At 37.9% G+C, this 72,089-nt stretch overlaps 1 protein-coding gene across 1 annotated transcript; it reads right to left on the reverse strand.

Annotated features, from left to right (window-relative positions):
- Positions 1-11,153: 11,153 nt before the first annotated feature.
- drd2b (dopamine receptor D2b) lies at positions 11,154-53,851 on the reverse strand. Its single transcript, XM_017459442.3, has 8 exons — positions 53,568-53,851; positions 26,851-27,157; positions 19,525-19,634; positions 18,950-19,086; positions 17,761-17,960; positions 16,509-16,595; positions 14,021-14,360; positions 11,154-13,060 (listed from the first exon to the last, which is right to left on the reverse strand). Exons 2-8 carry the CDS (start codon positions 27,127-27,129, stop codon positions 12,864-12,866), a joined length of 1,350 nt encoding a protein of 449 aa, XP_017314931.1. The 5' UTR covers positions 27,130-27,157; positions 53,568-53,851; the 3' UTR covers positions 11,154-12,863.
- Positions 53,852-72,089: the final 18,238 nt, after the last annotated feature.

Below are 72,089 nucleotides of genomic sequence, written 5' to 3' on the forward strand. Positions count from 1 at the left end.
AGTTGCAAGTCTCTTTCTATGATATTTCTATGAGTATCTGTAAAGTGCTTCAAAATGACTTTGTTTGTGCAGCCTTGCTATAGTAAGGACTACCAGACAAGTACACTAACTTTGCCTGTATCCAGAGCCATATCACCTGCAGATCTTGCCTGGTTTCCCTCTGAAGCTAAGCAGGGTTTAGCAAAGCCAGTACCTGGATGGGAGACGTCCTGGGGAACACTAATGTTGCCGCTGGAAGTGGTATTTGGAAGGCCAGCAGGGGGTGTTCACCATGTGGTCCTTAATGCCCCAGTATTGTGAGGGGGAAAACTATATTTTAAAAACAACACAGTCTTTCAGATGAGATGTTAAACTGAGGTCCTGACTCTCTGTGGTCATTAAAAATCCCCTTTTGCCCTTATTCCCTCGAAATTAGTAAAAATAATAGCTTCAGATAGGCTTAATAAGTCTATTTACTGTAATCTTATAATAGTAACTAGCTAAACGTGACTATTCCAGATATTGCCCCTTGCTAAGTAATGTTTTCTCACTGGTCCTTATTAGTAAAAATTAAATGCATTATTTAAAAAATTATCTGCTTATTACTAAGCAGCAGCTGCATGATGTGTTTTTACTGGTGCTCGGATGGAAAAAAGATAGCTGCCTCATCCACCAACATACACTTGGGCTTTGGGGGATTTGTGGTCAATTTTGTTTTTTTCTCTAGAGAATGTTCTAGAGAAAGGGATGCAGGTATAGAGATTGACTAATGACAAATTGCAGCATCCTTGCCACCTTTCCTGCTTTCTGTCAAGGCCTTCCAGATTCATGGCAAAGTAGAGCTCCAAGCTGTCCAGATAGGGTCCAAACAAACATGGTTAAGCCATAGGATAATATAGTAAAGATGTGAGGGGGAGGAGAGATGAGGGAGGGAGAGGGAGGAGAGAGGAGGGAGTGAGGGGGAGGAGAGATGAGGGAGGGAGAGGGAGGAGAGAGGAGGGAGTGAGGGGGAGGAGAGAGGGGGAGTGAGGGGGAGGAGAGAGGGAGAGCGAGGGGGAGGAGAGATGGGGGAGTGAGGGGGAGGAGAGATGGGGGAGTGAGGTGGGGGGTGGGGGATGGGGAGGAAGGCGGAGGAGAGAGGAGGGAGTGAGGGGGAGGAGAGAGGGAGGAGAAAGGGGGAGGAACCAGGGAAAGCATGGGTAATAAATCAAACAGGAACTGAGCGACAAGAGGGAAATCTTTCCACCACTGTTCGCCTCGCCTCATCAGAAGGGCAGCCGAGCTCTTTATTCGTTTTCTGTGAGTACATTTTTAGCATGCAGGCATTGTCAGAAGTGAGAGCTGTGAAGTCAGCGAGAAGATTTATACAGTTAACCCTTGTAGCGTGCACTCTATATGAGACTCCACACCTGAATACTCCACACCAGGTATACTATATGGCCAAACGTTTGTGGACTTATAAGTGGACCATACCACTTATATTTGAACATCCCGTTCCAGATGTAGCCTTTCCTTTGTTATAATAACCTACACTCTTCTGGGAAGGCTTTCTACTAGATTCTGGAATGTGGCTGTGGGCATTTGCCCATTCAGCCACAAAAGCATTAGTGAGGTCAAGCAGTGATGTCAGAATCTATTTATGGTCAAGTATTACCCTCTTGGCAGAGGCAACCATATTTATCCAAAAGCTCCTGGGGTATTCCTGATGCCTATATTTTAAAGTGGCGTTGAAGTTTTCTTTTTCACCAAACATGCCAATGATGTGCAAAGCCAAAGTCTTTTCATTTCACCTGACCACAGCTTACAAATTCAATTGTAGTTCCAGTCACTCTTGGAAAAAATTCAGGATCCAAATTTCCTGGATTGCTTTCAGGAAAGACTTATATTGTGCAATGCTTCCAATCAGCTTATTGTCAAGGTGGCATCTAATAGCTGATAATAATTGTGATGCTAATTGTGAGACCCCAAGAATCGACTAAACTGCGCAACTCTATTCTTTAGATTAGAAATCTTTAGATTCATTTTTACCTTACTTCACATCATCCTCCCTACGTGTCTGCAATATTCTGTTTTCACATTCCACTGTACTTGAGCAGTTACAAGTTAGGCAAGGACATCTTTGGGTCTAAACAAAGGAAATTACATGACTCTGATGTCATTCACCACATAATCATAATGATCCACTACAGATGGAGCACCTGCCATGTACCACACTGCTTATTAGCCTTTTGGTTTCCTGCCAATTCATCTCACAGCTTTCCTTCTACGTTTCCTTATATGGTATTTACTTCCTGTTTTTGATAATTGCTCATTGCCTTTTGTAATTAGCTACATCTTGCTTAATGTATGTACAATTTTATGGTCAGATTTGGAATTTAGCATTTTAGTTCCTAGTCTTTTGATTACTGTCTTCTAACTCTAGCCTTTGTCATGGCCTGTCATCTGAACTCTAATTATGGACATGCATATAATAACTTTGTTCACCTGCTTCCTGACCCCAGCCTTGAAACTTTGACTACGCTTCTAAGAAAACCCCAGTGTCTTCTCGCAGTTGTTACTCAAGATCACTTTGTCAAGTCCGTTCACTTCATCTATGTTGTGTCAAATTTTGACCCCCCATACAGAGTCAAGGCTTTATTTAATCAGTGGGTCGAGGGAAGAGGAGAAAAGGAACACCAAATTACATGGAAAAAGGTCATCACTCTTTTAATCAGAATTGCTGTCCTCCTTCACAATGCTACGGAATAAAACTGATGTTTTTTTTTTTTGTGTCTGCTTGGTCAAACATATTGCTCAATAGCAATTGCCCATTATAATACTTTATTCACTCAATATCCAATTATAATGCTATATGTTATCGAGCTTTTCAAAGAGCACAGACACTAATTGAGGCTAAAGAGGGGCACTTTTATTACATTTAAGTGCTTCTCAAGCCCTGATTAGGGTTTAGTGAAAGTAGGAGCTGACATTATGAATGGGGGGGGGGGGGGGGGGGGGGCAATAGGAGAAAAAACTGAACTCTGAATTCATGACATTTAACAGGGCAATTTGGATCACAGGTTTTCCAGAACTGTCATTTAATAAGAAAATAGCAAATCACAAAACCATTATATGAAACATGACTGTGTCCTTCTGACATATTCTCTGTTTTTTGTTGTTGCTCAAGGTCAGTTAGCTGTCGAACATTTATATGGCCATACAAAAAACAGTAGACAATTCTGGTAGTTTGTGTAGGGCTGTAAATGCCTGGCCCCTCTCTTCACCCCTCTACACATGAACCAGTGTATAACCCTGCAGTGTATTTGAGCAGTCCTTGTGCTAAGTATAAAGCTTTACTTTAGGCAACTGGCTTCTTTCTTGCTTTTAACCTCACGATCTCCAAATCCACCAAATCATAAAAGTCCACCTCCTTAACAAGCTTCACCTTAATGTTAGAACTGACTGCTCAGTGGTTACAAATTCACACCTAAACCCAGATTTTATGTGCAGTGTTTTATGTTAGGTAAGGCCTAATTCCCTTCACATCTGTACTCGTTGAGGGTGGCCTGGGCTCCTAGGCACATGCCCAGTAGTTGGTCCATCCCCTGCTGATGATAGAAAGAGTATTCAACTTCATTTACAAAGCTCGGGATGGGAGTTGGTTGACTGAATCTGGTGCATTGGGCATCTCTCTTGGAGATGGGAATTTGATTACAACCAATCTATGTTAAGCCACATGGTTGTTAACTTTGTCAGATTGGAGGACAGGATGAGGATAAATGAGATCCAAGGCCGATGGAGAGATTGGAGATCAGGTTCTTTCTCTTTCCCAAACACTCTGCCTTTTCCTTGCACTCCACAGCTGCATTTAAAATGCCTGTGTGAGGCATGTACTGATATTAAACACAGATAATAGAAAAATAACAGCACATGGTAGCCCCTCCTTCCAGAGGTGGGTGGTAACAATAAAGATAAGGAACCATATCTGGAACAAGACTGTGTTTTTTCCATCACCACCTTGTTAAGTCTGAATTTGAGGTGTTTTGCATTCATAAAGACATGGATGAGAAGCAGTCATTGCTTTTGATGTCTTTAGTATGCCTTGGGTAGCGTATTTAACAACTACTTAATAATGCAGGATTCATGCAATCCTTAAAATCTCCTATATTTGGTAAATATATAAAAATGAAACCTTTAATATTGACAGTTGTAAATGGGTAAGAATTGACACTAGGCACCTTTTTATCATCCAGATAAGAATGTCATATCATGACCTTTTGATTGAAAATCAAAACCTCCACCTTTGGGGGATACTATATTCCCCGGTGGTATTATTTTGTTTTCTATTTTGCCAAGTTTCTGATGTAATATATATATATATATATATATATATATATATATATATATATATATATATATATATATATATATATATATATATATATTGAAATCTCCAAAGTAATTCTGCTCAAAGTAATTTTACTCAAAGTAAAATCTGACAGCTAATCATAATCTGGACTGAATATGCAACATTTTCCCACATCATAAAACTTATCGACAATGAAGACTCCTTCCATAAATTTGAAATAAATGTCTCCTTACAGAAAACTGCATATCAGCATACAATTTTTGCTGTTAAATAACAACATGGTATTAATCCTTTTATAATTAGACTTTGATTCCATTAGCTTTTAGTATAGAAATAAACTGCTGTTATAGAAACTTAATCGGCATCTTATGACCAATCAAATTTGAGAATTCAACAGTGCTGTAGTATAATATGTTTTCATTTGAAAAACCTTAGATTTTGGACACTACATGTCACTACAAGCATTTTCGTCTTAATAGGTTTAAGATGTGTGTGTTTCCCCATTTATTGATAATTGAGAGAGGAAATAAAACCAAAGAGTAAAACCTTATAAAATTGTACTTGAGCTAAAGAATAATAAGGTTATACCTGTGTTTGGTCACTATTATACTTTTCTCAGACGTTCATGTAAATTTATTTCAAATTTGAAGCAGCCTTAAAGTGAGTTTAAGCCCTGTTGAGCTATAAATGGAGATAATACTAAGGACGTGATGTATCCTCTATCAAAGGCGAGTCTCTTTTTAAAGATCTATGCAGATAACATGTTCAAATACAGCATTTCTCTAAATCACGTTAGACTCAAGGTTTCCAGGTGTTTAGCTTTGATATATGGCTTAGACTGTGAACTATTACGACCAGTAATGACCTTTCCTTTCTGTCGTACCATTACTTTCCCCTGCAGCCCAGGCTCTACCTCCAGAGGAAAAAAATTAAGCTTTTTTTTTTTTTTGTCAAAGCAGAATGAACAGACATATACAGATTGGAACTCCATAGAGGGCAATGATGCATTAAAAGATTGTGATCTGCTTTTGACATTCCATTTAGAAACTACAAAAAAAAACCCAAAACAAAACAAAACAAAAAAATTACTAAGTCGTAGGGTGTTTGAACAGATTTTTGCAGGGTGACTTTAGGATTAGATCATTCTGTCTCTGAGGAGCATCACTGCAGAATACAGAATGAAGCACTTTGTTAAGCTTGAGGTTCACAAACATCGAGTCAATGTCCTAGTCAATGGTGCATAAAGAGTGTGGATAATATACTGGTACGGAAAACCTAAGTAGTTATACTATTAATGTCATGGAATACATGCAAAAAAGCTGCACTAGTGCTTGAAATGTGCTAGATTTTTAAAAGGTTTTTCCTCATTGTATTGATAAATTACTGAATAGCAACCATAATAACAAATCCATTTTAGAGCAATATTCAAAAAAGTTTAATACTTGGTCACTGCTGGACTCATAGACATGGCCCTTAACCCTCAACTCCTCAGGTGTATCAATTAGATAAATGTAAGTCGCTCGGGATAAGAGTGTCTACCAAATGCCATAAATGTAAATGTAAATGTAAGGTATAAAATATTACAATAACAGCATCTCCCAAAGTGTTTTATTCCTCTTATAATACCGCAATTCACCAACTACCTGTATTACAATATTTCTTTTAAAATAATTCATGTTTGAATATCATACATTTGATCTTTTCATGGTTACACCGCTGTTGTGAAATGTCCACGAAATGTTGGGCAAATGTTTTAGCAGCTATATACAGTGATTCCCTCAGTAGCGCATCTTCTAGCTCTCTTGAAGTTATTAAGACCAAAACATACAACATTTTGTCATATTACCAAGAAACTACAAAGTTTTGGAAAACTCACTGCCTATGACTGAGACTCCTTCCATAAATAGCCTACGTAGTTGTCTGTTAAATAACATCTAAGGGGTTTCAAATCTGTTGTTTAAGTTGTTATTATAGAAATGACATGCTAGTATAGAAAATGAATCAACATCTGCAAAGCTGTGGTATCAATAGTGATAGTGATAATGTGATATACCTATGTAGAGACACTACAGAGGGAGTGTAGACCCTCACCGTTCCACTTTATGGGAGTGTAGACTGTGATAATCTCAGTGATTGGACAGGAAATGAACATCCACTCGTCTATCGCGCTGACAGCTATGACTCAGCGTAAGATTGGCGTTTCATACGGGAGTTTAATTGCGGCTGAGTGGGAGGCGTTGCTGAGGAACTACAGGAGAAAATGCCAGTCGTGTACTGACCTCATGCACTGTATATGAAGGTCTGCGTAAACAACTTTTCTGGCTTTGTGCTTATTTTTGAACAGAGCTCCTACAGGATGCTTCGGACAATATCACGAGGGTTGATCTAGAACAGATGCAGGGAAATAAATAAATCATACATGGAGGACAGTCTTTTGATAAAACCCAGTCACCAAGGTTATTCTCACCAGATGCATCATACATGCGGAAAACTTGCCGTCAATATCACAGATATAAAAAAAAAAAAAAAAAAAAAAAAAATTTAACAATGGGTGGGAATTGCCAGAGGACATTTTTATTTCAAGGCCCACTCTGTAATTTAAACATCTTGATCCATCAGAAAGAAAGGCCATATGCACTTGGGTACAGCACACTATAATTATTAGCAGTCTCTGTAATTTCTCTCAGCCGCGGTTATAATAAGTGTTCCCCGAGCTCATCTGCATTCAAGACTTCTGTTCTTTGTTCCACCCTTTTTCAATTCACACAACAACCTCTATACAATTCACACAACTTTCTAATTCCATGTTATGTTCCATGACAGCTTTAAATTGTTAGCTATTTTTAGGAGCGTCACATGTATTCAGGCAACATATAATTAAAAAAAAAAAAATATATATATATATATATATATATATATATATATATATATATATATATATATATATATATATATATATGATGCCACAGTACTGCTGAATTCTGCAGTCAGAAAATGTTGATTGATTTTCTATAACAGCAGCTCAGTTGATCTGACTGTAATTCAAATCACGGATGTATATTAATGAGATTGTTCTAATATGTTAAGTGTTTCTATAGTAACCACTTATACAGGGAATGTAAGTTAGACACTACACATACACAGATTAATATATATATATATATGCAGAGGTAAAGCTGTAATTTTTAATTTGCCTTAGAAAAGTCTTGGCAAGCTGTGGTTTTTTTTTGTTTTTTGTTTTGTATTTAGTAGATGGGAATGATTATAGCTTGTATATCATGTAAATGACAACAGGATCTAACTGGTTTCTCCGACATTCCACAACATTAAATGTAACTATAAATGGATCAAATGTATGTGTAAAAAGTCATTGTTGGCAAATTGCTGCTATAAGAGGAATAAAACACTCTCAGACATGCTGTTTTTGTCAAATAATTACCCCTGGGGTGGTAACCATAATTCCGCTTTGTAACCCCGTCATTGATTATTTTCCTGTAGCAGAACAACCTGCTGAATGTTATGACTTATATATAGCAACAAAAAATGTACATATGTTGCAAAGTGTTATCAAGAAATCATTGCAAATAACCTAACAGAAATTGTCCTACTTTGCACTGCGGTAAAGCTTCCAAACACATGAAAACACTGAGTTTGACTAAATTATACTGCAAATACGCTCGCTATATGACCAAAATTTTTGTAGGCACTAGAACATCACACCCATATGTTTTTTTTTAAACATCTCATTCCAGATTTCTTCCTATTGCTGTTATAATAACTTCCACTCTTCTTGGAAGGCTTTCCACTAGATTTTGGGGCATGGCTGTGGGGTCAGGCACTGATGTTGAGTGAGGAGGCCTGGCGTTCCAGTTCATCCCAAAGCTGTTTAGTGTGGTTGAGATCAGAGCTCTGTGCAGGACACTCTTCCAGTCCAAACTTGGCAAACCATGTCTTCATAGAGCTCGTGTTGTGCACATTGTGCACAGGGGCATTGTCATGCTGGAACAAGTCCTCTTGGTTCCATTAAAGGGAAATTGTAACGTCACAGCATACAAAGACATTCTGTACTATTATGTGCTTTGTGGCAACAGATTGGGGAAGAACACATATGAGTGTGATGGTCAGGAGTCCACATACTTTTGGCCATATAATGTATGATGCAGGCTGGGTTTATTTCAAATAAACAACAGCCATTTGACTATCACACACATAAACCATGGCTTACATATCAAGCTAAATCACACATAACACAATCCATTGAAATTGATGTGTATGGAATTCATGATGTATTTTATTCATCCAACATTTACATTAGTATTACAAAATATATCACATACCATAAACTTAAATGAACAATGCAAAAGTGGTCCCTTTGAAATGCAAAATGTCCATGGCCACGTGGTACACATCGTTTAAAATGTACATATCACATGTATACAATAATCAATACAGACAAGACCACATTAACAAAACAGATTTACATATATACAGTACATACATACACACACATGTTTATGATAGAAAAAAAAAAACAGTATGTTTTGGGTTTTATCTCATACACAAACTTACATAGGTAAGTAAATAAATAAATAAATAAACAAACAAACAAATAAATAATGTATTTTTTTATATCAGTTTTTTTATTATTATGTATAAACAAAAAAGTGTAAATATAATAAAAATAAAACAAAGAAAAAATAATCATGGCACATAAAATTAAAAAAAAATTAAAAATAAGAATCAAGCATTACACATGGTGCAGGTGTGGAATTGCAAACATTTTGTTTCATACAAATTCAAATGAAAATGGCTACTGTAGGCACGCTTGCATCTCTCATTAAAATATCTGTTTTCCCATTTGTAAACCTAAGTATCATGATATCCAGTATATTGAGTATTGTGAAAATATGATCATGATATCATGATATTTTTGCCAAATCACCCATTCTTATCTCTTGCTAGTTGGTTTTGAACATTTTAGCAGCTTTCAATAATCATTTATGTTTTAATGGTTTAACACCACTCTGTTAATGGGTACATTCACCAATCCTATAATACAGAAGTGTGAATTATTATTATTTTTTGGTTTAGCAAAAGTCTAACCAATAAAATTCATTCCAAATCTTAAAACAAACTCTACAAAGATAAACATAATCAGCTACGTACGTCGTGATTGTGCAAGAATCTTTCACAAGCTTCAATACCATGATAACGTACACAATATTTTGCATCCATAGTGGATGGATAGAAACATTTAAACATTGTACTTTGTACTTTCTCATCCAGTCTTTCAAACCTTCATAAAAAGGTATTGCACACGTTGGAGCTTTTTAGCAGACACATGATGGATTATCCTACATAATACACATATATTCAAATATTTACGACTTTTTTTTATGTTTCCAGGAGAGGAAAAAAAAACATAGATACAACTTTACAAAGATTAGATAACTTTGTATTGTATAGCTAAAATACAGTAGATTTAGGTTGTGAAGAACCAGTGTGACATGCATAATCATTTTTGTCATGGGCTTCATTTAAATTGCACTATATACAGTTAAATATCTTTCAGAGTCGCTGCATCGAAAAGCATTTGTATATTTGAAGCAAAGCAGTGTGTGTGTGTGAGTGTGTGTGTGAGTGTGTGTGTGTGTGTGTGTGTGTAAGGCCTTTATTATGGCTTATTTAAGCCATATGTTTGTCTGCAAGTCCATTTAACATACCTAGATCTCCTTTGTATTCACATACTGAATAGGTACATATGCAAATAAATAAATAAATAAATAAAGCAGAGAGATAAACAATAAACAATGGTAAAGGTAATGAGAATAATACTGATACCTGTGAGAGATTGATACATAAAATTATATATATATATATATATATATATATATATATATATATATATATATATATCATCACATTATAAACTTTTTTCCAGCAATACAACGATCTTTGTGCTGAAACCTTTGTCTATAGATAACGCTCATTTTTACGGCGTTTACCATTATAATGCCCAACTACTGATTAATCGCCGTCTGTCTTTGTGCCACTGTGTCACCACGGCGTACTGAACACACCTCTTCTGTTTGACAACAACTAGGCAAAGCCTTCCTGAGCTTGTACTACTGTGGACAAAAATAACTAAATCAAAGTGTCTCATTTCCTTTACAATAGCTTTACAATAAACTCTTTGCGAATCTTTTCACACATCTTTGCAAGACAGGGTCTCTGCAGGTATCAGCGCTTCAAATGTAATACTTATCAATACCATATTCAAGACATTTACAAATAATTTTAAGACCTGCACGTCACTTCAATCATGCTACACAATACATCATCTATAATGAATTGTGTTCATGCATATACATCCATTTCTGGGCTTATGACAAGTATAGCAGGGTAAACTTATATAGAGGTATATGGGAGACTGTAGCAAATATCCTTTTTGCATTACAAGTTGAAAGAAAGAAAAAAATCCAGTATTTCCTTTCCATGCCTTTACAAGCAAAAAAATAATAAAAATTAAAAATAGAGCGATGGATTACGGCAGTCAGAAGAGAAAAAGACGTCAAATTTATCATCACTCCCTGAAGCAGTGTTTACACAATTACAATGTAACAAGCAGTGTTAAAAATATATATACAACTTTGTAAAGAGAAAAAAATAAAAATATAAATAAACATATATATATATATATATATATATATATATATATATATATATATATATATATATACACACATATAAAACCTTTGCTATTTTGTAATGTTACTATTGTCCTCAATAATACAGTACTTAATAATGATAATAATAATAATAATAATAATAATAATAATAATAATAATATTTGGGTTACAAATAGTAACATAACAATAGTGATATTTTTCTGACTTAATTTCTTTTATGTGTTAGACCTTGTGGCTTTTATTTTGGTGGAAAACCGCAGGAAGACCTCTTTTTAGTTGGCAGCAGTTTTTTTTTTTTTATTTACTTTCCATTACCAATCAGGAGAAATGCTGTAAACCTATTCCCGCAGAAATGCTTGAGATTACGCTAACGTAAAACCAAAGTGAATCTGGCGCGTGTTGTGTTGTAAATGCACGTTAAAAGTGACTCAAACTCACAGCACAGACAGAGATGAAGTCGGTGTGCAGCGGCGTTTACTGTGAACCGAGCCGCTCCGAAACACCGATGACCCGCACGCACTCTGAGTCATACGGGTTTACCATTTCAAAAAGCAACAAGCGAAAATCAAATCTAAATCTTCTTAAAGAAGACGTTTTTAAGACGTGAATTTAAGACATTTTAACGCTAATTAAGACCTTATTTTTACATGAAGACATTTTTAAGGACCAGCAGACTCCCTGCAAGAGGATTATATCGAATGCTTTGATCAAATGTTTCATTCTCTATTACAAAAAAGAGATCAATACCCAGATAGCACACGCACAAATGCGCAACGTGTGCAAGTCAAATGCCAACCCGAACCATAGCCAGGATCAAAATTTTAATGACGCATACAACTTACTTTTAACTGATAATTTGCCCTCTCAAGTAATCCTTCTGCTTACTGCACAACCCTGTACATACACACACACACTCTCCAATTTCTACCGTGGATGGGTAGACTACAGTCGTAGAGTCCTGTTGAAGCTAAACATAATGGCTGATTAAGCATATGGGCAAACATTTTTTTCCGTCTCAGCTGCTGAGGTTTGTTGAGAAGCAACCATCCCTTTCTTTCCCAACACACTAGACTACATTATCAAGATATCACTGTTTTATTAATCAGCATTAACTACTCTTTTGGGTGCTGGAGGTGGTCTATTTGTGTTGATCCTATTATATAAACCGGTATAGGTCAACACAAAACTTGGAGGACACGCCAATCGTTCATACAGAAGCTATAACCAAGGTCCATACCATGGTATGGATCAAACTGACCCATATGACCCATAGTGAGATCCTTGAACGCACCAACACTCCCGTGTTCTAGTTAGTGCTTCTCCTGCGTTTCACCACACGCACAAAGCCGACATTTTACAGTCAATGTCTCCAAGAGCTCCTGAAGATGAAGTAAGAATACTTGCAAAGCCCCTTCAAGCAAGCTGGAGAAAGGGTTCAGATTTTATGCTCCGTCGTACTGTACTTACACAAAAAAGAAGAAGAGGAAGGAATAACGGAGAAGATCAAGAAAAAAAATCAAGAGGGCTCCAGCAATGAGTGCTTGGACCCCTACTGCAGTTCTTCCATTCGATATGGTGTAATTCATCACACACACACACACACACACACACATTCTCTCTCTGTCTCTCTCACTTGCTCTTTTTGCTGGAGGCTTCTTTCAGAGGCTTTTAAAAGCTACAAGGCTTCAAAGCTCCAAATAAACCTCCCGATTTACATTCATTTGAGTCAAGCTGAAAAGCCCCTGTGTCTATGATGTTTATTCTGTCCTTACAAAAAAAAGAAAAAGGTCTGCTACCTCAGCCAGAGAAAATCACGGCACTAACCTCACGCTCACGCAAAGGCGCACTCAGCAGTGCAGGATCTTAATGAAAGCCTTGCGGAACTCCACGTTGAAAGTGGTGTATATGATGGGATTCACAGCGCTGTTCACATATCCTAGCCACGTGAAGGCATTGTACATTTCCAGAGGCACATAGCAGCTAGCACAATGGGTCTTCAGGATGTGAGTGATGAAGAAGGGCAGCCAGCATATGATGAAAACACCTGAACGAGAAGGACGCTAGTATGTAATACAAATGCAAGAACATTACTTGGAGGACAAACTGTCAGAACTAGAATTCACTTTTCATGCTGATAGTGCAGGCATTACTACCTACAGAAAATATGATTTTTTTTTTTATATATACAGTTTTTCCTGAGGAATAAGACACTAAACTCAGATTTTCTAAAAGCAATATATACACTCACCAGCTAGGTCAATTGGAACACCTGTACCCTTGCACGTTCATGCATTATAAAATCAGCCAATCATGTGACAGCAATACAATCCTTAAAATCATGCAGATATGGGTCGAGAGCCTCAGTTCATGTTAACATTAAACATCAGAATGTGGAAAATATGTGATCTCAGTAATCTTGCTACCCGATTTGCTGGTTTGAGTATTTCAGAAACTGCTGGTTTCCTGGGATTTTCAGAAAACAACAGTCTCTAGAGTTTAAATAGTATGGTGGGTGTGTGTGTGTGTGGGGGGGGGGGGGGGGGGCATACAAGTGGCAGTTCTGTGGGCCGAAACACCTTGTTAATGAGAGAGGTCAGAAGAGAATAGCCAGATGGGTTTGAGCTGGCAGGAAGGCTGCAGTAATTCAAATAGCCATTCTTTGCAACCATGGTGAGCTGAAAAGCATCTCATGTTGAACCTTAAGGCTAGTGGGCTACAACAGACACTTCAACAAGGCCACATAAGGTTCCACTCCTGTCAGCGAGGTACAGGGATCTGAGGCTACAGGGACACAAGCTCACCCAAACTGAACAAATTATGGAGGTTTGTTTTAAGCAGAAAACCTCAATTATGGACAAAATCTGATTTTTAAAAAAAAAATATCTGACTGTTTGATTCAGACAACTGTTGGGTATTCCCAATATGAACATGTCTGAGGTAGTTTGCTTGGGTACATGTTGTTTTTTATGTCGTGTGGTAGAAAAGGTTTAAACTCAATACTCACCCAGAACAATGGCAAGCATCTGCGTGGCCTTCTTCTCCTTGTGCTGTGAGATCTTTCTCTTGCTCATGGGCTTAGTGACATTGGTGCGTGTCTTGCCATTGGACAGGGTCTGTGTTTCAAAAGCTTTGGCCCCTGCTGGGATCTGAGCATCCTTGGCATGGCCGTTTTTCTCGTCGCAACTGGGCTGCCATTCATCTTGCAAGGGTGATGCATGACTCTGACTAGCCATCATAGAGCCTGCTGTAGCGGGTGCCAGCTTCAACTTTTCTGGAGGACTCGGGCTGGCCGTGAGGCCCACCTCCACATTGCTGTCCTGCTGCATCACCTCCTTTATCACCAGCTGTGAAAGGATGTCACAGAGCTTGCTTATGCATGGCTCAAATCATGACCGTATTATTATTATAATGTTCTACCTGGGTGAAGAGCCATTTTGAGATATGGGACATGTGGGACCATGGGGCCATATGGGACAGGTTTTAACATTCCAGATAGAAAAAGTATTGAATATATTTATATATTTATACGTAGTTCTTGAAGTTCAATTATGAAGTCAGTTTTTCATTTCTTGGCTCGTGGCCACAGATGGTTGTGGCATTGTTGGGATTTAACCTGCTGATCTCCCAACAGTATTTAATCTTCATTTTTATCTGTATTTGACTTATTCACTGCACTGAAGACTTTCTTACTGTGACAGAACATTTAAACATTGTACAACCCAATTCCAAAAAAGTTGGGCCAGTATGGAAAATGCTAATAAAAACCGAGAGGAGTGATTTCTAAATGTACTTTGACTTGTATGTAAACAAAAAATGTATAAAGACATATAGTTTTTCATCTGCATAGTTTTTTTTTTGAAGATAAAAAAGACATCTATTTTGAAATTTGTGCATGCAACATGTTCCAAAAAAGGTGATGTGAAACAGGTGAGGCAATCGTCTAATCATAGTATATAAGGAACCTCCATAAAAGTCCTAGTCCTTCAAGAACAAGGATGGGTCTAGGCTCGCCAATCTGTCAACAGATGAATCAGCGAATAATCCAACACTTTGAGGACAACATTCTAACAAATCGGCATTTCACCTTCTACAGTGCACAATATTAATTAAAAGATCCAAGGAATCCGGTCAAATCTCGGTGCATAAAGGGTGAGGCCGAAAACCACTTCTGAATGTGCGTGATCTCTGATCCCTCAGATGTCACTGCCTTGAGTCTGTATTGGATATCCTGACATGGGCTTGGAAATACTTTGGTAAACCTTAGTCGGCCAACACCACTCGCCGCTGCATCCTTTTAAGGCTTTAACTGGCATCTATGGCTCCACGTTTTTAAACGTCACAGACTCCGACAGTAGAATCGTGTTTTGTGGTCCGACGAGTCGACGTTTCAAATAGTTTTTGAACAAAACAGCCGTCGTGTTCTCCGTGCCAAAGAGGGAAATTTTTGAAGCAACATATGCTGCCATCCAGACATCGTCTTTTCCAGGAACATCCCTGCATTTTCCAGCAGGACAACGCCAAACCACATTCTGCCCAGATTACAAGCGCATGGTTGCGTAAGCAGAGCGTGTGGGTGCTAGCATGTCCTGCCTGCAGTCCTGACCTGTCTCTGTCTCCGAGTGAGAACATGTGGGGCATTATGAAGCTCAAAATAAGGCAACGAAGACCCCGTACAGTTGCGCAGCTCAAGAAATGCATAATGGATGAATGAGGGAAAATTCCGCTTGCTAAACTTAACCAACTGGTGTCTTCCCTCCGCGTCCACATGTTTAATAAGTGTTATTAAACGAAAAGCTGATGTTACACAACGGTAAAACTTTTTTGAAGTGTGTTGCAGTCATCAGATTTGAAAAGAGTGTATATTTTCAAAAATAAATTAAATTCACCAAGTAAAACATCAAATAATGTGTTAATAATGCATTTTCAATACAGTACAGGGTGAACTGAATTTTCAAAACACTCCTTTTGTTTTTGTTTTTTTTTGCATTTTCCATACTGTCCCATCTTTTTCAGACTTGGGGTTATAAAACCAGTGAGTACAATAAACCTGTTTTGTACACACACATTTTTATTACTCTCATGGAGTATATATAGAATGCTTTTAGCTAAAAGTTACTTTCTTCTACACACTGTTGTCATACTGAGGCTTCACAGTGTAACCTTACACAGAGTGCAACCTGAACATGGATTTTGATTGGTCAAGGTCACCTACGTTGCTATGTAGAAGCTTAGAAAACCAAGTTTATCTGTGGGCTTCGAAATAGAACTTTACATTTAAAAAATATATATTACGCAAAAACTTTGAGAAAAAAAAAAAAACCCAAAACACCACAGGAGAATAAAATATCCCCCACTGATGTGGTTTATGTGGTTAACTTATAATATGTGGTATTTTGAAATATCATAATATTTCAGAACAGGCCACTTTTTAAGCAAGCTATTACGTTCGTGAATTTATTTGCATATGCATGCAAAAAGACCAGCTCACATACCGTTTTCTTGTTTTTGGGAGGCATGCTCCCGTTGGTCTTTACGATGACTGTGCAGAGTTTCACATCCTCTGGGTGAGTGCACTTTTCCTGAAGTAAGCACAATAAAGAAGGATTTAGCATGATATTGTAGGGTGCCACAGAAATTGTTTTTTTCCTCAGATCTGCTAGGTTTCTATTTTCTGAAACCTCGTGTGTCATAAAATGTTTTATCATAGAGGTAGGTAACAACAATATCTGTACAAAGGAGAGGGAAAAAATGGATCTAGTGTAGCTCAGGAAATACTTGAATACTTGAATAACAAAACAAAACAAAAAAAAAGAACCTCAGCGACCTGCAGTTTGCTTATTAATGGGTGGACTGGCCTGCATCTCAATTGTTTTGCTACTTGTGGAAGCTCCTTTACCAGCCTTTGGGGAGACAAGCATCAAATGAGCTGGTTGTATTATTCAAGAGAGTTTTTCCTTTTTCCTGCACTAATTATTTTATCTCTGCATTTTCCACATTTTAAAAAAATGGTCACCTCAATCACCTTTATCCTCGTTCTAAACATAAAGACAATAATGTTGTTGGAAATTGCCTGTGAATATTTATGTGGCAAGATTTTCCCAGCCTTAATGGCTGGAATTTTTTAATGCTGTCTGTTGAATAATACATATTCAATGTGCCCCGGGCCAAATGCCTCATAAAATAATGACAAACACTCAAGGGAAAGGCTAAAATGTGAGCATCCAAACACACACACACACACACACACACACACACACAAATTGTCACGCTATGTCATTGATGCACTACCACTGAGTAGTTACCATGCATCACCTATCCATTAGCCACAATTAAGCACCGAGTACATCATTGAAGACATTGAGATTCTCTGCAGAACTGCATGTATGGGTCAAAGAGCTTTGCAGTCACCAGAGTTCCCTCAGAACTCACTGAACCGAATCAGTGCTCATGAAAATACTTTCCCAAAAGCTTTCAGGCTATATGAAAGCTCAAGAACTCATTTCAAACACTCACTTCACACTTCACTTCTCTACATTCCATATGAGCATGCGGAAAAACTTGTGATAAATGACCTTAATCATCCTTTTAATGAACGATTGCACGATTGTAAAACGGCGGCTTCTACTAAAAATCCCTCTGGAAAACCAGTCCTAGGCATTAGCCACAGCTGCTAAAATAATTAATTCGAGCAGCTGCTCGAACAAGCTTCTGACGTGAGCGGTATGCTCTGGAGGCGTGCTTCACCTTGAGAGGAAGCTGAGGCTTAGCGTCCGATCTCTGGCAACTGCGCTTGGTGTTCACTCTTTTCCGACGCTTGCGCAGCACCACGTAGATCTGCACGTAGACGAGAAGTGTGATGATGAAGGGAACGTAGAAGGACATGATAGACGAGTACACCACAAACGCCGGGTTGGCGATCTCGCACACGGCATCATCACGTGTCGCTGAGGAAATAGATCGGAATATTACTTTATTGTTACTGTGAACCGCAAGTTGTGAAAAGTTGTGATAGTGTCACTGTAATTATTTCGACTTAATATATCAAGATTTCAAGATAGTGTGACTGCCATTATTTCGAATGAATATCTCATTATTTCAAGACACTGTCACTATGTCATTATAACATGAAGAATTCCACGCATAGCCCTAGTTGAGACTGATTACGAACTGTCGCGATGATGCTGAGGTTGAGTCAGAATTCACACACTGCGTTGAGATTTCAGCCTTTGGGTTTATTTCAGTGTTTTCCAATGTTCCCTGTGAGATAGTAGTAGGGTTTTATTAAAAAGTAAAAAATATAAAGTGGCATTGCATAACACTAATCCCTAATCTTTTCATGCATCCATTTTCTGTTCCGCTTATCCTATACAGAGTCTGGGGGAGCCTGGAGTCTATCCCGGGGGACTCGGAGCACGAGGCAGGATACACCCTGGACAGGGTGCCAATCCACTGCAGGGCACAATCACACACACATTCACACACAATTTAGGGAAGCCAATCAGTCTACAGTGCATATCTTTGGACTTGGGGAGGAAACTAGAGTACCCGGAGGAAACCCCCGAAGCAAACTACACACGCACACACACACACACACACAGGGCAGAGCTGGGAATCGAACCCCCAACCATGGAGGTGCAAGGCAAACTTGCTAAACACTAAGCCACTGTTCCCCCTATCCCCCTATCTATTGATTGATAATTTACTTAAATGCTCAAGGTTTTGACTCCTAACACTTACAATGACCTAATTTCAGAACGTTTATAGCGGTTACAACTACTTGCGCCTCAGAACTTTTTTATATTTGTGTACAAATCCACTCACCCGTGTGAATTTTGCGCAGCTGCTGGCTGCACGTTGTGCATCCCGTGGAAATCGAGAAATAATCACAGCTATTTTGGATTTTTTTTTTTTAAATAACAAAGAACAAAAATACCTGTGTTGTTTAGCCCAAACAGCAGGGGGCAGGAGATGGCAAAGGACAGAACCCAAACCACCGAGATCATAACTGTGACACGGCGCTTCGAGCTGTACCGCGTGTTGTACAATAGTGGCATGGCAACAGCTGTGTACCTGCGGGAGTGGTCCAGCAGGGTGAGAGGGAGGAACATAGAGAAGGATGAAGACGAAGAACGTGTCAGAATGACAGGGGGGACACAAACAATAAAATGGAGACATGCTATGACAGCAGTGACTAGCATAGCTGCCTTTCATTTTGACAGTTTCTTTTATTTCTGTACATCATTATATTCTTTTATTTTGTTTTTTGTTTTCTCCATGCCATAGACAGTAAATCCATGAAGCTAATCTCCTGCAGACCGCCCGCTGTTTTAATGTACTGTCCAGGCAATGATCAGAAACTGAGGTGTAACGTCTATACACTTAATAAAAGCAAACCATCACTCTCACGCGCTCCCTCACTAGCAAACAAAAACCCAGCTGATCCACAATCTGCACATCACTTAGTGAGGCCATTTCTAAAGATTGACAACAATTTCATGGAAGACCTACCTGTCAATACTAATTGCACACAGATTAAGAATGCTGGCCGTGCACATCATGACGTCCAGAGTGACAAAAATGTCACAGTGTATTTTACTGAAGCGCCACTCGCCCACCACCTGCAACACACACACACACACACACACACACACACACACACACACACACAGAGATTGAATTGAATCACCGGAGAGGATGAGGATAAAAATACCAGATAAATCCTTTGCTATGATAAATAATCATAATAATAATAATAATAATAATAATAATAATAATAATTTTCTTATTAATACAATAAGAAAAATACATATAATTCTCAGAAAATATCCTCTGAAACATACTGACCTTAAAAGATTATTTACTATCTTTTTATGTATCTAGATGCACATACAGACAGGCTTATAAATGTGTGGACAGATACTTAAAACACAAAGCTCCCTCCACAGTTTGATGAAGTATTTATGCATAAGAAACATGTTTGATCTCATTGATTTCTAGTCTTCATTCAAGTAGAGAAGGGAAAAAAAAATGAACACACATGCACTCCTGCATGCACTTAAATGCTTATTTGCAAGCCTTATCCGGGTGTGGTGTGCACGGCTTTTGCAGGAACATTTTTCAGATGCTATCCGCCTGTTTGAAGGGTGAAATCACTATAAACGTACAAGCAATGAAATTTTGTTTGCATTCAATTTACACAGTGTGCCATGATGCATCTTTTTTTATTATTATTTTGGTGAAGCATCAAACGTCCTGTCTGATAACAAAGCGATATATCAGGAATGTGATATTACATTAAAACCTACATTTGCTAGTGTGTTTAAGAAGGTTTATTGGTTTATTTAATGTCTAGAAAAATATAAAGCAGAATACATACAGGGGGAAAAAAATACATTTAAATCACAATTTTAAAGATTCACTGTGCAATTTTAACATTAAAAAAACACAAACAAAACAAAAAACAGCTTCTTCCGATCAGAGTCTGTAATTGTTTAAAAAACAAATAGAAAAAAGATCGTGGTATAATTTTGTCGCAATATCGATATATTACCGTATACCGTTACATTGTTGACTTTTTTTGAGCACCAACACAGTGTGCTAGATTAAAGACTTTGTTAGAAGAAGATAATAAACTTGCTAGGTTTGTATTAGCTAGACAGCTTGCTAAATGTTTAGCTACCACTGTTCTGCCGAGTCAGTTAGTTTTCTGGGTAACCAACACATTAGAAGCTTCCACTGCTGCAGTGGGACAGCTAATAAATGTATGATTTGTCCTTCCCTGAACCATAGTCCTTAAGGAAATTGGTCTCTCAAACTGACAGCCAGATTGGTGGTGTTATGTAATGTTTCTATTATCCTTCTTCTTTTCTCCAATATAATGTCAGCCATCTTTAAAGACCTACCATTCATACATCACACTTGTCTTTACTAACCGACTCCCCATCCACTGACTGGCAACTGCTCATTATCACTCACCGCGTCTGTATGCTTGGTATATTCACACGCAGGGGAAATTCCATGTCCCGACATCTCAGTGGCCGAAACTTTTTAAAGTGTAGCTGACCTTTGAGTGTTTTTTTTTATTTTTTTATTTATTCATTTATTTATTTAAAAAAGGTACAGTGTACATTAATCAATATCCATAAAAGTTAATGTACTCAAGTTAGCTTGAAGGCAAATTTTCATTGGTAGTTCCTTTGCCAGATGTTATTAGGCATAGAATAGAGCTATTGCATGAAATAGCAATGTATTCGACCTCAGGCAAGGCAATTGAGATTCAATTTGACTATTTCATACAGGACCTGACATGAATGCAGGGCAATCGGGAGCTGCAATAACCCTGGTTCCTGCCCTGTAAGAGGCAGACAAGAAAATTCCACAGGCTCAGGAGACCAATTCAGTATTGTGTCTTGTCAAACACAAAAGGCTTAGGGCCTTACCTTGGTAACGAACCAGTGCTATTACCTGTGTGCACACAGCATTTGCACCAAGGTATTACTCACACTATACAAACACTGAAAAACATCCTTGTGGCCGAGCTTTGAGCACTTGACTCAACACTTAAGGGCATTGGGCAATACCAGCAATCCTACGGATGGAGGGATAGCAGCATGTGAATTAGGCGGTGGGGGGTTTTCTCAGCGAAGCCTACTGGAGTGTTGTTGGAGGTAGTGGGTGTAGGCTGCCATGTCTACATCCATGCTCTGTGCTTAGCTTCAGTGGCTTATTGACCTCCTTGTTATCCCTCACACCAGCTGTCTTTCTGTGCACCCATTAGTGCATCATAAATAATTATCTCTATGCTTGCTACATTGCATCTGAATCCCTTTTTGTCATGGACCATTTGTAGCTGATCATCAAGAACATCCTACCGGGTAAAAGCTGTCATTTTCATTCACCTAGTGTTGATTTTAATAGCCAGCATTTGCTGCAATGAACCCCACATGCTGAGTTTTATGTTTAACATGTTTTATCAGATTACTCGTATTGTAGGAAGATGCTGTAGTATCTCTGCTTGATGTTGTCAGAGAGCACAGTTTGCAGTCTACTTTGCTTTGATTTGCAATAATTAACCATGATATACCTCCAAATCACTGTCATTTCATGGGGTCTGTTCTTTAGCGTGACAGTGTACAACTGTCTTGCATAACATAGTATGATGTGGTTTCATGTGGATGTTGGTATCACAGAAGTATTGATATTGATGCATCCCTAGATTCCATATCAACTTTACAAGCTAGTCTGTTTCACTATAGTTTTTTATTTCCAGGTTTTATGCTGGTACAGAAGCTACTGTTGCTGCATCACAGTTCCACAGTCTGGGGTTTGTTCCTAAGCTCTGATAACTCTTGCATGTTCTTCCATGTTGTGTCCATTTGGGTTTCCTTTAGGTTCTCCACCCCCCAACCCCATAACAATTCTGGTAGGTGAACTGTCTACTCTCAATTCCCTCTCTGTCAGTGTATGTGAGTCTGTGTTTCATGCCCTGTTACGACCTGGCTTCCCCAGGTGTATTCCTGCTCCAGATCCATGTATAAATGTTTCCATTTCCACAGACAGACTTTCTGCTTTCGGCTTTCTTTGTGTATTTGACCACTGATCAATGTATTAGAAGATATTACAATTATCATACAAGGATATATTCTGCAAAGCGTTGCAGGCTTTCGGATTGCCATTATCATTGTGCCTAAGCACTTGCAATTGTTTTTTTTTTTCAATTACAGAAATGGCTCAAGCTTAGTGCCGCTCACTTTACAGAGCCTCAAAAAGTTCAAAATATGTAAACATCTAATGCTTCAGAGCCATTTGTGTCCTTAATGCCGCCCCATAAATTGTAAAATGGATGGCACATGGTCTACAGGCTCAAAAATCTGTCAGAGCACTTTGTCAACCATCATTTAAAAGTGGAAGAACATCTTTTGCCACTCAGTAGACACAGATTGTATGGCACATTGCCAGCGACTGATGAATGGGTAATGGATGATCTGGCAGCAGGAATTCACATTTATACCACAGTGCTGTTACATTCTTGATTCTGACAGTCGTAGCTCAAGCTGAAAGGCAAATCACAGGTTTAAATTAATGTGCTGATTCCAGGATTTCTATAGTAACAACTTACACAGAGACTTGAACATAAATGGGTTAACTCTCCTATTATTTTATGGGTCAATTTGACCCATTTCTACATTTGAGATGTCTGAAATACTAGTTAATCTCTCTTTATCGCTTTGATTTTTAATTTTTTTTTACTTTCCTCATTTAAGGTCATGATATGCAAATATTTCTTCTTATGTCTTGTCTCGGAAAAGGTACCATGCATTGCTCCCACTGAGGGTGGTGTGAAAAGGCTCAGATGACCCTCTACCCCCTCAGCACTCACATTACTATAGTCAAAAGGTGACTGCATTGGTATATTTGACACAATGTCATACGCCTAGTGCTAGCTACGGGAAGGACAGCTACCAGTGAATCAAGAAACAAAAATCTGCAACCAAATGTGAAAAAGACTCCTTTAATTAGTAAAGCCCGTAAAGGCTTGTATCAATAGAGACTCCATAGCAACGGAGATGTATCACAGCTGCTCCGCTACATGAATTGTGGTACAACTGCCAAATTAACATGATGAGTTAGACATTTCTCATTTGCACCAGCAAAAGGCCTGTGGGCTTGAGCGAATAAATGAGGTGACAGTAAAGAGGACACAGCGGGCACACTGCTTACCTGTACAATAGGTCCAGATATGCTTAAAACTTCCGTTTTTATTATCTGGTTGGCGGCTGCATGGTGCAGTTTAAAATGAGGTGCCAAGGCCATTGTTGTTATTATTAGCTCAGGGACTGCTGGACCTTACAGAGTTCTGACCCAAAACTTAAAGGAGAGTGTGGCTACAAAGAAGATGCTGGCAAAAACAGAGGCAGGTGCTGTCCATCTTCTGGATTACCTTTAGCCACCTAGTTATTCGGTCACAGTGTTGTAGAGATGCTATTTGGGGTGTTGATTCTTGCACCTCCAGCTGTGCCTAATCTCACATAACCAGTTACAGCATCTGCGTCAAGTCAATCAGTATTAAAGTAACAAAATGTCATTGAAATTTAAAGACAACGTGAAACTCGAACCCATTTTTCTTTCACAACATAATGTATTTCCAAGTGAAATATCATATTTGGGTGGGCGTAGCTTCGGTTTTATCCGTCGGAATTGATCGGCTTGTGGAAAGCGGGTGTTTCAAAAACAAACATGGACTCACCTCTTGATCTAGTGCTAGGATGATTTAGCAGCGTGATTTACCTCGGCTTTAAAGTCATGTCGGACATTGTGATTGTGTGCAAACACTGTTTAAATAAGACTCGGGTATTACATTCGCAGAAGCTTTTTTTTTCTGCCTTTGGCAGACGAAATAAAAACCATTTCAGTGAAATTTCTCAAGATGATTCAGTATATCTAGACAAGCGAGATTATTTGGAACGTTACCACAAAAAAAGTCACACCTCAGATGGCAAGAACATTTAAACAGCTTGAGGAAAGGTTTTTCGTGTCCGTCCTTTCATTTTACATCATGAACAGAACTCACACTCGTATCTACACTCTTACCGTGTAAATACGCATACATGTGATAAATGTCAGTTTTACTTTTCAGGGAATCTCTTTGTGAACCGAGTTCTTCATTGTTTCCTCCTCTTACGTTGCCTGTTATGTCATTTCTAAATCATCCACAAAAACACCAACTATATCTACACACTATTTATAAGATGGCACATTAGTTCTATTTATTCGTGATCGTGTGAAAAGGGCTGTGCGTACAGGTTACGTAATGTGTATAGTCAACATTTCCCTGTGTGCGTAAATAAAGCCTGTCTATCCACTTAGTCTATTTATCTGTCAGAGGTAATAAATGCACTGAATGTTGCCCTGCTCCCACGACTGTTATACGGGTGATAATAACCAAATGCCTTAAAGTGATAGCATAATTACTTGTTTTTAATTGCGATTTTCAGTAAGCTTACATCATTAGCAAACACTCACAGCCTTTTTGGTGTCAGCTCCAGAACAAAATAGATCAGTTAGGTTCTGCAAATACAGCATGTTTGCATTATAAATTGTTGCCTTGGCTGTCTTGTATGCTTATTAAGCATATGCTGCCAAAAAAAAGTGAAACGTTTTATCATCAGGAACAGTCTGTCACACAGAATTCTATGCATGGCAGAGCAATGAATTTATATATATATATATATATATATATATATATATATATATATATATATATATATATATCCCATCATACTGTATGTCATCTTCTTTGAGATTTAAAGAAAAGGTTATTTGTGTAAATTCGTTTCGTTACTTAAAATCAGGATCATTGTAAAAACAGCATAGAGTAAATCCATGCCTACTACAGAATATTAATTATGCTATTAAATGTGTGAGGCATTGAAGTGAGGATGCAGAGTTCAGCTTAAGAGTGGGTTCCTCACTGACCCTCAGGGTATTTGAAACACCAGAGTAAACCTATTAATTCATTTATACAGTAACTATTTTTCTTTCTAGTACCTCTCATATCCTTTTCATTAATGAATCAACAAATAAAAAATAAAAAAAAGTCGTGACTAGCTAACGTGATATTTTTTGAAACTTCTTTTTCAACACTGCTCGCAATAAGCAGACTTGTTCAAGCCGCGCATGGGTGGCCTTTAAAGGGCTTTTTTGTGTATGCATAAGGACATCTTTTGCTTTCATAAGAGGATTTTATTTCTTGTTCTTTCCTCTGTTCTGTGCAATTAGAGGAATCTCGGGGAATTTGGATGCGCGATGCCCGCTGTTCTTGCTCACTGTGCTGGTTTAGTGAGACTTCTGTGGGACTTCATTTAGCTATTTAGATATTCACATATAAAAGCTTCCTCACACACATTTCCTACCTCTGCATCTTTTAAAAGGAATTATAAAACCACAATGTGACTGTAGAATTATTTAAGACAACAAAAATTTGATTTCATAAGCTGGTAACTTAAGCAAACCTAATGTTAGATACTCACAGATCGACAATTTTTAACATTATTTGAAGAAAAAAAATAGCTCAACATTTATATATATATATATATATATATATATATATATATATATATATATATATATGTATATGTAAGAAGATCATCATTGCATGCACTGCATAGCCTTATTAAAGTATAGGTATAGGTTTCTTTGGAATCTTTGTAGACTGTGGAACTGCGTACCCCATGCACAAAGAACACAATTCCCTTGACGTAAGCCTATAAGCACAGAGTCAGAACATCTACAATCACAGTAACCATAACAATGCTACCATCTAGCTAGTACAAAATCACAAGCTGTGCGATTGTCTCCTTTTCATTGATTGTATTCAGCTCTTTTGTAGTAGTCATTGATTCGTTCATTTCCATTTATTCTTTAAGCCTTCCTTAGTGTCTTCTCTACCCTGAGGTGTGACCTGATTGGTTAGAAGGAAAAGACATGTGATTACTTGGCGCTTTTCTGGAAAGCTGAACTTTTTTAACTTCTGAACCCCTGCCAAAAAAAAAAAAACGCTGAAGGCAGCACTTTTTATAAGCAGTCGCTTCCCTTAGGACTACATATGGAGGAAAAATGTCAAGTGTGAAAGGAGTTGAGGAAGCATGATTTACCACCTGTTATGCTGATGATAAAATTAAATGAGTTCCTCAATACACGGCACCAACACGGCATGGGAGCTGAGAAGAAAGATTACGTTAATCCTGTATGATAACACACCTCTTGAACTCCTACCTCAAACTCAGTATATTCAGGATTAACGTAACATACTGTAAGGATGAAAATGGTTCTTACCTCTAGATACACCACCCAGGGCATAACCAATGTAGCCACCAGGAGATCTGCCACAGCAAGGCTTACAATCAAGTAATTAGTGGTGGTCTGCAGGGCTTTCTCTCGGGAGACGGCCATACACACCAATACATTGCCGAAGACAATGACGAAGATGAGCAGCGTCAAGAGCATGGCGTAATAGTTGTACTGGTACTTGGCTTCAACGTCCGTGCCGTTGAAAGCCTCACTTGTGTTGTCATGGTAGGTCTCATTGATGCCATATTCCGCGAGGAAATCCATGAGCTGCTACCAGGAAGGATGTCTGAAACTGACAGAGAGAGAGAGAGTAAACTGAACCACGTATCATGTATTGACAAATTTCACAAAAGTAATATTAAGCAATATAGAATCCTTCACAAAGGGTTAGCAGTAGTGCTGCACAATAAGGATAGAATTGTAATATGCGATAATGTTGTTGACGTCGATATGGGATGAAATAAATTAAGTGTTAAGTTACTGAAGGTGCATCAAATGCTGAATATTAATGTTTTGTTATTTTTCTGGTTTATTAGGCATGTAAGGAAATAATGAACGATGAGGTGGAGTGATGAGGGCCGATGCAAAGCGCGGTTACTGTTACAACCCTACAGCTGATTATTTTTCAATAACAGCACATTCTGAAGTGTTTTATTCCTCTCATACCACAGCAATGTTCCAACAATTACAATACTTTCTTTACTAAAGAGCATCATGTTGTACTTTTTATCCATTTGTTTTTAGATTTACTGTTGCTGAATGTCTACAAAGCAAGCTGTTTCCTGCTGTCACTTGTTATAACAGCTGCAACCTGATTTTCCCTTTCTCTTTTTCTCCATCGTGATGTTAAATGTCTTGTTACCAAGAAACCACAAAACGCCCAGTCCTGAAGACTTTCCAGTGGCGGAAAACGTAAAGCACCGACACTGGAGACTCCTTCCATTAATTATAACATCTCCATATAAGATGGATAGCTTCACCATGTCAACAATTCTATGGTTTCCTTGGTTAAGTACAAGTCCCTATGTAAGTTAGTACTATAGAGATGCTAAAGTATTAGAATGAGCATGTTAATAGAAACCCGTGATTTGCCTTGCAGCCAGAACTACTCTTAAGGGCTGCTGTTATAGAAAATTAATGAACGCCTTCTGATCCATCAGCTTTGAGGAACCATCTAGTAATAAACTACAAAAAACTACCCCCCCACCACCACCACTAAACTATAGACGCACACCCCAGAGCGGTAACTTTAAGGTCGTGTTTATTGCACAAACTCGTATCAAAATATCATTTAACTATGATTAATTGTGCAGCCCTGGGTGGCAGTGAGAAATCAGCAGCAGCTTTGCACAGTATGATTATTAATTTCACATTTATGATGGCAAATTGCATCGTTTCATTACGATTAAAGTGTAAGATAATTACAGACAGACACCAAGAGGAGACCAGGCCCGTGGTCTGCACAGATTATTAAACTGTCCGACAACAGGAACAAGCAGTGAATTCAAACAATACTGTTGAGCGTCATGCTAATCTTCATTTGCTGGGATAATAGCCGAGACACCCACATTTCACCAGCACACCTCGTTCGTTCCGCCTTCAATAACGTGCATTGAGCGGAAACGCATCGATTTCGTCTGTGAGAGAGAAGCAGAAGCTCTTTCATATTGATCGGGCGATTTACACAAAACAAATTTTTATCTTCGTTAAAATCAGCACCTCGGAGTGAAGCAGAGTGCAGAGAAGCTCCCTGCCGAACACAATGACACGTATCGTGAAATATTCATACCATACACATACAGAAAAATGTATTATGCTCTTTTTAAATGAATTAATATTACACATTATTGTATATTTGCATTCTGCTAATGCTAACTAACTAAATAAATAAATAAACAAATAAACTGCAGTGGTTCACCGAAAAAAAAAATTCATGGTAATTTATTTCTATTAACCTCTCTGGTTAAAATATGCCACTGCAAGCAACTCAGAGAAGAACATTTTATATGCTCAGTTATGCCTCGCACATCTCCCTTGAATAAGATCAATATAATAATTACAAGCACATAAAACGGTGAGCGAAATATTTCCTGAGGATGTAATTATCCGCTGCTGGTACTGAGTACTAGAGGAGAGATCTAGCCTTAAGCTGACAGTTTGTTTAGTCGAAAATACTGTAACTGCAGTAAATTAGAAGAAATAAAGACAAAAATAGCAAATGGTAGTGCTGGAAAATGGTGGCTGAGATAGAAGCTAGCCAGGTTGCAGATAATAATTAAACTTAATACTAAACGTATTTGTTCATTCATTAATTTCTTTTCTTTTTTTTGTTCTGGGACATAATGTTAATGTCATTATCTGTTGCTTACTGTTTATTTCTTCTTCATGTCGCCACCACTGACAAGACACTACAATCTCGAGTATGAGATTGAGTGTATATGAACTATTTTCAAGTCAAATACCTGTGTAGTTTGTTTATACATAGCATTCTAGTCAGATATTAGATAGGAAGGTGCAGGGAGTGTGAGTTTTATAATTATTCATTGTTTGGGTTAGGGAGTTAGGTTAGTTTATCTTTTCTTTTCTATTGTTTATGTGGCACCCTACATAGACAGGTCATAACAGTGGCTCTTCTCACATTCAAGGTTGCTCCAGACAAAACAACAAAAACGAACTAAAAACATTAAAAAAAAAAAAAGAAAGAAAAAAAAAAAGCCCTAAAACACCACCACACGCACAATTCACATGCCTGCACCAACAACGAGCAGCCACATAAAGCATAGTGGCAAGCAATCATGGGTACACCGCAGCACCAGGGTCAGGGCATACAAACAGAGCGTGACTGGAGAGCAGAGGCAGAACACGGTGAACCCGTGAACCCTCAACATGAGGAGCAATGGAGGACACGGAGAAGAGGGGAAAAAACACACACGTTTAGAGAGCTGTCAACTCAGAGCAGACGGAAAAGCAATCACTTCAAGCGAATGAGGTAATTTAGCTAGCTGCCGTAACAGATACGCATTAGCTACAGGTTCTACACAATAGGACGGGTTCCTTTCTGAGTCTGGTTCCTCTCAAGGTTTCTTCCTCATATCATCTTAGGGAGTTTTTCCTCACCACCGTCATCACCGGCTCACTCAACAGGGATAAATTCACACACTTAAAATCCGTATCCCGTGTTTATATGTTTCTGTGAAGCTGCTTTGAGACAATGTCTGTTGTTAAAAGCGCTAAATAAATAAAAGTGAATTGAATTGAAATTGAATAGGGTTTGTTATTGTGCATACTGAAGGGAAAAACAGTATCATTTACAGTATTTAAATAACAGTTTCATTGTTGTTGTTGTTTTTTTTTTTAAATTAAAGTATCTGAGTTCAATATTTTATTTAAATAATAATGATAATAAAGAGTTTAACAGTAAGAAGGACAGGGGAAAAAGTTCTATATGAATCAGTCAGTTCAAATCAGATATCTGGAACATCTCAGAAATCTGTATTGTGTCATAATTTATTGTAGAATTGATATTTATCATGTTCTTGCCAAAACCACACTTCACAGAGTGTTAGTGTACTTAGTAGAGAAATTAAATAAATCAAAAAAAAAAAATAACTGACTTCAATAATATTACTAATTAACCTCTACAGAAAAAGAAAATCTAATGTTTTGTTTTTTTAAATAATGTTAAAAATTGCGCACGGTGGCTTAGTGGTTAGCATGTTTGCCTCACACCTCCAGGGTCGGGTGTTCGATTCCTGTGTGTGCGGAGTTTGCATGTTCTCCCCGTGCTGCGGGGGCTTCCTCCGGGTACTCCGGTTTCCTCCCCCAGTCCAAAGACATGCATGGTAGGCTGATTGGCGTGTCTAAAGTGTCCGTAGTGTATGAATGGGTATGTGATTGTGCCCTGCGATGGATTGGCACCCTGTCCAGGGTGTACCCCGCCTTGTGGCCCATGCTCCCTGGGATAGACTCCAGGTTCCCTGTGACCCTGAAAAGGATAAAGCGGTATAGAAGATGGATGGATGGAACAAATCGTGACATGCATTGTGTGATGGAAAAGCACTTAGCTAGCAAGTATTTAGATGTCTTTATGTAGACTGACAGTTTTTAACCTGGCTCCTTATGGAAAATAATCTTTTCAGGCAGACACCAAGGCAAGATTACAAAGTGACCTAAACAAAAACTTTGTTTCAGTGAAATATATTTATCTTTTAAATTGGAGTTGTCAAATTATATTACAAATGATATTTTTTCTTAGGTTTTGAGGTTTTTATAGAGTGCCACACAAATAAACATCCAAATCAGCTACTTGTCACAGTAAGGTGAGTAGTTTGATATTTCCGTAAACTCTAACGTAGTAATTTATCACAATATTTACTGTATTGTCGTCCTGCGCAGCACTGAATCACGTCTACAATGTTACTGCTAGAACATTATGGTTTCACTGATGGACCATCTTGCATGCCTAACATTGTGCTGAGATAGCTATAATGTCTAATAACGTCCATCGAAATTATGCTAATGCTTAATATTAAAGCCTTTCTATGGCAACTTACAGCACTTCCAGTTTCATTTTGAATGAAAACAAGTACAAAGTGAGGCATTTATCCTCGGGTCAGACTGCTGATCTGTTTAAATAAAAAAAAAAACTGCACTGATTATACTGAGGCTAAAATTTAAATGATGAATTATACATGATACTAGCGCTCAATCTGTGCTCAACACTGAACCTACACCTCAAGCTTTTATTCTCCTTAATTTATCACATTTATTCGACCCATTACACTCGGTTTTAGGTAAATTGAATTAAAAAAAAAAAAAACTACCTCCATCACCTAGACAACCGTTCCCATAGAGGACAATCTTCTTCTATTAAAAGATTATCCACACAATTTAATTACTTAAAAAGGTGTGACATGGAATTAACTGAAGATAATCAATAAAGTCTTTGCAATCAGAGCCTAGAGACCACACGCACACACACACACACCAAGTAAAACAATGTGATTCTTTCTTGTGCACCTTTTAGATGAATATCTATATTAAAGTATGTTTTGGCTTTATTACTACAGTGAAATGGGGCCTCACAGCTCCAGGGTTGGGGGTTCGATTCCCACCGTGGCCCTGTGTTTGCGGAGTTTGCATGTTCTCCCTGTGCTGCGGGGGTTTCCTCCGGGTACTTCGGTTTCCTCCCCCAGTCCAAAGACATCCATGGTAGGCTGACTGGCGTGTCCAAAGTGTCCGTAGTGTATGAATGGGTGTGCGAGTGTGTATGTGATTGTGCCCTGCGATGGATTGGCACCCTGTCCAGGGTGTACCCCGCCTGGTGCCCCATGCTCCCTGGGATAGACTCCAGGTTTCCCGTGACCCTGAAGGAAGGATAAGCGGTATAGAAGATGGATGGATGGACTACAGTGAAATGCTGAATCACTCCATTTATGTTGCCATACATACCAATGGTGAAGTACTAAATAGAGCTTTATAATATTTGTGCTTATGCAGGAGCACGAATTAAAACGCATTATGTATATCATTTTCAAGTTTAGGCTTCGCTTCATATTGCAGCATCACTATAACCTGCCAAAACATCATTACTTTACTCTATTCTTATTAAACAGTTATTCAGAAGCAACTGATAAAAGATCCATCGATCCAAGATCCATTATCAGAACAGGTAAACGGTTATAGATCAAATCCTGAGTTTCCCAACTTGTAAATATAACACTATCACTTGTCTGTAGGAAATCTCGTATGCAAAATTTGGTGGAAATTTCAGTTTCCACCACTCGACTACATCATTACAGTTTTTTTTTACTACTAATGAATACATGCTTAATTATAGGTAATGACATCCAAATGAACAGATTAAAGCATGCTATTTAACAGTGAAAGATGTATAATAGTCGATAAGGTGAAGTTTTCTGTCAGGGAAGGTTTCTTTCGTATTTTTAGAAGGAGTCTCCAGCGTCTGTGATTGTTAATAATCAGAGGTAAAGCTGTAATTTGAGGTTTTCAGACACTGCTGAGGTCTTCAGGATGACTGCTGAACTGGGCATATACTGACATACAAAGTCAACAGAGAGATCGCAGAATGAGCTGTGGCATTACTAATTCTGATTGTGGTATTGCGAGTTAAGTGCACTAGTACTTTTCAGGGTCACCAACTTGGTGGGAATCTTATTTTTGGTCTAGGGAGTAGTAGAAAATATTACACATTCTTACAGATAAATGAAACTTATATAAAAGCATTTAAAAGCTCAGTACTAATGATTCTTTATTGATCACATATACATATGTACAGTTAAATTATTTTCTTTGCATATCCTAGCATGTCAGGAAGTCGGCCCAACAGAGGCAGCTTGGCAGTTACGGAGCTTGAACCCCCAACCTTCTGATCAGTAACCCAGAGCCTTAACCGCCAAGCCACCATTGCCCCACGTACTAGTACTAGCAGTGCATTAATATTTACGCATACTTCTGTTAGCACGGTAAAAAAGTGAGGAGGGACTACAATGTTCCAGGGTACTGTATATGGAAGAGCAAAAAAGGACTCAACGTGTAACTAACTACAATCTACTGTACAATCCAGAACTGGGGAACCCAAAACCCCAGATGTTCACAGTGGCTCCAAGAGAAGGTGTGTGGCTAAAGAAAACGAGTTTCATGCCTTCAACCTTTGGCAAAGACTCGAGGAGTGGAATCGGAGCATATTTTCTAACCTTGCTAATGAATACAGGCAGGAAACAGACACAACAAAACCATCATGAAAAAGGTGTTAAAACTTCCGCTACCGTAAAACAGCCAAGACAAGCAACTTGCTGAGAAATCTGGCTTCCAAACACTGCAAAATTGCAGAATTTAATTTATAAAATGATTTATTTTTTTTTTAAATTGCGTCACAAAGTATCATATTGGTACCAAAAACAATACAAAACCTGGTATTGGTCTCAAAATTTGAGTATTTTGTCAACCCTAGAGAGCACAAGCTCTATTCATAGACGAAGTAGCACTTCAATTAAACAGTGACTGATGCAAACATCCGGACAAAATGGCACCTGTGTCAGATGTCACGCTGACCTCCATCCCTCTGCATGGACTAACAACAGTGACTGGATCATTTAAAAACCAGTGAGCCGCTTCAGACATTTCCCCTGTCAGAGGTTATTCATTTCGAACTGCTCAATATGGTTTCCATAAATGAGTCACAGTGTTCATGAGCCAACCATTAGCTGTAGCTTCAACCAGCTTACTTTGCAGTGAATTAGCCATTATTTCAAAATGAAATAGGCTTTTCCCTTGAAAGATCTTGCCTGTAGGAGTGTGATAAACTGAAGCGCTTGCAGCTCAGAAACGTTGAGTTTGCACTAATGAGACTGACTAGTAGATTAATTAAATTATATAACACATAATACAGAATTAATGTTCATTTAGCATCCTAATTCCCTACAAATGAGCAATGTGATCAGAATGATGGGACGGTTCCTATGCAGGGCTTTTTTTTTCTCTCTCTAAAATGTCAATTAAAACTGCCATAAACGACTATTTAAATGTGACTTTTTGGAAGGATTTAGTGTACTGTACGTAATTAAGTGCATGATGATGTACAGTGGTGTACAGTGATGTACACTGTGAGTGTACATCACAGTAAGATGTAAGTGCATGATAATGTACAGTGGTGCTTGAAAGTGCTTGATATAAAGCAACTTTAAATGACTTTTTTGCCAGACATGACTTGGATACTTTATTTCTGACGGAGACCTGGGCCAGTGGTGGTGAGTCAATAGTCTCCAAGGTCTACTAGCAAGGGCAGTGGGGCTGCTATGGTTTTTAAACAAGCACTTAACATATGGACAGTTTCTGTTGGGATTTACTCGTCGTCTAAGGTACAGTGTGCTACGTTAGAGTCGACCTCTTCCTGTGTCTATCCTGTGCTTTGATCTATAGGCCACCTAACCTGGACAGTGCTTTTTTAAGCGATTATTGTGAAATTTCAACTTCTATTCTTCCATTGTACGATCATATGCTATAACTGGGTAATTTTAATGTACATGTCTGCTGCCCTGGTCAACCCTTCGTTACTGCACTTTGTAATGTCTTGGATTCCTTCGGTCTTATTCAAAATCAAGCAACGCATGTTCTTGGTCATACTCTAGAGCTTATATTTCCATATGGAATCCCTGTTGATAATGTTAATATTGAAGATGCTTCCTTCTCTGATCACAAGCCCATTGTTTTTAATGTCGTTGCTGCGAGCTCTGCCATTGTGACTAGTGCTTAAGCTATTACTCCCCTTTTATTAATTCCCTTACTGACTCTCAGTTTAGTGAAAGTTTTCTAGCTAATGCTGTTGAAACATCTATCTTGAATGCTGCAGAGTCTTCCTCTGGGCCTGACGAACTGATTACCTTATTTTATACATTTTGCTCTAGCATTTTAGATTCTATTGCATCTTTCAAGCTGAAACAACCAAAGCGAAAATCTTACTACTGGCTCATAATTAATACTCATTCTCTCAGACCTTGTTGTAAAGCGGAGCAGAGATGGAAGCATGATCGTTTAACTGTGTCCTTTGGGATTTTTAAAGATTGTCTGTTTAAGTTTCAGAATGCAGAAAAGTCAGCTAGGTCAAGCTATTTGTCTGATCAAGGTATTTTGCTGGTAAAGATGCTTTTTGTATGTCCCTCGATCCCATGTAAACACTGAGGGTGATAGAGCTTTTTCACTCGCAGCCCCACCTTTATGGAATCAATTGACACTGGACATCCACCTTTCACCTCCATTATCATTTTTACAAAGAGGCTGAAAGCGTATCTTTTCTCCCAGGCATTTTTTATCTAATTTTAGTATTGTTTTATTGTTGGTTTTCTATTTGGGTTTATTCTATTATTGTATTTAACTTTTTCTTGCTCTGTTCTGAACTTTGGTCAGCTTTGCCAAGTTAAATAAAGTGCTATATAAATAAAACTTACTTACTTACTTTGCGAACCCTTTAGAATGCTCCATATATCTGCATAAATATGACTTAAAACATCATCGGATTTTCACACAAGTCCTAAAAGTAGACAAAGAGAGCTCAATTAAATAAAGGAGACAAAAATATTATACTTGGCCTTTTATTCATTAGTGGAAAAAGTATGTGAACATCAAGGATTAGCAGTTAATTTGAAGGTAAAATCAGAGTCAGGTGATTATCGATCAGTGGGAAAACACCCAGGTCAGAGTGAGTGCCCTGTTTCATTTAAAGGATGGGGATCTATCAGAGTCTGAGCTTCACTATACATGTTTGTGGAAGTGTACGATGGGACGAACAAAGGAGATTTATGAGGACCTCAGAAAAAGAGTCGTTGATTCTCGTCAGCCTGGAAAAGGTTACAAATAACTTTGTAAAATCCAAATAAGCTTTACAGATCTTTATTGGAAAGGGTTTAAACAATGTTTTTCATGCTTGTTCAGTGAACCATAAACAATTATTGCACATGCACTTGCTCAGTTTATGTTTTGTTTTATGTTGTTGAATGTCTTTATGTTCATACAAATATTTACACATGTTAAGAAATTTGCTGGAAATAAAACCAGTTGAATGTGAGAGGACGTTTCTTTTTTTTTTTTTTTTTTGCTGAGTATAGAAACAGAAAATTCTGACTGTGAATTACTATTACAGAATAGTCTGTTCACAGTTATTTATATATTAGTGTTTTTTTCTTCCATGACTCAGTAATGCTTGTAAATCAACCTAATTACTTTTTTGGATGTACTTAAACCAAAATCCCTGCTTAATGTGGCTGTATATATCAATAAAGTGCCCTAATCCTCCACTCAACTTTTGAATAATTATTCCACTCACACCCTTTCAATGTAAAACCCATAATCTTTGCTATTTATTTATACTCACCGACTTACATATAAAGCGTTCAGCTCTTGTTCTGAGAATGAAAGAACTCTTTTGCTTCCTCCCTGGAGAGCTTTTGAATATTGTCAGGTCAGAGAGGGATTAAATAAGAACGTTTCAGCACAGGTCAAATAACAATTACTGACTGGCACCCTACGAAAATGAAAAGAGCATGACGCTTAATGAAGGTGTGTTTCCTGGTTCATAGTGATAATCTCTGACCACCCTACCTCCAAGAAACTAGCTTCCCCATCTATCTTCATTTAGTCATGTGTAATTGATTTAAAATCTGTCCGACTGTCTGATTTCCAGCACAATGAAATGTATTACATATACAATAATGCCTTATGGCTATGCAGTAAGAGACAGACGTCATTTTTAGCGTGATTTCCGTCACAGAAAGCAACATATTAAGATTCTCATTTTGTCATTATAAAGTCTGCGAAGGAGACAATATCACATATCATGTACAGTCTCATATATAAGTGGAAGACATCTCAACCCAATAATATTAAAGAAAACAAATAATTCAGTGTCCCATATTAATAACTGAAAGCATCTCATTTTAAAATATGCGTATGCACATGCAGTCTATAAAAAAAACTAGATGACAGATTTTGCACAGAAGTAACTCCACCTCCCGCCGTAATGCAGTCACGATAGAGCTTTTCCATTCAGACAGATTTAGACAGCTTTCCATTTATAAGTTGTTGTCATTATGTTGTATATAACATTTGCTGATATTCAAACACTTAAAGGATATTCAGAAATGAGGCTTACAAACACATAAAAGTGAGACCAGGACATGAAAATCAGAGTTGTCACGTCAAATGAGATTGTAACTGGAGGTCAAAGGTCAAGCATGTCTTTTGCTTGAGAATTCCATAATTAGGTCTATGTGGTGTGTTTTTATGCTCAAATGCCACTCAAAGGACAAGAAATGATAAAAAGCAGTATCCTTTCTGCAGAATATGTTAAACAACGCTTAAAGCCCAGTGTATATTCAACCTTTTTAAACTGATACTAGGCCCCTGTATGATTCTTTACAAAGGGCAAAGTTAGTAAATGGTGAGAGGAAGAAAACCTTCGGGCACAAGAATATCTTCAAGAAAGGGCACGTGTTGTCTTTGTAGTTCATTTAATTTGTATGATTCAGCTGAATAGGAGTCTCACCAACAGCCTCTCAGAGTGTATTTGCGAAGGCAAATGCACAAAGCACAGCACCTCCACCATCACTGTCCTGAGCAATAGAAATGCCATTAGAGGTGTTACAGCTTGAAATTTTCACGGTATGATAACCTAGGCTAAAAATATCAGTTTCAAAGTATTAACCATTTAACAACGCAGGCTGGTGGTGAAAATTAAAAAAGACATTTAATATGAAATCTCTCCCTCTCTCTCTCTTTGCACATTCTTGTATATATAACAAAAAAACAAAAGAAAACAATATATATCTAAATGTAGTAGTGTGCATCACTGCTTAGCCAAAGCTAGACCCTTGTTTTATGTATGATAAATTTACAAACGTGCCAGGAATAGCAGCAATGGCAGCGGCAGCAATGTAACGTGTTTACAGCATTAACGGATTACACAGCCAACAGGTTTTCATCGCAGTCGTGTCCCCTATAGGGAAAATTAGGGGTGGTAGAAGTGTGAATTGGTGCAAGTCCAGAGTTGCAAAAATTTTTCCAAGGTTCAGCTGGACACAAAAGCAATGAGAAATATAGCTGCAAGCAGCAATTAACGGGCCCAAGCAGCAATGTCCTAGCAGAGCCGGATTAAATAGCCAGTACTAGCATGTTACTATGTTGCATTACATTACACACACACAGATATATATATATATATATATATATATATATATATATATATATATATATATATATATATATATATATATATATATATAAAATGTGTATCTTTCATATATATATATATATATATATATATATATATATATATATATATATATATATATATATAATGCTGAGCAAATTTGGTTTGAATCTGATGAATCTCCTAAGAGTATTATTTACAAGTTTAGTACCCAACCAAATACACAAAATCAAAAATGGATGTGATTGTGAAATTTATTTGTCTTAAGAAGACCCATATGCATACTAAATCTGATGCATGTAATGTAGGTGAAACTGCATGCTCATAATGAAGAAAAATGTCAAAGGGGGCGCTACTGAGAACCTAGGCAATGCCTGAGACAACAGTGGGGAAATTGTGATACCGTAACAACCCAAGATGCCACCATGCTTATTATATTCCTGCTTTAAAGGCTTTCATCTCTAGCTGCATGAACTTTTTACTGTGACGCTGAAAGTGTTTGAACAGCAGGGGACCAGAAGCTCGGGAAAACATGCAAAACTGTGCTTCCTTCTTTCAGTTCAGTACAGAATTCAAGTGAAAAAATCCCAGAGTCAAATGGGAAGGAAACAGGAGTCAAAATATAAAAGGCTTCAGGAAATAAATAAATGATTACCAGGGGCTCTGCAAGATGGAGTGCAAGAAGATGCGATGTGACAGAACAACGTTTTTCATATAAACTTTATGGAAATAATAGCATGTGGTGTGCTCCAAATTATGTACACGTATCCCTGACCTGCTGGTGTGGACAGATCGCACGTCCTATCCAGTGCGACCATGGTAATGAATCAAATTGAGCTAGCTACTAAAAAAACATAAGAGGTATAATACTGTACACAGAGGTTCATCTCTGACTTGGGGCCAGGCCACCTGCGTCCAGACCTGATAATACAGCGCCCATGCTTCCCTGTACAGCCCTGGATAGCTTGCAGGTTTGTTCTCTGACTGTGGAAGTTAACTGAGGGAACCTATTACTCTCTCTTTCTCTCATGCCCTTTCTTTCTCCTGCCAATACAGCTGAATTTCCCAGTTGGCCCTGGGGCTACTGGAGCTGGCTCTGGTTGGCTGACACCTCTGCTCTGTCTGATCTCATATGTGAGCCAATCCATTTGTGAAAAAGAGCATAAATAGGAGATAAGAAGCGCTACATATGCTGATACATGGTGTGTGTCTATGAAGTCATCACACTACAGGTGATCACTACATCACACTACAGGTGATTTTTCGCAAAAGCTGGAGAAACAGCAAGATCCCCCATGTGTACACCTGAAATACACATGGGGGATCTTATCCACGGTTTCAGTGAAGAAAATGGCATTGTTGACCAGAACAAAACAAAACAAATATCTATTTTCAGCTTTTCAGCTAAGCAGCACAACACACTGTCACACTAATACATTTTTTATCGATTCTCACAGCCACACACTCTTTTAACTTATACCGGCAATGTGATAAATACTTACAATGTAAGAGATTTTATTTCAAAGCCATTTTACAAAATTAGGACAAGAACAATCTGGGGATTTGTTCTTTTTGTTTCTCTTTAAGTTTATATATACTGCTTGTGTGTTTTTAAAGGTAACAACATGATATTGTGAAACCGTGAAACCTATTTTAGTCTAGGTTATCATACTGTGAAGATTTCAATGCATAACATCCTCAAGCATGATGGATATAGATTTATACTGGGAACAATCCATGTACACAGATAATAACAACAATCAAATCAATTCAACTCCATTTGTTTGCTTAACAAGACTCAAAATGATGTCCTGTATAAAACCGGGCATGTGGTTCAAGTCCATAGTGCTCTACTGATTTCATCCTGTGTTTCAGCCAGACATGGGAAACAGAAAAGTTTGAACCATTTTGTTCCCCAGACAAACAAACCATAAACTTACAGTTCCATCGTCTGTCCTTTTGTGCAATTTGTACTTTCATTGGACAATATGTGCTTATTCTAGCTACTTTCGATTATCCTAATTTTTTGGGAGGTTTTCAGGAGTAAATTCTCAACCTCAGGTATGATATGATTTTGGCATGACATGATTTTGATTCACAAGGAAACGATTCAGTATTTGGTGATACCACTGAATCAGCCACGATAGGATTCAATCTAGTAGCGTCCGATGAATATTTCAGCAAAGTCACCAACTTGGTTCAGAATCTGGGGTAAATCTTTAATTCATGAATGATGATGAAGAGAAGGACATTTTTAAAGAATCAGAGTTGCAGGCAAAGCACCTCTCTAGCCTATTAAATTACTTACACATCAGTTTAAAAAATATGAATTCTTTCTTACACACCGGTGGTTTGTCCTTATTGATAATAATCGATGTATAATTGTTGCATCAGTTAATTCCAATCACTGCCTTTTAAATCGATGCATCAATCCGAATCTTCCCGAGTGAATTCTCGGTTCGTATCAATATAAAACATCTACTTGTGAAAGACACGAATGTTCATTTTTATTTCTCTCTTATGCACACTCATACATAGCTTTTGATGAAGTTAAGACAGAATCATGTCAGAAACTCAGTTAAAAACAATGTATGGCATTAAATTACAAAATTTTGTTTAAGCTTGACTTCGGATGAGTAATATTTCCCTCCGGGGGAAATTAAGGACAGTCATGCAAATAAAGTTAAGTTCAAGCCATGTTTAATTTGTCTTGCTGCTTGTGACCTTTTTCCCTGAGTCGGCTGTTATGTGATACTACTTGACACCAAGGGATAAAGCTTTGCAAATTGTTTCTCAGTTCTGAAAACAAATGCCAGTGGGAACATGTATATGTTATGTCTTCAATCATAGATCCTGCTTGGATCTCTGATGATGATCCAAAGATTGCCTTTAATAATGAATCACATGTTGAGTTTTCACACTTGCATCCTGTCTTCACTCACAATACTTACTATACAATTTGCCCCCCTTACTACCTGATTCTTCTTTGTAAATCACTCATAACACTTCTGCCAACTATTAATAAATAAGAACAGGGATTCCTTCCCTGATTTGTAGTGAGGCTCTTTTCCATATATTCAGCAACTAAGTTCATTTACATCCATTAGTTAATTAATGAAAAGTGGGTTCCAAGTTGATGGTTAATAGGGTGTTTTCTGTCTCACAGCAAAGCTACCAGCAGCTGAATGGAGTCATAGCACATAGGGTTCATTCTCAGCATGGAGTCTGGATCAGTATCAAATTCTACACTAGAACAATAAACACAAGCTCTGTGTGAGTGGTTTATCTCGCAAAAGCTCTGTTTCTGCACTGCTGGATGATCAAACCAAGAGAGCCCAGTTATACCTTTTAGAAATTAGATAGCAGATTCTATGGTGATGTTCTCAATGCACTAATGTGTCAAAAGTTGAGAGATGGCATTATACTGTTCAATGACAGTCTATGTTGCATAGGTAAATGCATGGTCTTCGTAGACAATTATAATGCTACATTTTATCAAAGGTGTCTTAGAGATATTTGTAGTTTAGTACATGACCAGGGTTGACTGGTCTACTGCAACACACTACTCTCGGGCCTCCTAGCCAACTCTATCAAACCCCTTCAAATGATTCGAGATGCAGCAGCATGCCTCGTCTTCAACCAGCCCAAGAGAACCCATGTCGCACCCCTCTTCATCTCCCTCCATTGGCTTCCTGTAGCCAGTCCACAAGGAGATATTATAGCTTAATCAAGACATAATCATTCTTGATTATGTGTCCTCAATATATCCCTTATATGCAAAGCCATGATAAAAAGCACTGTGTTGTAGAACAGCACAGAACACATCCAGCCTCCACTGTTTATCCCAGGTAGATTAAGTTACAATTTTTAAGCCTTTCTGAACAAACAGGTGTGGAAAAGTATGGCATTCTGCATTAGAGAGATTGGAAAAGGGTAATTCTGGAGGTGCTAAACCCCACCAGGCATAGGACGAAAAGAGACATCAGCCCTCAGCACCATGGACAGCAGCCATCAAGCCACACAGACTGTCGGAGAAGAAAAGCAAACAAGAGGACAGTCAAAAAGTAACAAGCAAACAAGTAACGTGATCTCAGGATGAGGCAGATTGGAGTCCAATTTCTAAGCACTCTTTCTTTTTTAATTTAATTTTGTTTCAAATAGCAAACTATTCAAGACTGAAAACCACCACCACAGAAATGGTCCAATCGTTGTTTTCGTGACTTAAAATTACTTCTGCATTACATTGACATCAAGTGCATATTGGACTTTTAAACTGTTGAAGTATTTTTACTTCAAATACAGGGTGTCGGCTTTGATTCGGAGCTTAGATTACTGTCTGTTACTATTCTTCTTGTGTCTGCCTGGCTCTCCGGTTTCCTCCTTTCTGACAAAAACAATATGGTAGACAGATTGTCGACTCAGGTCTTAGGTGTGTGAGTGGATGGACTACAGTTGTTATGATGTCACGGTTAGTCACAGTGTATAATTGTACAGCTACCTCAGCATTCATATTTCCATCTATTAATTAATTCGTCCTTTCCCTGGACACCATCTAAAAACCTTTGGGTTCTCTACTCCACTACTGTTGTAAAGATATTCCACTGATAGTTTCCCACCAGTATGAATGGAGTGACTTTATCATAAGCACCAGATGCAACCTGCCAAATAGAGCTCTCTTTGATTACGATTACATACAGTCTGTGAAAGTGAATTGGACTTGAATATAGAAATATTCTGACTCCCATGTTTCATGACCATTAGACTAACATGTGTTTTCAGAGTTGGCTTGTTCCGGAACTCTTCGTTAGACCTGGTGACCTTGAGAAAAGGGAGCATTTTGTTGCAAAACATCCTCGAGCCACCTTGACACTCACATTCCAACAATGCATTTTAAACTGCTGATACAAGAAAATAGCTGGACATGGTAGGAACTGGCACAAACCCTGTAATGGCTGTAGGTTTGAATCTCATGAAACTGTGAATCTGATAACATTGAGCTATAAATGGACAGTTTGATTTATTGCAGGGATAAAACTCATGGTGACCCTGGAAAAAAAAAAGAAAACAAAACAAAATCATCAAGACCTCATGGCTGACTCAGGTGACATTCAGACAGACTGTGTTATAAAAACAAGGGGAATTGAAAACACCCATGTCAGTTTAGCCTGCAGGCTTCATGTGTGAGATTATCTAAATTACTCCCTTAAACCATGAATCCAGTTTATAGTCAACATTTCACTGTGATCTACAATAATATAATAATTCAAGGCTAAAAAAAACCCCTATTAATTACATATGCATCATTTTTCTATAACCTTTTTACAGTTAAACAACTAAAACAATATCCCAAACCACATTATTTTCTTCTATGATAACAGAAGGGCAAGGATCATTTTTAAGCTTTAGACTCAGCCATTTGCTGCAGGAGTTGATAATTGCAAACTTCATTTCAAGAGTTTTAATAGTGATGGGTAATGTTGTTTCTATGGCAATGACAGTTCAAAATAGACCTCAGATTGAGGTGGGAGGAGCTGCCACGGTACAGATTGGTTTTTACTGTACTTTGTTCTTCTTTATAGAGTCTAGCCACATTTTTAAACAAAGAAAATTGCGGCGCTGCAATTTCATGCAATTTTAGAGAATCTAGAATTATGGTGGTGACATACTGCCTCGCAAAGACTCTCACTGCCTCAATATGTTTATAGTCAATGTGACCGTCTGCATATCATATGACCTACATGGAGAATCCAGACAAGAATAAAAAAGTAAGACATTCAAATACATATTACAGATATGAAGCAGTTTAGCAGTGTTATGGACAGAATGTTTTTGATGGACTACAACCACAGACATGAAACGACCTATAGGAATAGACGAAAATTCAAACGAAGACCTAATGCTGCTTTTTCATATGTATTTCTGTGCTCACGATTTTATTTTTCCAGGGTAAGGTTGACATTTGCATGAATTTGCCCTGCAGCTTTTCCAATTTCCTTGCATAGTTCCATGCACAGGGCAACTGTGCAGAACTGAAACTGTTACAAGCAGTTAAATCAGCTTTTAAGCCCTTTTGCACAAAAAGAATGGGAAATTAAAAACAGGAGAACTGAAAGTTTCACAGGGAAATTTTTTCAGTTGAAGAATGTTCTGAACAAATTCATTTTGTCTGCAAGACCAATTGCAGATTCCCATGTGGTTCCCAGCTCCTGCTAATGGCTCTAGTTATACAGACCTGCAGTTAAACATGACAAGAAATAATTAGCTCTTAAGATGCATTCATGATATTACATAAAACATATCAGAAAATTATACTGTAAATATCCAGCATCTCTGACTATGTCACATATAAATACCAAGGTATAAAATGTTAAATTATGCAATATTATAACAAAAATGTTTGCTTGCATGGACACATGATTCACATGATTACTTTTCTTTTCAATTTGATCGTTTGCAATAAAAAGTAGCTGGTAGTCATTTTCATCATAGTATAGAAGTAAAAATGTTACTATTTACAAAACCAGCTGACAAAATGAAAAAGAAACACATATGTATATATCACAGTGCTGTTCAATTCTCATTTATGATTGGACAGACGTTGATGCATTTTCTGTAAAAGTAGCTCTCACAATAGTTCCAAATGCAAGTTTGAGATTAACACGCTCGTTCAAATACATTGTATCGAATATTTGTTTCTAAAGCTCAATATAGTTTCTATTACAGCTCATTCACAGGTACTTATATAGACAATGTATATAATCTAACACTAATAATAGGATTAAATAATGTGTTGATACTCAACAATTATAATACTATGGTTTTCAAATTTTCTGTGAGGAGATGTTTATTTAACAGTTATGATAGGAGTTTCCAGTGTCAGTGCTTCATAATGTCCAGTAGGATTTTTTTCACCATGGGAAAGTCTCTCCACTGGAGGTTCAATTTTGGTTTTTTTGTCTTATTACCTTCAAGAGAGAGATAGATTCTGGTGAGGAAGGGATTGTTTGTAGCTGCTGTAAAGCAAATAATAACTTCTTCAGCAGGTGTTCCACAATGAAAAATGAAGCTACAAAACTTACTTATTGTGCACATTAATACAGCAATTACTTATGGTTCATACGTGTTAATTACAGAGCTTGTGTTATGTAATGTACTGAAATTCTTCTTTTTAACCCAACGCAGCTCAGAGCATGTGGAATTATGGTGCTTCATTGATTGCAATATACTTCTGTATATTCAAGTGATCTCCAACTGTTTGCCAGCCATTAGGGAAAGCATGGAGCAGATGCTTTTTGGAGAAAAGCGTTGGAGGAGGACTCTAACAAACCTCCGATGAGTTCATTAGGGCCATGTGCCAGTGCCGTCTCCTAACAACCGATGGTGTCCCTGGCCCGCCTCTGCCTGCTTCTGATATAGAGTGAACCAGTTGGGGTGGCAATCCCAGAAAGACTTCCCATGGCACAGAAATACAGAGGCAGCCTCAGTCAGCGCAGTGTGTGATGTAGTACCCTAGGAAATTCTGTATTGACTTATCTCTCCTCTAATCAGATGTTGTCTATGAACTAAGAGTTAATGGTATACACTGATAGTATGGTAACCATAAAACGCAATATCACAAACCCAAAATAGTTGTTATTTATAAGGTAGGCTTGTGCAATATAACTATATTACTGACATTTAATTACACTACATGGCAGTAGTCACCCAAGTATGATTAGGCTATGGGAAATTAGCAGTGGACAAAATGCATATAATCGAAATATCACAGTATCGCAATACATCATGGTATATCATGATTTTAAAATGACTATATTTATTATGTTAACATTTACACTGACCTTTAAATTCCAAGCAAATCACTCCCAAACTTAATGAACACTGCTTCATCATTAGTTATAAAATGACAATAAATAAATAGCAAGGTTAACACTCTGTAATCAATCCAAATCTGTTCCAGTTTTCTCTCTCAAGAACTTAATATGACAAAAAAAAAGACACCGCTCATCATAAATAAGAAACTGTAAAGTTTTCTGTCCTAAAAAAAAAAAAAACTGTCCCAAACTGACACTAGAGACTCCTTCCATAAATGCTAAATAAACGTCTCCTTTCACATGCACAATCTTTGTTAAATAATAATTTTTTAAATCCTTTTATTATTAGTCTTAGACACCGTGTAGTGTCCGCTATACCTTTCCCTGTGGATGAGCTGTTACTATGGAAACAATAACATTTTAGAATGAGTGCATTAATATAAACCTGTGATTCAAATTGCAGCCAGCGTTAGTGTTAGAGCTGCTGTTATAACACTTTCTGACCAATCATGATGAATTCATAGTGCTGTGGTGTATGTATTGATATTTCAGTTATTAACAAGTGTACGTAACACACCAAAGTTCTAAATCAACGCTTGACATACTCTGGATTAATAGCAGTACGCTGCTGTTCTACACCTTGTTCACCCACTTGTCTATCGCGTGTCATGCTGGCACTGAATTGCGCATAAGGATACATTCGACTGCATGGTCAGAAGGAAAGAAGTACTGGACCACAATTATTCATAAAGAGATGAAAATAGCTGAATTAATCAGCAGCTTCAAACAAAAGGTTTGTAAGACAGATATTGTTCTTCATCACAACTGTGTTTCTGAAAGGTCACTAACAAAAGTGATTACAGCATGGAGAATGAGCAGCAGGCCAAAAACAAATTGCCTCCAGCCACACACATTTTGCGCTGTAATTAAACTCTAGCCCTAACTAGTAACCCTGTTAGACAATACACCATAAAACCAAATAAACTCTGCACAAGAATTCTTAGACAAAAGCTGTGCTCGTATAGCGACTCTAATCCATCGCAATCACTTACACAACCATTAGATGAGTCTCAATTAAACCAGAAGACGTATAAACCATTCTTCAGTAGAGGGAGCATTTAGTAAAGCATTCATATTCGGGAGACAGTATTTATTTACGCATATGATTACGATCAGAAATTAGTCATGGCCCAAAGCCATGCCATTTCTGCAGCAGCTGTAAGACAGACTCACACAGTGAGCCAGTGAGGCAAGAAGAAAGTGAAAATAACAGCAGAGATAAAAAGACGTATTGGGTTATAGGCATTAAAATCTGCCCTGTTCTGTGTAGGCTGGGTAAAGTACCGGCCAACTGCTGAGTTACACGGAGCAACTGAAGGGCATGTGGTGTAAAATTAATGCAAATTAATGTTTGGGGAGTTTTTGCACACAAAAGTGCTTCACTTCATGTTTGTAAAACATGAGTGGAGTGTTGCCCTGTTCACGTGTCAGGTCAAATGCGCAGTGTTCAGCAGGAATTAAAAGTCACTTGCAGTTTTCACACCTATTTGTCCGAACTGAAAGAATACCAGTCATACGCGTTGATTCATTGGCCAAAAAGGGAAAGAATGTTTTACCAAGCATGTATACAAATCACAAAGTCACCACAATCTATACAGAGCCGGGACTCAGTACATTACAGGCTAATTATATAAATAACTAGTTTAAAACATTTTGTGTATCGCATGCAGGGTTTGTTTAATCTTTTTGTTTGTCAGTCCAAATCACCACAGCACATGGAATTTCCTAAGCACTACAGTGCTATGTTCTGGATCTGGCTCAGTTTGTGCCTTGCAGCTCAGATATCACTGCTCACATCTCCAAAAATGCTGCAACCCGAAATACCCGGTTTGGTTTACCTGCATTTGGGTCAATTCGGAGTCAAATCGTTTTCACGCTGAGTTCAATCGGAAGCATGTTTTATTATCTGATCAGCACCTAAAAGTGATTACTATGTTCTCATCTGCCTATTATACCACACAAACAAATAAATAAATGTCAGGTTTTATAGAAAGTTCAGGTGCTGATGAGCTTTCCAACAGAGAAGCATTAAAAAAATTAACCCTCTGGCATAATGTATCATAATAAATAAAACTCAATAAACATTACTTGTAATTGTTTTCAAATAACTCACAACAACCATCACAACTGCCTCATCTGGTGACAAGGGTGTGTATATTCCCATCAGTCATTTCAGGCTGTGATTTTTAAAATGGCATTCCATCACATCTCAGCAGACAGACAGTCTCTCTTATGTTGGTGTAAATATTAAATATTGCTGTCATCGCTCTCCATTTGGCACAGAAGTGTGAAACGCTTGGCTGGAGGGTGCAGCGGAAATATGGCCATCATTGCCATTCCAGCTACACCTGTCAAGAGCTGATGGACCTGCTATCATCAGAGGAAAATCATCGGTCACGGAGGAAAATTGGATGTGAGCCTCAGGATGACAGAAATCGAAAAAGGTCAAATAAGTATGACTGGTTTGAAAAGCTCCAACCACTGAAGCTGTGAATGAGGTGTTAAATGTGTTAATCGGCACTTTTCTTGTTGACATTTAAGTTTTGTGCTTGCGCATGTTTTAGCATATAAATGTAGCTGTATTCAGTTAACCCATGTTCAATCCAACATGAAGATTCCGGGTCACGGTGGGCGATAATCCGTCTTTAAACAATTCCTATTACGCATTCGTGAGGACTGCATGAAGATTCAGATTGGTAGACTTCACTCAACTCACCCCAAACACTGCCATCTTTAAAACCTTCTTCTTCGGCAGACCATCGTACATCGATGTTGAGTGTGTAGTTGAGTTCATTTTGGGCAGGCTCATTTATGGGCCACAAGGCCCATATTGGATCGACAGTACCGCCCGCAATGGTTACATCTGTGAAATGACTGGTCTGTCATGGAATGTCTACGTCCGTTGGCTTTAAAATACTCTATCTGCCATTTTTCTTGAATCACTGGGATTGACTTTTCCACAACGCTGCGCCATTTGTTTCAGTCCAGAGCATCTTTCTCCCAGGTGTTGATGTCCATGACAGTGTTCTTCATATGGCGTTTTAGCACATCTTTATATCGGAGTTTCTGTCCGTCTTCCTTCCTCTTTCCTATGCACAGCTTTCCATAGAAGATGGCTTTCGGCATACGTTCATTGTTCATTCTCATGACATGGCCACTACATCACAGCTGAGCAGCTGTGAAGAGGGACTCTGAACTAACTGCCCCAGCACGTTTGAGCACCTCCACATCCAATACCTTATCTTCCCACTGGATGGGCAGTATTTACCTTCTATCGACAGGAGAGAGATTCCCCTGTGGTTTCCACACTCACTTCAGTCGCCTTTCTTCTTGTAGATGCTAACAATCAATGCATCTTTGAAATCCTGCGGAAGATATTGATTTTGCCAAAATGCATTGTATAAGTCCAACAGCTTAGACTTCAGAGTGGGACCACCTTGTTTCAACACATCTGATGGAATGCCATCCTGCCCGGGTGCTTTGCCACTTCTGATAAACTTCAGAGCTAAATCTAATGTCCACATATGTCTTCTCTGATTGGTCTAGTTGAGAGCCTTCCACATGAACTTGGATCAGCTGTGCCTCGCTGGTTTAGGAGATTGTAGAAATACTCCTTCCAGCGTTCAATGATGCTTTTCATGTCGGTGCACAGCTTGCTTCCATCTGATTTCACTGGGGCCACCGTGTTGCTTCTTGCTCCATAAATAGCTTTCGGTCGTGAAAATAGCCCATGGGAGTCATTTGTATCTGCTAAAGACTGCAGTTCATCTGCTTTTCTGCTCCACCAGTTATTCTTTATTATCCGTATTTCCCTCTGAACTTTCACTTTTACGGCCTTAAATTTCACTTTGCTTCTTTCAGTATTCTCTTTCAGGTCATGTATGTACAGCTTTTTCTTTTCATCCAGCAGTTGTTGGATTGGCTCAGCCTGCTTTTGAAACCAGTCAGGAGTGGCCAAGTACCTCACTAGCAGTGAAATAAATGGTATCCCTGAGCTGCTTCCAGCGCTCTTCAATGTTTGTCATGTCAATGCGTGGGTCTTTGTCATCCTGAAGAGCTGATGTTAGTGCTGTGACCAGTCTCCTTCGATGCTCCACACTGTCTAACATGGCGACATCCATTTTCTTGGGTGCCACACTAGGGGTTTTTCACCTTGTCAGTAGCTGTTTCAACCTGAGTTTAGATCGCACTATGTAGTGATCAGTCGAGCACTCAGCCCCACACATTGCTTTAGCTGACAGACACTCTGTCATGTCTGTCCTCCGAGTTACAACATCGTCAAGCAAATGGAAATGCTTTGACCTTGGATGTATTCAGGTGAAATAGTTCTTCTCAAACTGATAGAAGAAAGCATTTGTAACAAAAGTTCAACAGAAGCTCACCATTTCATGCCTTCCCCAAATTTGCCTATGACACCTTCATAAGTGGTATAGTCCTTACCAACCCTGGCATTGACTCTCCCAGGATGAGACACTTGTCTGACTTTGGGACATTATCAGCCACTTCGGCCAGCTCATGACAGAAGGGCTCCTTGACTTCATCTAGGTACCCCATGGTTGGTACATACATGTTAATGAGACTTATGAAATCAGACTTATGAAACGCTTTTTTCCGATTGGGATGCGTAGCTGCATGAGCCTTTCAGATATCCCAATTGGAAGTGTTGATAGTGTGCTTACTATTTTGTCGATGACAGCAGAAGCCACACCTGCATCTCTCTTTCCATTGCTTTTCCCAATACAAAAGAAAGTATGGCTATTTTCTTGAACCTGGCCTTCTCCTTCAATCCTTGTCTCCTGCAAGGCAGCAATATCAATGCTGTATCAGGCCAACTCCTTGACTATCAGAGCTGTTCTCCTTTGTCTCAAGTCATTGTCCAGCATTTTCCGAATATTCCATGTACCGACAGTTAGTTTCATCTTTAAAACCATAAATATAGAAACAGGGAGAGGGGAGAGAGACAAAGCAAAAGAGAAAGAGAGAGAGAGACAGAGATGGGGAAATATAAAGAGAGAGTGAGGGAGCGAGAGAGACAGAAAGACAGACACAAAGAAAGACAGAGAGAGAGATACAGATCGGTAGAGAGATAAAAAAAAGACATAGAGAGAGGAAAGCGACAGAGACACATAGAGAGCGACAATGACAGAGAGAGAGAGAGAGAGAGGACAGGAATGTAGGAATAAATCCACACTATGGTATAATGAAAGAAACCTCCTACAAGTCCCTCTCACACATACACAGACACACACATACTGTATATACACTCAGTTAACAGTTCATAATGTACACCTACAGTACAGTATCCACCTACCACAGTGCAACTGACTGTAGCCCATCTGTTTGTTATGCGTAATTTGTCAACCATTCCTGTTCATTACTGGAGAGAGACCACCACTGCAGCACCGCACCATCGTCGCACCTCCGCTGAGCATATATTATTTGGGCAGTGGCTCATTCTCAGCACAGCTCTGACAATGACACGTTGATGTCATGTTAGTGGGTGTTGAGGGGGCACTTGTGTCACGGCCATCAACTATACACTGGGGGTTTTAAACATCTCAGTGTCACTATTGGATTGAGAAATAGTCCATCAGCCAAAAATATCCAGTCAACAGCAGAGCTGCAGTGTGCGGAAGGACAGAGATGATGATGAAGGACTAGAGGATGATGGACACTAAAAATGAGCTGTAGTGTGCACCAACAGTCAACAAGAATGGTCATTATTATTATTATTATTATTATTATTATTACTACTACTACAACTACTACTATTATTGCCAGTGAATTTGCTTTTGTTCTCTATAGACTGTTACATAGTTTAAACTCTCAATCTTATATATCCTCAACACAACAATGTAATAAGAGATAAGTGATACAGAGGCAGAGTGATCCACTGAAGAGAGAAGAGAGAAGGGGGGGGGATAGAGGGAGAGAGCGGGATATACTGTAGATAGACAAAAATTCATATTGATGTTGCTCTATGATAGTGATATTTTTCACATTATTACACCTCCATGTTTATTTTTTCTGACTCCTGAATGTCATGTCTGGCAATATCGTACAAAATACAGACCTGCCAAAAAAAAAACCACACACACACACACACACACAGATAAAGAGGGAGGAAAAAGCTGGCAAGAAATGTGTGAAAAGTGTGAAAATGAAAACTTTTACATTGCATCAACTCAGCACAACATGATGATGATCTACAGTTTATCACAGACAATAATGATAACATGTAGCCAGCAGACAAAATAATGAGGTGCACCTGGATCTGGAGACAAAACATCTAGGAAGAACATACTATCAGCGTGTCACGTTATAACTTGGAGAGCAATAAATAAATAAATAAATTAGCAAACACATCAAATAACATTTTGACCGAGCCACGCAAAACCCCCACAATCACCCACATCAAAGACCCTGCATGTAAAGAGGGCAGGTAAATATCTCATTCACACACGGCTACCAAATAATGATGTAGCTACCAATTCGAGTTCAATGCACCATTGCTTCAATGGTTACCAACAACCCATACCCAACCTTTACACCTACAGAACATGAATAATAAAGAATAAACTTAACCTATAAATTAAAATTAAGGCTATTTTTGTAAACCCTTCAAATATAAACGTATGCAAAAAATTTTTTTTACGATAAAACCAATGATAAAAGATGTTTAATATATAAGTTATATGTCAAGCTGTGTGTATATATATATATATATATATATATATATATATATATATATATATATGGGAAAAACTAAATACATTTACATTTAATATCAGACAATTTCACAAACAAACATAGAAATACAATTTAAAACACTGCTATAAATATGCCCATCAGAGGAATACAGTTATTTTATAATTTTTTTTAATAGTTTTTTTTTTTTTTTAACTCACCTAGCTCGAGCTCAAACACGCTGAGGCTCGCGGCTCTCTCAGTCTCTGTCTGTCTGTCTGTCTGTCTGTCTGTGTGTCTGCCTGCCTGCCTGTCTGTCTGTCTCTCTCTCTCTCTCTCTCTCTCTCTCTCTCTCAGCCTGTGTGTGGTATATTGAAAATTACAAACACTGACAGAACACTTTTATAATGTAAATTATTTACCTTCAAGCCATATGATTTGTCGAATGCCGAGTTCCTGTCCCGAGGGTCCCGGGTTTACAGTCCTGTCGTTTACATTCGCTGTTGCTAAACGTCCAGAGTCCTTAATTCCCACCGCCCCGTGCTGTCCATTCTCATTCGCACAAGCGGTAATAATGTTTCCTGCAGCACTCACAACGCTATGGTCTGAAAAAACAAACAAAAAACGATAAAACAATACCTTGTTCCTGACACAAGCAGGAACGTGATGTGAACTCACTCTGCCTCAGCCGCCTCTCAACTTCTGACTGAAACTAGTGGCGCGAAAATAACTGCCGCGCGCCTCGTTCCGCGCGCTCAAATACTGAAGCAGCGCTCGCGCAACAGCAAAGGGGTGTGGCTTTGAAATCCTCCTCACAACTCCACTAAAAGATAACTGAATATAGCCTACATTTAGTAATCTAAACATCGCAAAAATCGTATATGTTGTTCGGATATTAAACTAGTAAATCTCCGAAATGTCTGTTGAACATTGCAATATTTTAGTCAGAATGAGAATTTTGTTGTTGGCTGTTTTTTTTTTTTGTACTATTTTTTTTTTCCACTATCACAAATCACACACAAAAAAAAAACTACCTATAGGTAGTCCAGGTTCTTAGACAAGGGGTGCGATTAATTAAAGAAAAACCAGTGAATTAAATCAATTAAATATTCATCTTTATACGTAACATGTCTTCTTCGAGATTTATTTTGTGAAATTGTTTTGTAGTGTAAACTTTTATTATCATGTTAGTCTGTTTTCAATTTTTATCCAATGTGGTGATGGTGTCACAGCTACATGCAGATGGCGGTGCCAATGCGATTTAGGTCTCACTTTGTCTCTACCCAAACCAGATGATGCAGCAGCGCTTTAGTTCTTTATAATGTCCAGCTCTCTCACTTCCTAATCTGTACACTCTGCTCAGCATCCAAAGCTTCAACTTCAGTGCTAATACCGTCACGTTGTATCAGCAAATAACTTCTGACAGGACATTACAAAAATACAGCACCAAACAACAACTTGCACCACAATCACTAGGCACGTCACAAATAATGTTGTATAAACGTATTTAATGTTTTTCATGGTGGAGGTATACTTTAATTATAGGACAATCAGAATATGTGATTTATTCTGGATGAGTTCATCATCCTCCTTCCATGTTAGGTGGGACAGAAAAAAATGGTAGGCTACACGTGTGCAAGCATTGGCCCATTGTTCATTTGTTATCTGGGAAGGAGGGAAAAATATTCTTTCTGAATCAGCAGTGAACTCCTTTTGATAGGTAGCACCTGTCCTACATAGAACAAAACATGAAAACTGGGATAACCATCACTGTCAACATTTAAATGGATTATTCATCATATGTGGTGTCTCAAGAATTGTTTTTTAAAACTTGGCAATGTCATTATGATGCAAGCACTCATTTTCAACAAGCGCTTTATCCTGGCCATCTTGCCACAAATCTGGAGTATATTTCTGGGAACACTGGGCGCGAAGCTGTAATGGGACACTAGTCCATCACAGGGCAATATGCACATAAACAATTAACTATTCACACTGTATATTATATACACTTATATATAAGGTATGTTAGGAAAATCTTTAAAATCAGCCTGAAACTTACAATGAATACGATGTTTTTTTGTCAGGTTCAAAAAGTTTTACATTGTGATAGGCCTACATTACATGAGCTTTGGCATGTAGCTGCAGGCCTCTGGGAACAGATTACACTTGTGTGTATTGTTGTCAGATGGGTGCATTTAGAGGATAATTAAGCAGCAGCAGCACTGAAGCGTAGTCTTATTGATTACTACACACCTCCTAACCCTACAAGATAAAACAGAAAGAAGAACAGGAGAAAATTCAATACAAACCCAGTTTCGACAAAACATTGCTTACAGTGTTTACTGAGACACCATGCATTTATTCCTTAACCCTTTCTTGTTATTATATGCAGTTAATATTCAGCCCATTGTAGGAGAGCAGTTCATTCTGATATTCTGAGTCATGTATCCATCACTCTGTACTGTACATAATTTAGTAGTAAATCCCCCTAATGAGATTTTAAGTGATAATAGATCCAACCATTGTAAAGGAAATTAGACAAAAATTGTGTGACCAACAAGGACTTGATTTGTTATTCAATAAGGTGGCTGGCAATAGACAGTCATCAAAGCCATTACAGCGCGGCAAGCAATATCCAGATGACAAAAACGCAGGTCTCCAGGGACAAGTATTCATTTCCTTTCTTGTGCGGCCCTAGCCGTAACATTTTTCGTCCCACTACTGCTGAAACATGAGTGCACCAACTCTTTCTATGGTCAGCTCTTTGCTCATTTGTCCTCTCATGAGGTAGTTTGAATGAGGAGGAAAATAGCCGTAAAGATTAACCTTGTAGCCTGTCTAATTAAAAGACAAATGAGAGCAGCTAAAAATGTTCAAGGTTGTGTGGCTAAAAAGCACCAAATTTACAGTGAAGACAGACCTTGTCAAAGTACTATGCTAATTTTATGGTAATTCATCCCATAAGGAAATGCATTTTGCGGGAGCACATCCTCCAGTGCGTGCCTTTGTATTGAAACAGGTTGGATGATAGATATTGGTGGAGTTAGTAACATCTTGTGTCATGACCATATAAAGGCTCAACCATGAACACTGTGCTATCTGACTAATAAGGGTTCAGCATCACAGACAGGATCATGATGAAGGTGAGATCAGCACTCTGTCCCAAATGCTAGAATTGGTGTTAGTGTCCTTACTAGGACATCAGTCAGTGTTTAGAAACATCCCAACTTTTCGGTCAAATCTGTTCTAACAACCTTGACAGTTGGAAGGGGTGTACCCATTCTGGTATGGAGACTTTGTCAGGGTGAAGAGACTTGTGTTCTTACAGGGAGCCTAATGTTCCCAATAGGGCCACCCTTGGTGAACAGATATGTGGGGAGAGGTCAGACAAAGAGCAATCTTAATGATCTCCATGAAAGGTTTGAAAAAGAATAATGGGCGGTCATATTAAGCATGCATATTTTTGTCAGACGCCGCTGTGAATATGGGCGGGAACAGGAAAGGACATCATACATCAAAACTACATGAATAATTACAAAAGAACTAAAAATAATTACTAAACAATGTAATGTAATAATACTGTCCACAGGGCACTGAAGTTTTCATATGTAATTACATTTTACAGCAGTAAAATATCAGGCAATATTTGAAGCAATTAAAAAATAATTTTATGTTTTCATCTGTTAAATATACCATCTGTTCTTGTTTTCAATGACACCCCAAACCAAACAGACTCTCTTATTAAGTTGTTTTTATAATCTTTCAAAGCTGTGTTGTAAAGTACAGGATAACTCGAAACCACAAAAATTAGCACTTCCAGTTTTGAATTTCTTTTTAAAAATTTTTTACTAAAAGGACACACCATGACATTGCGATCATCATTGTTCACCCGTCTTCACGTGATATGATTATGCAGGTCAGAGTTCACCAAAGTGGAACTTTTCTACGCAAAAAGCTTGCGTTTCTGGTCTACCATTTTTTAATGCGTTTGAATAGAAGTCAATGGAGCGCTAAAGCCTAGTGTGACCGCCTTTTAAGTGTAGCTTGCCTGGATTAGGGTTCTGCTGAAGTGAGGCCTGGGGTAGTCTCCACAACTGAGCACCTAGTGACCAGGCCACTCATGTAATCCAGTTGTGCTGAGCTCTAAATGGAAACATGGAGTAATATGTGGCCTCACCACCTGAAAGATAAAGGGTAGGAATCAGTTGCAAGATTAGCCAGGAGACAGTCATGTGATGGACAGTCTTAAACCAGGTTTACGCTGTACAATTTTCAGTGCAATTTTGCTGTTGCTAACAAAAAAGAAAAGTGCATCGTAAAATCATTCTTCGGTTGAGAGTTAAGATCACATGCTCACTGGCCACTGGAAACAATGACAGATGACAAACTTCTGGCGGTAATGGAAATGGCAAAACATAAACAAAGCATGCTATTATACAGAAGAAGTATCCATTACCTCAAGCTCACTTTGAAGAATGTTTCTGAGCCAGGATCATGGTGATTGATGATGTAAGAAAAATGCATTTATTTTACTCAAATTAGAGGATCATTAGAGGATCTTCATCATATAATCTGACTTGGAGATCACATGTCATTTCAATTGCCTGTTGTAGAATTTGGTTTTACTGGGCTCATCGCATACAGTAGAACAAGTGAAAATCGTAAAAAAGATCTCTCCAGTTGCACACTTCATTAAACAAACTAGACCCTTGAAATTAAATGTTACTGTAAGTGCCTTAACTTTTATTATGTCCTCCTTTTGTCTACTGATTTACGCATGTATCTTACACACTAATGCCAATCAGTGTATTATATAGCAAACATTTCCTTACACATCATTTGTACTGTGGCTACCCACACTCAGAGGTGAGGAGCAAGGTTGGATTATCCATATATGGGATTGGGTGAGTGGGGCACCATCCAATGGGGGGCACCAAATGATTAAGATAACAACTAGACCTTTAAAATATTTGTCATATTTTCTCTCTATATATATATATCATTTACTGGAAGAGATGCAAACAGATACAAAATTAACAGTTCAATATATATAAAACATATATTTAAAAAAAAAATGTTCTGCTAAAGGTAAGGCTTGATTACCATTATTTCTGGGCAAATATGTGGCGCTGTTGTCAAACTGATATTTGTGGATGGGGGGGGCACTTCAAGTGTGGCTACCCTAGGCCACCACACTGTGTTATTCCGGCCTGGTGGGAATGTGGTTTCAACTGGAGCAATATGTTGTTTATGAACATCTGTTCTATGTGTATAAAGCCATCAAAGACATTGGCAAATTAATGATGATGCCATTAAATGAAATATACAAAGAGAAAACTACTGGCTCTCGATAAATTTGGTAAACTAACATTTTTTTTGTTTTATTTTTTTTATTTTTTTAGTTTTTGTACTTTACTTTCTACATTTAATTGTTTTTAAAGAAAATCTCTTCTTGCTATTTCAGATGTCACTATATTTCTCCACGATCACATAATTTGTAAAGTCATAATGTGATCTTTTAGCATTTACCCATTAAGGAGTTGATCTAAATTCCTAACAAATCTCAACTTTAACAGATGTGAGTGCAAGAATGAGATCTAATAGCCATCACTGTATGCTGATATGTACACTTCATTTGTATTGTGTCAGCTAACTATAGTATTCATTTAGCTTAACAGAAATAAAGCTGTTGTTAGCTAGCATTATAATACATCTAATGACAAAAATTATAGTTAAATGCTAATAGAAATCTGACACAATATAAACTGCAACGATAAATACGATCAACACATAGCAACAGCTTTATTCCTAATCTCTCAATTGTAAGATAGCTATTAGCATTCAACCTGTTTGTGTGATCAGAATTATTACGCTAATGTTTGAAAGATTAAAGTTAGGAATAAAGCTGTTGTTAATTAACCTTGGCTAATGTTTTCCCACATTCTTCATTTCCTTGGTGAAAGGGACACTAAATCATTTGATTTAAGGCACATTTTTGTTTTGTGGTCCTTTCTTGTACTTTTACTTTAATACTTTAAAGAAAAGTTTATACTTTTCTATCTTGAGAGAAGACTTTGTAAGCTGTACTATTTTTAATTGCCCTTTTTATTAAAACAATTTGGGCACTAACCACCTTTGCCACTATGTTCCTTAATAGAATTACACATTAAAAGATATCTATTTGTTAGCATTTCCACAATTGAATTCACCCCATCTACCAGTTTTATAATACGGTTATGACCATGTACTGAAAACAGAAATAGGCTTCATTAAATTCTCAGCAAATTTAATGTTACATGTAAAAGCTGGTATTACCCAGTTAACCTTTTAGAAATTACATTGTGTTAATTATTGGATACTACCATTCATTTTTTTATTTTATTTTATTAGAATTTTTTTGAACCCAGGGAAACGGGAATACCAATTAAGTTGTCATTTGAAGTGTAAAGGTTAGGTTATTATAATAGGAAAACTAATTAGATTGTTAAGTCCTAAGTAGTTCTGATAGCTGTTAAAACATTAATTACATTCTTGCTTATTTAAAAAAAAATAAAAAATTTGCAGTCCAATAACCAAGTTATAAAATTGCAATGTGGAGAATGTGATTTTTTTTCTCCATACTTTAAAATGTCTGGGGAAAAGCTCATATCTTAATTATATCTACTCCCATGGCAGACACATCATGCATTGTGACAGGATTTGATGAAAAGTCGTACTTGTTCATCTGGACTTCATTGTAAAACAGCCCGATGTGCTGAACATATGCTTTGATAGTTATACATTTGCTCTTGGAGGTTGAAATACAATCTCTACAACATTTTTAAAAAAAAAACTTTTTATGCTTTACCTGGAGTTTCCATTGCTGAGCTATGCTGCTGAAGTCTTTCACATGATAACACGTTTATCCAAAAGACATTCTCGTCTACATTTCATTGATTTTTTCCCCCCTGCTTCCAAGCAGCCAGGAAATACCTCATGATTAACTGCTTACTCGATTCCTGCAATGAACATTATTAAAATCTGATAAAAGTGCTGCATAGATAATCAGGCTTGGAACATGGCACTGGAAATGTAATTTCAACTGGAGCACTATATTGTTTATGGATGATGTGCTCTGTATTGGAAACCATCAAGAACATTGGCAAATTAATTGTGATGCCATTAATCATTCTTCTTTTTTGAAATGCCAAATAAATATAAAATGGGAAACCTCTACACAGTCTGCACTGGAGGCTTGATTTACACTGTTGATGTATATTTTTAAAACTACAATATTCTACACAGTGCTGTTGGGTTCTTGATTCTGATTGGTTAGAAGGTGTTGATTCATTTTCTAGCACAGCCTATCTGATAATAGTTCCAACTGCAGGTTTATATTAATGCACTTGTTCTAACACATTATCCTTTCTGTAGTAATCCCTTGTATGGTTTTATGTGAGGAGACGTTTAGCATTTTTGGAAGGAGTCTCTAGTGACAGCACTTGGAAACAGTCAGAAGCGGTTTCTTTAAGATTTCTGACGCAGGCAAGTCTTTGGGATAGAGGACTTTGCACTTTGTAATTTCTCAGTTTCATGGCAAGCTGCAATTTTGTCTTATTAACTTTAAAAGAGAGAAAATGAGAGTCTTGTGAGAAAATTAACAGTTTGTAATTGCTATAACATACCTGACTACAGGAAATAACTTGTTTGCTGTACATTCCACAACATTAAACGTATAAATAAATGGATAAAAAGAAAAAACAATGAGTTGTACTTTATTAATTAAAAACTGTTCAAAACGGATTTGCTCTACTATTAAAGGAACAAAACAACCCACAATGTGATGTTATAGGAAAATAATCAACTTCCGGCCACATCACACCACAACGTCATGGATTATTTTCTATAACAGCACATGCTAGAGCAAATCATGCAATGTTTTTTTTTTTCCCTTTCACAGTCATATTTCATTCTAAAGGCTAATGTTGTGCTTACACTGCTAAAATTTTAAGTAACACTCAAACTTTTTATGTGCTTACATTGATTCCAAATATAACAGAGTGCAAATAACCCTCATTGGTAATCAAGGTTTTCATTCTGTATTAGCTGGCTGGTAGGCATGATCCTTCAGGCATCAGGCATGCACAAATCCCCAACTGCAATGACCTGAGGCAACACATTAGACGGGGTGGCCATAAATTCTACGGTAGATGCTTTGACAACCCAAGGAAGTCAATAGGCTCTGACTGATGATTTCAAAATGGGATTCTGTTGTTATATACAGAGGTCTAATTTTTTTGTCCACAATATCAGTTACTTCACCCACAAAACATCTGCTGTTAAAATCAGCACACTGAACACAGAGAAGAAGAGAGGAGGAAATGAACAAATCAAAGCAATCAAAGGACAAATAAATTAATAAATATCTGATTACATATTGAAATATCTGATTATGAACACAATTATTGTTAACACATATGTATTTATTATTTAACATTTAACTAAGAGTTTTTATAACAAATGCTAACTTATGCTAATCTGTGGTAGCCTAGATTCTGAACCTCTATGTTTAAATGTGTTAATACTGTATTATTATTGTAGCCTACATCATATGTAAACCTATTTATAACAAGGTTGCCATTGTAAACCCATTACTCTTCTACAGTCCACATGCCTTTGTCTTTGTGAAATCTTGTGATTTAAGCAATATCAGACAAGCAAATGTTCTGGTGTATTGAATATCAGCTGTAGGTAATCAATTTGGGAAAGTATTTCCCAAAGAAGCCATGGATGGATAGTATGTTGTGTTGTCATGCCAACGCACAGATTGATTTACAGCCTGTAGAAAGTGTAGTAACCATTTCACTGTAAGGAGCAATTGCTGGAATTGGAACGGCACATGTCCAGTCAAATTAGTGGAGTTATTTCACTGATATGTCAAAGAGCTTCATTCCTCTTATACCACTGTAATTTGCCAATTTTCAGTGTCATACATTTTATCCATTTATAGTTACAATTCATGTTGTGAAACACCTTCAAATCAAGTTAGTTCCAGTTATCACCTACAGCATAGTGGCTGTAAACACCTCACCAGTTTCTATTTTTTCTCTTGCTTGAAGTTAATATGACAAAACTGCAGCTTATCATGTTATCAAAGAAATCAGAAACCACAAAGCACTTCACTGTAAAGACTTTCACATGGCAGAAAATTTACCCGTGACTTCTACAAAGCACTGACACTGGAGACTCCTTTCAAAAATTAACATTTCCTTAGAGAAAACATCACCAAATCAACAATTATACACTTTAAAATCCATTAATTACGTTAAAGAAATAACATTTCCTTCGAGAAATCAACACTTATACACTTTAAATCCATTAAATCCATTAAAGAATTAACAGTTCCTTAGAGAAAACATCACCAAATCAGCAATTATACACTTTAACTCCATTAATTACATTAAATCCAAGATTATACTGTTTATCCAAGTCCCTGTTTATGTTACTGTAGAAACAATAACATATTAGAATGAGTGCATTAATATATACCAGTCATTTTTTTTTTTTGTAGCTGGAACTACTTTCTCAGCCATGCTGTTGTAGAAAATGAATCAGCACCTTCCAACCACAGTGAAGAACTCAACAGTGCTGTGGTGTAAGTAAAGGATAATCCACTGCTAGGTGTGCAGGTCAGGATTTTAATGCACAACGTGGAGGTAAAGAACCACCCGACGTGAATCGGAGTGCATTAAACTTCTGGCACATCTAGCCATGGATTATCCCACTTATACCATGGTCCCTTTTCACTTTGTTTTTTTTTTTAAATCTCCTTGTAGGGGGATTCGTTAGAATGTGCAGATCTGTTGTGTTAATGCATCATAAAATATATGAGTCTAACATGTTCCAATATACAAATGGGCTACTGGTTCCTCAAATCTTATTGGTCAGAAGGGGTTTGAAAAAATTTCTATAACAGCAGCTCTGAAAATTTTGTTTGGTTTATTTAGCATTTTGGAGGGGACACTTAGAGGTGGAGATGCAATTTTTAAGATGTAAGTTTTCCAACACAGGAAAGTCTTTGGGGTTTCTTGATAACATGCAAAGTTGCAAAGAGTCTGGAACTTAAATATGCATTCAAGATTTTACATAAATTTCTTGCTTCACATTAATTCCACAACATTAAATGTAACTATAAATGAACAAAAACCATGACATACTGTTCTTTAACAACAACAACAACAACAAAAGTATGTTGACAAATTGCTGTGGCACAAGAGTAATAAAACACTTTGCGCTATGCAGTTATAGGAAATTAATCAGCTTTGGGGTGCTAATATTAACACATCTGGCCCCGTCTGGTCACTGAGCATGCTCCATCTTGTTTTATTCCTTACTTTTTTTGTGTGCAATTGCCTCACCAATTTTTGGGAGACATTAATTCATTAAAAAGTTTCAGTTAATGAATATGAACAATTTAGAAGCTACACTGAAATCAGTTGGGTGAAGGTATTTCATAATGAGCTTACAAGAAATGTGATTCTGGACTTGCCAATGGGAATCTAAAGGGTTAACCACTGAACTGAAACAACATTGCATTAACCTCTGCTGTCAATCCATTCTCTAGATAGATCCTTGTGCTGATGGAAAACATGGAAAGGCTTTGTGAAAAATCTGCAAAAGCAGCTGCGGTACCACATAAAATACATATATATGGAAATATTTCACTGTCTGAGCAATGAACTCAACAGTAAGCCCATCTTCAGTGACTAATAGATATGCCATGTGTATATTTGTCTTAGTCTACAAAACTGCTTTGCTCATGTTTAAGTGAAACTTTCTGTGACTAAAGATTTTTCTAAACAAGTTTTTAGATACACTCAATGACAATAAGTGTGATAAGTGTGATAGTCCTATCCAGACAACATCCTGCTTTTTTTTTTTTTTTTTTTTGCCTATGAATAAGGGCATGTTCTTGAATGTTCTGAGTAGCGAAGACATTATGTTTTTGTAGTGTCACCGAATGATGAATGGCTTGTGTTCAGTAAAGAACCTGAATAATATATTGACTGTCCCTTCACCTCCTGGAACTACTCTGCAAACTGAAGCCATACTTTAAAACAGCAACAGCCAATTATTCCCAGAGCATATCAATCATAGGCGGCAGCTCCAATCCAGAGACAAATGCAAAAACTAAACAACGAAAGCTCTCCGTTTGGCTGTACTCAACCGCCATTTGGCAATAGAGGACTGGAGAGAGGCTTCAAAAGAGATGTGTTTCTGATAACAACAGCTTGGGTCGGATTCTGAAGTCTGAAGGCTTTGATAAAGGAACACTGGGGATATCGAGGGATGCTGAGCATATAATGCCTATCAATTAGCTGGTCTTTAGAACAAGAAGCCGTGTGATGAAAGACTTGTTTATATGCTTAGGATTTGGATGAACTTATGCAATGTAATGTCTTCACTTATGCAAATCAGGAATGCTTTCACAAAAGGAGACTGGATCAGGGTTCCTTCATGAGCCGTCCCACTTTCAAAACCTTTAGCAGAAATTGTGCATTCAGAGAGAAAAGCTTTCGGAAAAAAAATGTCTTAATGACTGAGCTTGAGCTACCTAAAGCAACATGCCTCGGCCAGAATTGATCACTAATAATGTGCCAAGCAGGGTTTTTTTTTATTTGTCTATGCAGGCAGCAGCTGGAACACCTGGTCTGGTGAACATTATGAAGCAATCGCAGGAGCTGAGCGTAATGAAAGGCATTATCGCTTGATCACAGCAGGCTCTGCTCGGAGCCACACCAGCTGGACGCAACCCATCTTTCTGGTTGTCTTAGCAACCAGTATGGCATGTGGGTCACATGGCTTTATTAAAGGAAGAATTTTTTTAATGGCTGTGTCAGTTGTCCAGTCAATAAGATTTACAACAACATACTGTATGGCTGTGTGTCCCTTCATGATATACTATACACTCTCATTCAAAAGTTCATCCAATAAGTTGCGAAATGAATAGAAATGATAGTCAAGATGTTGACAAGGTTAGAATGAATGATTTCTGTTTGAAATAACAATTTGTACTTCAAACATGGCTTTCATTAAAGACGCCACCATTTGCAGCAATTACGGCTTTGCAGACCTTTGGCGTTCTAGCTGTCAGTTTGTTGAGGTAATCTGCATCAGTTTCATTCCATGCTTCCTGAAGCACCTCCCACAAGTTGGATTGGCTTGACGGGAACTTTTTTCATACCATCCGGTCAAGGTGCTCCCTCAACACCTCAATAGGTTTGAGATCTGGTGATTGCGCTGGCCAGTCCATTACAGACAGGATACCAGCTGACTGCTTCTTCCAGAAATAGGTTTTGCATAATTTGGAGCTGTGCTTTGGGTCATTGTCCTTTTGTGGAATAAACTTGGCTCCAGTCAAGTGCCCTCCACAGAATCTGGCATAGCATTGCAAAATGGAGTGATGATCTTCATTGTTCAAGATTTCTCTTACTCTGTACAAGTTTCCAACTTTAACAGCACCAAAGCAGGCCATTACATTTCCTCCACCATGCTTGATAGATAGCCTTAACTATCTTTTTATTTGTTCTGTGCCTTTTTACCAATCATCCTCTGTCCAGTGTGTGTTTTATTTATTTATTTATTTATTTTTTTGCCCATTTTAATCTTTTCTGTTTATTAACCAGTTGTACAGGAGTGGCATCACTACTCCAAAAGTGATGGGGTAGAATTTTTGTCTGAGTGAAGAGGTACATCTTTCATTTGTCTTTAAAAACAAACAGACTAACTATGTATGTTACTTTTAGTGCTATATGGAGCCAAGGTCTGATTATAATACAATAACAGGGCACAACACACTTTAATAAGCTTAACTTAATGAATGTCAGAGTAGTTTGTTTCAACCCCACACACTTCATTTTGCATTTTACTCTTCAGGCATCTAATAAAAGCAAAACATTAGTTTGTGCACCAGGGGCTCCCACTTCTTCTTCTATCCTGGTTAGAGCCAATTTGTGCTGTTCTGTGCAGGGACTAGTACACACCATTGTAAGATATCTTAAAAAAATTTTGGCAACTCCTTGCATGGAATAGCTTTCATTTTCCCCAAACAACAATCGTCTGACGAGTTTTTGAAAAAAAGCTCTTTCTTTATGGCCATTACAACCATGATCAAAAGTCACAAATGCTGATGCCCCAAATACTCAAGCAGCCCAAAGAAGGCCAGTTTTGTTGCTTTCATAAACAGCACAAAGATTGTCAGCTGTGCTCATATGGTTTATTCTAATTGTTAAGAAATAGTGATTTCTTTCAAGTCGATTGCAAATTTTGGAACACTATTGTATATAAACTGCTTACTATTGTTCAAATTACAGTCATTCTGGGCAAAACTCTGGACTGGGAAATGAAAACTTTCAGATCCAGGGTGTCTTTTATGCTTGAATTCTTACATTTATATGCTGAGATTAATAACAGAGTCCTCCCTTTATCTGCAATGAATATCCATCTGGATAGTCTGGGCACTGAGAAATCACAGTGTACTTATTCTGTTACATGCAATATCCCTCATTTCATTTTGAGTCAGCGAAAAGGAACATTCCTATTATCTGCATGTATGTGTGTGTGTGTGTGTGTGTGTGTGTGTGTGTGTGTGTGTGTGCGTGTGTGTGTATATATATATATACATACATGGCCCCCAATTTTCCTGCTCGCACATAGTGTGATATTAGCAATTGCAAGAACACTGAAGATCTGACAAATTTGCAAGTAACACCTCCTGCACAAGATGCATTGTTCTGTCTGCATTTGTTATGGCTGTGTCACACCTTAAGTGCATTTAAAGACCCCGACAGGAATTGCTGTAATCAGAAAACCGGTTTTGAGGTCAATAGCTACTCCAGGTTATGAAATAACCACACTGGATCCACTAAAATATCCCAAAGATATAGTATAGCATATTTACTATGTTCTATGATAGAGCCCTTAAGCACCATTGGTGTTGTTTAGACATGTTCATAAACATGTAAGGTCATGGCTTTACTGTGAAGGAAGATTCACATTTGTACAAAATTAAACAGAAAAAAAAACAAGCCATTATTGGAGTGGTTTGTTGCAAGTCAATGATACATTTTCTTCCTATCGACCCACTGCCCTGGTATACATTCCGATAAGCATAGGGCATAATAACATGGTGAGAGGAAACATTGTGTAACCTGATAGCTGAAAAGTAGAAAAGATCCCCAATAGTGCTTCCTGGGGGTGACAAAGGTGCTCCTGAAAATCACTTCATGGAGGGGATGAGCAGAATTGTTCACATTGATCTCCAAACCTGCTACTGTCCTCTTCTCTCTCACTGCCTCCTGAAGGGGAAATGGTGTGTGTTTGTGTTGGGGGTTTAATGGATGTGCAGGGGGTCCTTTTCTTTTCAAAACATCTGTGAAGAGGCCTGACAAAGTAAAGCAGTGTGAGGAGATGGCGATAACTAGACTCTATTGGTCTATTCAGAGGTCCAATAAGTATTGTGTGTAAAAGTTTTGCTGAGAGGAAAAATTGAAAAACTATCTACAGTACCGCTGAAAAACGTGGAAAATGCATCCCAATACCGTCCAAAGCTTTTTCTACTTCTGCTTGGCACTTCTGAATCAACTTCTGCTGCTGTGAATGGTGTCAAATTGGTGGCAACAGTTCGGGGAAGGCCCACATATGGGTGTGATGGTGAGGTGTCCACAAACCTTTGGCCATATTGTGTATAATCCCACTATCTGTTGTCACCCAGAAGACGATGTGGTCCCTTTTGAGTCTGGTTCCTCTCAAGGTTGCTTCGTCATTTCATCATGGGAGGTTTTTCCTAGCCACTGTCTCTTCAAGCTTGCATAATAGAGATCAAAATCTATATCCAGATTTTTGTAAAACTTCTTTGTGATGATGTGTATTGTTAAATGTGCTATACAAATTAAAGTGAATCTCACTAGCCCTGACAACCTGTAGACATTAATAGGCATAATGCTCCTCTTGTCCAGACAGACCTTTTGAACAGCACTGCAGCTGGTCAAAAAAAAAAAAAAAATATCCCCAAAAAACCAGACTTTTTATTCCCAACTCAGAATCCATCAAAGGGTCTGCCTGACCAGGTTTGTTATCATAGCTCATCTATGAAAGCCAGAAAGGAGACAAGATTTTGTCTTAAAAATTCAGTGATCTCACTTCAGTTTTTGGCTGCCATCAAGATCACAGTGTTGCTCTCATTTTCCACAATATTCCTCTGTGAGCTGATCTTGTCAGGTATATAAAAAAAAACTTATATAAAAGGCAAAATATAAAGAAAAGCTGAAAACAGTTGGCATTGACTTCTAACCAAGATGTTCATCTAAATAAGATCAGGATTAAATCTGTAGGTGAGTGGGCTGCTGTTAGCACATCTTCAAAATCACTGTTGATCCTGCTTGATGTGATGTTTTGGGATCCTTAAATGGCAGCCTGTTTTGTCTGGGCCTTATAGAGTCACGGAGGTGACATGGCGGTTATTATTTAACACTGCATTGCCACAAATTAATATACTGAGGTCATAAACTAAGTTCCTCATGGCCATGAATGATTATATTGTGGCCAGAACTTGGGTTTCTCAGCTTGGTGTTACACAACTAGATAATAGTGGCAAGACTTTGTGGAATCCAGGAGTTAATATATTGTTGAACATCAGAATTAATACATGGCGTCCAGTTAATATGTCACCACATTTTTCGACAATGCCCCACCCCGTCAGCAGAGGTTCCTATCTACACAGTTCTAGTTCTGTTGTTTAGGTTCGGTTCCCATTCCATGAGCACGTACAGTAGTGGTTGAGGACGTTATGTCTCTACAAAATCTTGCCACTATTATCTAGTATTTTAAGTTCTGAGCCATGATATTCTGTCTGCTTTACCTGTGTTTTCGAGTTTTATTTTATTTTATTATTTTGCTCTTCTCTCTTTCGAATACCCTTTGGGTTATCCTGGCTGGTTTTGGTCTTTTGGATGATTAATGCGTAAGACCATGTTTTTTGGTCTCAGTTTTATAAAACCTTTGCACATGGAGCTTCACTCCTCTCCTAAGTCTGGTTTATTACATCTTTACAATACATCTTTTTTTTTTCTTTTTTTTTTTTTTAAGAAGCTATATATTTGTTCACCTCTATTTTCTTTCTCTCTGTTGAAGTTAGTAAGACCAAAAAAAAAGCAACAGAAAATGCAAAGTCGTCTGTCCTGAAGACTTTCCCACAGTGGAAGACTTTTTTTTTTGACTGTTACAAAGCGATCACAGATAAGACTCCTTCTATGAATGTTAAATAAACGGCACCTAACATTTCAACAATGATACATTTTTCTTTGTCAAATAAAAATCTTTTTAAACCATTTATCATTAGGCTTTCTGATTGAGTTTCTGCCATACAAATCACTGTGAATGAGCTTTTAATATAAAAACAATAACATTTAAGAACAAGCACAAAAATATAACCCTAACATTTGAGTTACAGATAGAGTTAGATAACAGGTGGCCTGGTGGTGCCTGGTCCGAACGGTAATTTAGTTAGTGGTTAGTGGTGTGTCGTGGTTGTGTGTGTGTGTGTGTGTGTGTGTGTGTGTGCGAGAGAGAGAGAGAGAGAGAGAGAGAAAGAGAGAGAGAGAGAGAGAGAGAGAGAGAGAGAGAGAGAGAGAAACAGAAAAACAGGCTCAAAATCACTGACTTCCAGCAGCTCACATGACTTGGGAATGCATTATCTTGGGAATTCTATTTTTAAATGCATCATATGTAAACATGTATAAACATGATGTATATACACGTCAAAGCAAGATTACATATTTCACCATATTTGAGCAAGTATGCATATGGATTAGCCCGAATTTCAATGTCCTGTGCCTTATAATATTCTCATCTAAAAGCAAAGCCAGATACAGGATTTAAATGATTTATTGTTTATCTTTATTATTAATGATGTTCTGCTAGTGAGCACAGGACTGGGAGTTGTGAATCCCAGGATTGTTAGACTAATGCTTGACTTGGATTCTAACTAACCTAGAGGTTGCTTGTAGCTCTGCCAAATGAATAAATGTGAATGAATACGAGTTCACAGAAAATGGGTTACGCCAAATGACCAAATTTGACACGATTGCTGTTTCTGAACTTACTTGCTCCTGAGTGTTTGCTAAAATTCTTTTTCATATATTTCATGTTCGTGATGACTAGAATTTCTCAGCTTTCCTCCTGAGCGCACACATAAACATAGAAACAAGAGCGCGAATGAACATAGAAACAAGTGCATAAATGAACATAGAATATCTCAAGATCAATCCAGTCTCCTGATTTATCTCGGCTGAATTTCTAAGACCCGCAAAGCACATTCATAATTCAAATCCGAGCTTAAACAGCAAAGTTCTGCAAATAAAAGAGAGAGAAAAAGCGAATTGTCGCTTAATGTGTTGTGCCCTCACACACATAAAATCTTCCGGAAATTGAAATCCAATTGCTGAAAATTGTCGGCAGACTCTGGCACTTGAAACGATCGTTCTGTTTCGCGTTCCTGCATTAAAAGGACACCTTTTTTTTACCACTTTGGAACAAAATTACACTGACCTTGTTTAACTGGCTAATTACTGGTGGGTTGAGGTTAAAAGGGTATTCGTTGGTATTTGAAGAAGTCCCATTACAAAGTTTGTACTCAGTAGAAGGACAAACCTGAAATACCCACAGACCATTCTCTTTTTTTAGGTAGAGAAACACACTGAGCGTCCTAGCCCCCAAGGTGAACAGTATGAACTCAAAGAGCACAAAGCGCAGAGTATATTACCAGAAGACCTGAATGTACGTGCAGGAGACCAAAAATGAAGTGGTGCTAAATAAGAGGAAGCACAGTCATGCTGGGTTTTAAAAGTCAGCAGAAACAGTTCATGTATACAAAACAGAACAGGGAGACCATCACAGTGTAACTGATGAAGAATTGGGTTGATATGTGCAATTTTTTTTTTCTATGCTTGAGAAATCAATTATTTTTGAATATCCTGAAGTTCGTGTAAAAACGTAAACCATCATAATTATCAGCATATAAAGAATACAGGGAAACAAAGCACCTAGAAAGACCCTTGGATGGAATATACAATAGTTAAATTGAGTATCTGGACTTTATTATCAGATATCAGTTGTTGTAGTTAGATACAATGCCTCTAAAAAATATTCACAATTATTATCACAATCAAATATCCCAATTATTATTTTGATTTTTACTGTATTGCAGCAACAAATTTTAGCATCTCAGAATGAGATACTGTCTCTCCGCAGAAATAATATTAAATAAAGTGTTTAGATGTCCTGAGAATTATTGTCCTTTTGCAGCGATTACAGATTTGGGTTGTTCTGACGTGTCCACATGAACTATGCAAATTTAATTTCGGCATTTTTTTCCATTCCCCAAAGCAAACCTTCTCCAACTCCTCCAAATTAGATGGAGAATGTTGGTGCATGGCAATTTTCAGGTCATGCCACAGATTTTCACTTGAAGTATTGAAGTCTGGGCTTTGACTCGGGCATTCCGGCACCGTCTTTTTTCAAGTCCTTCCTTTGTAGTTTTTGCCCAGCTCATTGTTACCCTCAATGCACATCTCAGGCTGACTGGAACAGGTTCTTGTCAATAATTTGCTTATATTTCTCTTCATTCATGTTGCCTTTGATGACAACAAGCTTTCCAGTTCCTCCTGCTGAAAAACAACCATAGAGAATGATGCTACCACCAACGTTCTTGAATGTCGTAGGATGGTGTTACCTGGGTGTTGGACTGTATTTAGTTTGTGCCAAACATTATGCTTAGATCAAATTACACAAAATCTTTTCCCAAAATCTCTCAGATTTGGCCATTCTCAAAACTGTCTTCCTTCTGGCCATTATCCCAAAGAGGCCAGATCTGTGAAGAGCTCATGATATTGTTGATGTCTGCA

This window comes from Ictalurus punctatus, chromosome 28 (genome assembly GCF_001660625.3).
Source record: "Ictalurus punctatus breed USDA103 chromosome 28, Coco_2.0, whole genome shotgun sequence".
Taxonomy (NCBI): domain Eukaryota; kingdom Metazoa; phylum Chordata; class Actinopteri; order Siluriformes; family Ictaluridae; genus Ictalurus; species Ictalurus punctatus.

What these genes read in the sequence shown, in the direction of transcription:
- drd2b (XM_017459442.3), bottom strand. Translation starts at nt 27,129, where the DNA reads ATGGATTTCCTCGCGGAATATGGCATCAATGAGACCTACCATGACAAC. An exon ending in CCTGGGTGGTGTATCTAGAG is followed by an intron (nt 19,635 to 26,850) that starts GTAAGAACCATT and finishes TGTGTGTTGCAG; the next exon opens with GTGGTGGGCGAGTGGCGCTT. An exon ending in AGCCTCAGCTTCCTCTCAAG is followed by an intron (nt 16,596 to 17,760) that starts GTGAAGCACGCC and finishes TGCTTACTTCAG; the next exon opens with GAAAAGTGCACTCACCCAGA.